This window comes from Phaethon lepturus, unplaced genomic scaffold (genome assembly GCF_000687285.1).
Source record: "Phaethon lepturus isolate BGI_N335 unplaced genomic scaffold, ASM68728v1 scaffold18507, whole genome shotgun sequence".
NCBI lineage: Eukaryota > Metazoa > Chordata > Aves > Phaethontiformes > Phaethontidae > Phaethon > Phaethon lepturus.
This window is the reverse complement of record NW_010551350.1, coordinates 6,270-78,358: the sequence shown is the minus strand read 5'-3', so window position 1 is coordinate 78,358 and position 72,089 is coordinate 6,270. Positions and strand designations below refer to the sequence as shown.

The 72,089-nt window shown below is 42.6% G+C and overlaps 1 protein-coding gene across 1 annotated transcript; it reads right to left on the bottom strand.

Annotated features, from left to right (window-relative positions):
* Positions 1 to 14,156: 14,156 nt before the first annotated feature.
* On the bottom strand, positions 14,157 to 67,289 carry GRHL2 (grainyhead-like 2 (Drosophila)). Its single transcript, XM_010290891.1, has 16 exons — positions 67,285 to 67,289; positions 66,491 to 66,680; positions 63,430 to 63,497; positions 61,493 to 61,877; positions 57,434 to 57,486; positions 53,822 to 53,978; positions 51,221 to 51,332; positions 47,118 to 47,212; positions 37,401 to 37,559; positions 31,754 to 31,841; positions 31,527 to 31,666; positions 29,312 to 29,343; positions 27,763 to 27,857; positions 21,896 to 21,981; positions 15,516 to 15,580; positions 14,157 to 14,271 (listed from the first exon to the last, which is right to left on the bottom strand). The coding sequence occupies exons 1-16, from the start codon at positions 67,287 to 67,289 to the stop codon at positions 14,157 to 14,159; spliced, it is 1,845 nt and encodes a 614-aa protein (XP_010289193.1).
* Between the last annotated feature and the right edge of the window lie 4,800 nt (positions 67,290 to 72,089).

Here is a 72,089-nt window from a genome sequence, read left to right as displayed (position 1 = left end):
ACGTGGCGGTGGGGAGGGAATCCCCTGCCTCAGAGCGAATGCCCTGAGCTCAGCTGTCTCCCTTGTTTTAAAACGCTTTTTTTTTTTTTAGCAACACTGGTGGAGGTGCAAGACGATAGCGATGTGGCACGGTCAGGGCAAAGGAGGCATCCTTCAAGAGGCTGTCCTTTTGAAGGCTAGCGTACGAGCACCAAGCGAAACAAGCAGAGGCGAGGGCTGGCCGAAAACCCTCCTGAGCACCCGCTACGCCAGCACCTCCTTTTGCCTTTCTGATGGTGCTCCCCCAGTTCCCCGTGGTGGGATGGTCCCTGGGCTAAGGAATCAGGTGTCAACTGGTGCAAGACCAGTGGAGAAGAATATTTTACCCGCCCTTTGCACAAGCGTTGGGATGCACTCTTTGCTCCGTGTCTCACCCAGCGGGCCCTCACGTAGGAGTCTCAAAGTGGGGGAAGGTGGTTTCCTTGGTACCGCGGGCAGAGCTTGTGCTTAGAAACGCAGAGAAACCTGGCAAGCGCCGGACAGTCGAGCAACGCCGGGAGCTCCGTTGACTGTGCAGTAGGCAGATAAGATACAGCGCAGCGATGTGTCGGACTCGGGGTGTGATGTGCTCGGAGGTAGGGCTAGACCAGAAATGGCACCTTCTAGCTGAGCAGCTCTCTCTGCTCTGCACTCAGTCAGAGGCGCTGACAAAATACGCTTTTAAACACTTTTAGCATGAACATGCAGCTGCAGAAGTAAAATAACTCTGCTCTTTCTTACATATAAGTAACAGAGCCTTTTGTCCTGCCCTGGTTAGAAGCCGAACAAACAGATCCCAGGAAGAACATGTGGCATTTCTCAAGTGTAACTGAGGGCAAAACGTTGCCTGATCTTCCTTCCCAGTCACGGTAGCCAAGAAGGAAAAGCTCCTTCCAACTCTCAAAGCTCAGGTGCCATTTTGCAGCCTGGGGAAGGTGAGAAGAACAGCTATGTTTTAAGCACATGGAGGAGGAAAGCAGCAGGGTTTGCAAATTGGGGTGGAAAGCAGTGACACTAGAAACGGGGACCGCCACTGAGGGGCTGCAGAAGCCGCTGGGTGCCTCTGGCATTCCGAGCAGCCGAACGATCCGTCGGATGCAAAGTCAATCTCTTCATCCTTGCAGAAACCATCCCTGTCTACCACGAGTGCTCAGTTAGCAGCACCCCCTTATTGCAGCCTGGCTTTTGCTGCTGTGGCTTCTGAGAAGGGGGGGGGGGGATTTTCAGAGGCCGGCTTTTTTGGGTGTGGCTTCTTGGAAAGGGGGGGGGGGGATTTTCAGAGGATAAGATATAAAGCTTTTCAGATATCCTTTACAAGTAACAGCTGGAAAGGCCAGATGTGAGGGGCTTCTTGCAATGTACAGATTTGGTTTCCTCATTGCTCCCAGAGGTCCTAAGTGTTATTTTAATATGTATGGTTGGGATTAAGCTATCACATGTAAAATGCTGACTAATGCACAATAAACATGGCAGAAAAGAGCTTGGGTTGTAGTCAACAATGTGAAAAGACTAGAAAAATGAAAAACCGTAAGGTATCACTGTCTTTAGATCAGGATCTGAATTTGCAAGGCAAAACTCCTCCTCAGCAACAGTCAGCACACTCTGCGACAGCCCAGTCCGTGGGCTGCTTCATCCCCACGTCACCGTGTGCTCGGGCTAGGGACTCTGAGTCCTGCCACAGACATGGTCATCTGAGCTTTTTCAGCCTGCTGAGTGCTTCCCAGATCCCAAAGCTCGCCATGGCCACCCTCTCCATTGTGTTCTCTTACTGTGCAGCTGAGAGATGTCTTAGATCTTCCCCTCTTGCCCTGATCTTATACCAAACATGTTCTCACCTTCCCAGGGCAGGCGCTCAGGGTGCCCGGCTCTGCGAGGCTTTGCGCCCACCTCCCGGTTGCCATCCCTACCCTCTCCGGCAACGAATAACAAACACCAACCCTTGACATCTGGAGGAGCCAGGCTTGATGCACTTAGATGGAACAGCTTCTGCTTTGGTTCCCAGCCTTTGGCCCTCCTGTGTGTACCTTGCCAACCACACTATTTATTTCCTAGTATTAAGTAACAGTAGTATTAAACATTCCAAGAACAAACAGAACCTCTGCAACAATGTGGTTTTTATTATTGCGTATGAGTTTGTTGATACACTGCAGACTGAACCTGACCAGTGCTCTCTCTGCTCCCATGGTTTATTCCTTGGAGAGATGATTTCTTCCAGGCAGAAGCAGTATCTTCCATGTGTCACCATTCAGCATGCGGTGCCCCTATGCTGCCTGGAGCACCCAGATGCTGTCGACCAAGAGATAATTTTGGCACAGTAATGTCAGGCGGAAACTCTTCCTGTCATCTGTCAAAAACACGTGTCAAGGGTGTGACCTCTGGTTTTCTCCTGCCTGGGGACAGGGGTTTCAGCACTATTCAGGGTTGGCCTCACGTTCCCCCACCAAACGGGATAATGACGATGAGTGAACCCACCTGAGAAAAATCCTCTTAAGTTCTAAGCTTCGTTTGTGCTGTTAATTGGCTGCACTCAAAGGGAAGATTAATGGGTCCTATGTGGTTGTTTGGGGGACAACTTGCAGTTCCTTTGCCACCACCTCCTTTTTATTTCCTGCCATTAGCTTATTCCCATTTCCAGGGCAACCAAATAGTTTTTATTAGTATCTGGGAGAAAAAGAAAAAACAAAGCCAGAGTTTCAATCTGATAAGGATCTAAGGAAGCTTACTGAAGACATTGTGCTCCATGTTAGTCATATGAATGCTCTACAAGATCATGTTTCTTTGGTATTTTGTGTTTAATTTCCTTATTCGTGTTTGAGTTGTGTTTGTGATTTATTTATTTATTTTGGATCCTCTTAGCTTCAGCCCTGCCGGTCGTTTAGCTCATATGCTAGCAAAAGTCCCAATGAACCCAAGAGCAGAGCTGCCTGAGCAACTACTAGTGAGGTGGGCTCACTGTGCCTAGTAAAAATTAAGTGCTTAATTACATTCAGGACTATTTTTGTCTGCACATTTGCTGCAAGGAGATGCTTGACTGAGCTGCATTTCAGTATGCTTATCTCTTCCACTTGCTCACTTCAATTCCATCCGAGCAGTCTTGTAGTTAGTATTTGTATATTCAGTTCTATTCTGCTCTTGAACCTGAGGCAACCAATACTGGCCTCTTCTGACAGAAGTACTTGATACCTTTTGAGTTTTAAATATTGCTGAGTGAATGACGTGATGGATGCAAAAGTAAATAGTTAAACATTTGTTCATGTAAATTTGGGCGGATATTTTTGATGCCGTAGAGACTAATAAATTGAGATAAACCATGGCCAAAAGCTGAATGATCCAAGTGTCCAGTTCCCACTTAAGTCCATAACCATTCCACAGGGAGAGCTTTCTCATCTCTGTTCCCTCAGGCTGTTTCTACATTGCAGTGTAGAGTAGAGATACCAAATCTAACTTTAAATAAGCTACCACAGACAGACTAATTGCAGCAGCATGGAGTTCAGCATATCCTGTGTCTTGGCAAAATTAGATACCTCTCTAGATGAATGCTTTGTAAGCAAACCTACATATCCTAAGGAAGACTTTTACAACTCAGAAAGGAGAGGGACGACTATGAATTAATTTGGTCCACATATTTTTCTTATGGCTGTCTAGAATTGCTAGTGTCCTCTGTGTAGTTGCCTATGGCTATCGTGATGTGTTAATTTTGTCCCTCCCGCCCTGGATTCTGCTGTAAGCAAATCTGGTGATATTCTGAGTCTCCAGCCAGTTCTCAGCCAGGCAAAACCCGCAGAAAGGACGTCTAGAGGTGAGCTGCCTTCAGGAAGACTCAGGGCAGCTCCCGGGATTTGGCCCTTGCTGCGGCATGCTTTGGGAGCGTGTACCCGCAGAGCAACACGCTAGAGCTACCCAGTAAAATGGAAGTAGATGATCAGGCCATTGGAGGAGATGGAGAATTTGGCGGAGGGCTGTGTATGTGTTTTGTGCCCCCCAGCACGCGCACCATTCCCCCTGTTATTAACTTCCAGTAAGGACCTTTCCTGAACTCTTAGTGTCAGAGTAAAGTTTACTTATGCTGATAATGTATTTGTATTATGCAACGTACTCAGAAAAAAACAGATGATCTCTCTATGACTGTCTTCTCCTCTCGATAAGCTGTTCTCTTCTGTACATATGATATGCAGAATGTATGGGAGTCTTACCAGCGTTGGTTTGCATTTTTAAGACTGTACTAACTAATGTGTGATACTATTGTGTTTTCGTAGTGGCATCTTAGATGTAAGATGTAAAAACTATTTAAAATTACCTTTTTTTTTTTGTTACTGTTCAGCTTTTAGAGATAGCACCAAGAACTGCATGTTCACTAGAATCAGTCTTTTTCAAGGGTCATCATAGCTGCACACAGGCACCAGTGTTTCACCCAGAGCATAGTTCTCGTTTTAATAGGGGTCAGTTTTGAGCCAAAACTAATTCTTCCTGAAAAGTCTAGTTTTTCGTCTTTCCCTCTCTCAGACCCAAGCTTCCCCCTCCTGCCCTGTGTGCCAGTCCCAGCCCCAGGAGAAGACCGGGGAGGAGGGTCCCCTGATCTGGGCACCCCGCTGGCCCCAGCATCAGGCTTCCTTATCCCTTAGCTCACCCATGTGCATGCTCAGTTTTCCTTGGGACAGCTGGCTATGTCGGGACAGAACCGATCGGTTCACATTTTAAGACCATTTGTGCAAGTGACTTGACTTTAAAATTCATTAACAAAAATTCTAAGGAATTAAGCAAATAAGGAAAAGAAGAGCCTGAGTGGCAAGTTTGGGGTCAGAATGTTATTGGGGTGCTTCATATAGCAAGAACTTGAGGTCAGTCCTTAAAAGATAGGACCATTTTGAGGGGCTTAGGTCTACATTTCTTGTGGGGTTTGGAGAGGGAAGAGTGGCTTGGATCCACCCTTTCGGGCAGGGCTGACTTACTCAACGGATTGAGTCTGAGAGATGCTGCTCCAGATCATGTCCTGGGCCAGAAGACAAGACATGCTGCAGCTTAGGAGTATTTTTCTTTCCTTTTTTTCCCTTTTTAATTGAGAAAGCAGTTCAAACTGCACCTGGCAAAATGACTGACTTCAAAAGCATGTTTTTCCTTGTTATATAGACACTCGCAAAACAGCATTGTGTGGTTAAAAAGGCACGTTTGTGATAGTTTCTTTTTCAGTGCCAAAATATGTAAGTGGTATTGTTTGAAGGGAAATAAGAATTTTTTTACTGTATTGTTATTACTGTTGAACAAATATTGTTTTTAAATGTTAGATTTCGAAGACTTTTGTATTGTAAACTGTTTTGTGACATGGTGCTTTTTCATACTGGAATTACTGATTGCACCTAAATATGAATTATTTTGTTTTCTTATATAAATATGTAACCTTGAACAACCTTGATGGAAACCAGTGTATGGTGGATACCAATGGTTCAAACAAATTCTCCTACTGAAATCCCCTAAATGTTCTTTCCTACTAATAAACATTCTGTTGCAGCTAGCTATGATGTGCCACGCGCTCTTCCTCCCCACCGGAGCCTTAAAGCCCCACGTAGCCCCACGGCCTGGCGAGCAAACCTCGGAGAAGCCTTTGCCTGCTGTCCTCCCAGCCCCTGGCCCGCTCCCCGCCGCGGGCGAAGGGGCAGCAGCCGGGCAAGCCAATTTGGAGGGCTTAGCGAGGGCTTACGCTGCGCCCGGGTGCTGCGCCGGCACGTTGCGGTCAGCTCTTGGCTGCTAATGCAGTTCTTCCGCCGGCAGCTAAAGCCGGCAGCCAGGCACGGGGCGAGGTAACCAGGGTGGTTGGTAAAAGCGAAGGAAGGGCAACACGAGGCTGAGAGGCCGGGTCCTCCGCGGCTGGAAAGGCCAGCTCAGTTGGCCGATGGAAGCCTTCCCTGCCATAGACGAATTTCTCTCCGGATTTAGGGCATTTTTGTACCCCCAAATGACTAGCGCACCGTCAGGGTTGCGGGATGTGGGGAGGGAGCACAGGTGGGTCGGGTGGTAGCCGTGTCGAGTTGCCCTGAGACGCGGCTCGCGGGGCAGCAGCAGAGCCCCTCGCAGCCCCAGCAGGCCCGGGGGGGCTGGCCTGCTCCTGCGCTCCTTAAGCTCCTCCAACTGCAGGTAAAACCTGGGTTAAATCTGGAGTTGGGATTAGCACCAGGGTGCCAAAAGTAGTTGAAATCCCTCTCGAAGGTAACTGAAACTGGTGCCTATTTCCTCTTGAGATTAAACATAAACCTCAGCCTATTTGTGGAACTGCACAATACGGGCTTGCCACAGGCTGCAGCCTGGATGGAGCACCGGTTGCAGGGCCCAGGTACCCTGCGGGCCCAGTGCGCCTTCAAACCGGCTGCATCACACGAGCTTCCAGCGTGCCCCAGCCCGCGTGACGTACGTTCGCCTCACCCTCCCGCTGCGGCCATAATAGGATTTAGCAGTAAGGCATAAAAAAGGCAGGGCTGTTAAGGAGGGGTTTATTTGCATCGGGACGATAAAATCCTCCACTTACCACCTTTGCTGGCCAGTGCATCTCACTGTGTAAAGACCGAGGCTCCTGTCCCAGGCCAGGGATGCGGACGGGCGCCCAGCGCAGAGCCTGGCTTCAGGTGATGGCTGCCGCTGGGCTGAGCCAATCCCTGTTTCCAGCAGGATGAATTGAGCTCATGTGCCCAAAGCCACAGCTTTGCTGCCCTGTTGAGTCCCCTAAAGGTTCGGTCAAGAGCTAGAGGAGAGGTGTTTTGTTCCCCTCTCCTAGGACAGGGTCAGTTTTTCTTAAAGACCTTTGTTCAGCTGTGCCAGAAACGGCCTTGGCCATCGAGCATGCTGTGGGTGTAGTGGTTCCCACCAGCCAACACACTTCTCCTCGCTCCTCCACGACCTCACAGACAGAGAACTTCCAACCACAGCCATTAAAGCACTCACATTTTAAGAGCCAGTCAGTAAATTGACTTCCTATAGAACACAATTAAACATTTATCACAGGCAGTGCCCAGCAAAGGTGATTAAAGAGCCCCACAGGAGCTGGTCCTGGCTCAACCCACACTGCTTGTCCAGGCAAAGCCCCCAAGAAACTCCCCAAAACCTGCTGGACTGAGGACCTGTGGTGGCAGGGTTGGCGCCTGGAGCTGTGAGCTTGTCCATGGAGGCTACCAGGAAACTGCAGCCAGTCCCACAGCTGCTATTATGCCATGCATTTATATGCATGGCATTATATACACATGGCTTTTGGTTTCTGCTGTAGGTCAGGTGCCAACTGCAGATGGACTGGTGGGGGAACACGGGCTGTGCTGGAGGCCGTCAGGGCAAAGTGCGTGTGGTGGGAAAGGAACGGGTCTCTGTGGTTTCTGGTGCATCTGGGAAGACCTCTTCCGCTCTTGGTTAGTCAGTCATACTCACCAAGCTACAGAGTGTTTAGTGCCTAGTTCTCCTGCTGTGTCACAAACAAGCAGCTGACAAATACTTTTCAAAATTATTAGAAAATGCCAAGCACACAGGGAAAGACTTTTTTTAAAACCTTTGGGGGCTGTGAAAAGGCTCTTAGAGCTGGATACAACTGGATGAGTTTTGCTTGGATGGGGAAGGACTGGATAAAGCTGGCTCTTGGAGCCAGCACTCTGCTGGCCAAGACATTTCAGGAAAATTCACTTTTTTCCTCATTGCTCAGGTGTGGTCTCAGCCTGACACAAGAGAGGAGATCTCAGGGGCTGGCTCTCACATGGCAGTTTGTCCCAGTCAGGACTTGCCCTCAACAGAAGCACTGAACTTCACCCCACGGTAAGACAGGGTTGCCCTGCCACTGCTTGGGAAGCCTTCCTTTGTAAAGGCAAATGCTTTCCCAAGCAATTTCCCACTTAGATGTTCTCGCTTCCTGGCTTCTTGTTTGAAATGACAAAGACAACTGGTGGAGAATAAAATCATAGAATCATCACAGAATCATAGAGTCTTTGGGTTGGAAGGGACCTTTAAAGGTCATCTAGTCCAACCCCCCTGCAATGAGCAGGGACATCTTCAGCTAGATCAGGTTGCTCAGAGCCCCATCCAACCTGACCTGGAACGTTTCCAGGGATGGGGCATCTACCACCTCTCTGGGCAACCTCTTCCAGTGTTTCACCACCCTCATCATGAAAAATTTATTCCTTATGTCTGGTCTAAATCTGCCCTCTTTTAGTTTAAAGCCATTACCCCTTGTCCTATCGCAACAGAACCTGCTAAAAAGTCTGTCCCCATCTTTCTTATAGGCCCCTTTAAGTACTGGAAGGCTGCAGTAAGGTCTCCCCGGAGCCTTCTCTTCTCCAGGCTGAACAACCCCAAGTCTCTCAGCCGGTCCTAGGAGAGGTGTTCCATCCCTCTGAGCATTTTTGTGGCCTCCTCTGGACCCTTTCCAACAGGTCCATCTCTTTCCTGTGCTGAGGACTCCAGAGCTGGATGCAGGACTCCAAGTGAGGTCTCATCAGAGCAGAGTAGAGGAGCAGAATCCCCTCCCTCGACCTGCGGGCCACGCTGCTTTGGATGAAGCCCAGGATACGGTTGGCCTTCTGGGCTGCGAGCGCACATTACCAGCTAATGTCCAGCTTTTCATGCACCGAGTCCTTCTCAGCAGGACTGCTCTCAATCCCTTCATCCCCCTACCTGTACTGGTACCTGGGGTTGCCTTGACCCAGGTGCAGGACCCTGCACTTGGCCTTGTTGAACCTCATGAGGTTCACATGGGCCCATTCTTTGAGCTTGTTCAGGTCCCTCTGGATGGCATCCCGTCCCTCATTAGGGACCAGCTCTCTCAGCCTGCCCTCATAGGAGAGGTGCTTCCGACCCTTCATTAGGTTAGTGGCCCTTTGTTGGACTCTCTCCAGTATGTCCATGTCTCTCTTGTACTGGGGAGCCCAGAACTGGGTGCAGGACTCCGGGTGTGGCCTCACCAGCACTAAAGAAAGATCACATCCCTTGGCGTGATAGCAATGCTTTGTCTAATCCAGCTCAAGATACCAACAGCCTTTGTTGCTGCAAGGGCACATTGGTTCAACCTCATGTCCGCCAGGACCCCCAGGTCCTTTTCTGCCAAGCTGCTTTCCAACTGGTTGGCCCCCAGCATATACTGGTGCACGGGGTTGTTCCTTCCCAGCTACAGGACTTTATACTTCCCCTCGTTGAACTTCATGAGGTTCCTGTTGGGCCATTTCTCCAGGCTGTTGAGGTTCCTCTGGAGGACAGCATGACCTTCTGGCATACCACCCACTCCTCCTCATTTGGTGTCATCAGCAAGGTCACGGAGGGTACAGTCTGCCCTCTCATCCAGATAACTAACGAAGATGTTGAACAGCACTGGACCTGGCATTGCCCCCTGGGGTACACCGCTAGTCACTGGCCTCCAACTAGACTTCATGCTGCTGATCACCACCCTCTGGGCCCAGCCGGTCAGACAGTTTTCAGTTCACCTCACTGTCTGCTCATCCAGCCTGTACAGCAACAGCTTCTCTCTGAGGATCTTATGGGAGACAAGTGTCAAGGCCCTTACTGAAGTCTGGGTAGATAATATCCACTGTTCTCCTCCGTCTATCAGGCCAGTTGTTGAACCCATGTTCTGGTGGTTATTTTTTTCAGTCTCTGTTCCCGTTTTCTCAGTAGAATGAATTTCTATTTTCTTCTTTTTTAAAAGTTTTCTTGGGTGAGAAGTAGGAACTCAATCCCAAGTATGTAGTAATACACACCACAGCAACAGAAATATTATCTCATACATAGGAATATTTATTTTTTCCTTCTTAAAAATGTACAAAAAATAAAATAACTGTATTTACAGTTTATCAAACCCCTCTCCCAGTTGCAACACTATTAAGTTACATGAGCTATTTTCTTAATATAAAAGCACACTATTTATACATAAAATTTCCTTGTTTGCCAGAAAGAGGGCTTGTCACAAGCTTTGGCACAAACATTCTTGTTTGTATCTTGTCTCAATTCATAGGAAATGGAAGAGCATATAAACATTTCATAAGCTGTACATTTTAAAAGTCATAAGATACTCCTTTCCAGTTCTGTACCAATCAATATACAGCATCTGACAGCTGCAGAGTTTAGTTTTTACTAATTGTTTGAATTAATTTACAACATTTAAAAAATCCATAGACTGAAAGAGGAAAATATACAAGACAGACAATTGATCTCTGTATTCCATTGACCAAAAACTTCATGAGAGAGGACACACAGGAATAAAAAGTTATTTTCTTTGTAGTTTACGTTGTGGTAAAAATCCTCCAAAATGTCTTAATGGGGATATCACTGTACAGCAACAAAACTTCACTGCAAGGATGCACTTTGTTTTGGGGATATCAGCACCTGACTGTGTAGAAAGAAACTAAAGTTTGAGATTCGGGGGTTTCATAATAAAACATCAAATGGACGGACATAGTGCCAAATCTGCAGCGGGAACCAAAATTAGAGCTTAGAAGACTATTTGCCTTTTGCACACCTCTATCAGAGCCTTTAGAAACACAACATCTACAGACACTGCACTGCTCTAATTCTTCATAGGGAAAATGAGTTGAGCAGCAAGCCACCCTTCTGGCTGCACTAGTTAAGATTAAAGACTGCTGTCTTGAAGAATGAAAGAAAATGAGAGTTTTGTTCCTTTAAATAAACAACCATAGCAGTGCTACAAAGGGACAAAAGGAGGCAAGGCAGATATTCCTGTCCCCTGCTGAATAGTAGACATATCTTACTTCCATTTAACTTACAATATTTGGAAGATACAGTGTTAATCAATACTTTTCATTAAACAAAAGCAACATGTATATTTTAAACAATATACATGTGGGCACTTTGTACTCCTCAAGACCTTTGAATCAAGCAGGGGATAAGGCACGCCACTGCTTCAGAAGTTTGCATTACTTGTACTGGCCCTTCCCCATCACTTTGGTAGCCTGCTTTTAACCAGCAAGCCCTTTGAAGTGAACCCTGAGAGCTTGTAGCTTGCCATGACCAACATCCAAGGTTCAGTGGTTCTCCAGCAGCTGCTGCTGTAACTACAACCAAAAGGGTGCAGGGTGATGTGCTTTTGTAATGATTGGGTGCTTGCAATGCATCTGGAGCACAGAAGCAAAGACCTCAGACCCTGGCAGATAAATAAAATTAAGGGAGATCATCCTTAATTAGCTCTAGCTGTTGTTTTAAAATACTGTTACCATCAGGGTAAATCCTACTCATCTTCCTCAGCCCTGCTACCTTCATTGAGACTGTAAGAAGGAACTAAAGGCAGGAGTATCAGCTCTCTTGTATCAGGAATTTGCACACTTTAAGATGTATTTAGAAAAGCTTTCAGTTAATCTTGGAAGCAACTTTCCTTCCCTGGACAGTGCCTGACCAAAAGCTCCTAAAATGGCAATGGAAAGATAGCTCCTTAAGCCCCAGTATTTCCTGGAGCATCGCACTTCTCCCTGAGCCTACACTGCTCCTCGGCGCAGGATGCTGCAGCATCCAACAGATCCCAGATCATCTCCACCCATGTGTAAGACAAAAAAGTCCCATTAACCTGAGTGCTGGTGCTGCCAGGACAGCCCTGTCCTTCTCTGTGAGAACCCCAAATTCTCACTGTCCTCTCTTAATGCAGCACATCCCAACCTGGGCCAGCCCCCGGCACCACAGGCATTCCCTGTGAGTAAGAGCTTGGATGGCAGGTTTGCTGGGGGCAGAGCCAGGGCTCAACTCCTGCGTACATTTACTCCTATGCTTCACCTGTAGCTTCTGCCCAGACATCATGACCAACTGAGAGATCCCGGATAATATCCTTAAGATCCCAAACACCATCAAACAACAGAGAACTACAAGAACTAACACCCACTGCTCACTAGTCCTGCGTGCTGGTCCTAATGCCACCAGCCAAAACTATCCTCTTCTTTTCTTTAGGAAAAAGGTATCTGGGCTAAGTCAGCACAGACCTTTTATCTGAGCCGGAGCCAAGTAGAAACAAACTGAACCACCATAAATTCCCTGTGTTCCCAGGATGTCTGCTCTTGAGCAGGGAAACAAGAGCATCTTTGCTGGAGTACATATTTATAAAAAGATAATGGAATTACTACAAAACTCTGCATCAGAAGGAGAAACAGCACATGACAAAGGAAGACAGAACAGACACTTTGTTTTACAGACATACATGGATTCTAGGTATGTTAGCCCTGAGGCTAACGGCCTAACCTTTTTATAGTTTCTGGTCCCACAGAAACTTTGACAGGTACCTAACACTTCTATTTGAAGTACAGATTTTAATGGGATGCTATTGCTAATGAAGTTAAGAAAGTGTGCAAGAGCTGGCAGGACAAATCATGCAAAAACATGACCCAATCAGACGGGTCAGCTAACCCAGATACTTTGCTTGATGTAAATAGCTCCACACAGCTCAAAACACTAATAGAATGAGCCCTGTTAAACTAGGCAATGTTTCTTTATGCCTTTAACAACCTAATAAAAAAGATTCTGTGACTAAATACAAAAAGGATTTCAGAAGGGAAAAAAAAAAAACCTCTAAAGGTTGCATGTAGGAAAGGACCCAAATTTCTGTCTGTCGCACAGGATTCACATACAGTGCACAGAGAATAAAATGCTTGCAGCTGAAACTCACAGGATTGTCTGCTGAGTGAGGAGCACTCTACGATAGCCAGAGGAGCTGGAAAGTAGAGAGGGGTGCTGGGTTTGGATGCGCTAGGCACACTCAGGCCTTGAACCCCTTTCCTGGTATGATCTTAGCCTACAGCTTTCTCTCTTCACAGAATTCATGAGACAGGGGTGGAATTTGGTGGGATAACCTTGTAGTTCAACTTGAGTTCAGATCCAGCCCTTGTGTGACAGACCTATCCCCACACCTTGGTTGTGGGATACTCAGTCTCCACTGGTAAAATTGTTCTAGTTTCGATACAATATTTACATCAAGCCCACATTTATACCTCACCCAACTGTCCTAGGAATCAAACCAGAATCATTCAATGGAGATACCAGAGCAAGCACCCTTAAGAAGAGTTTGAAGTCCTGTTTCTTACAGTCTAGAGGAATGCTTTAATGAGCAGGTTGCTGCAGAAAGCATCTTTCCCTCCACAGGCTTCAGAAAAGCCCACTTTGAGAGCCTCTGCTTCACCAACAGAACAGGCAGAAGTCCCTTCTGCACCTCTAGGCACACAAGGCAGCAGACACATGGTACCTCTTGGATTTGGTGACAGCTGGATGGGACACTCAAGTATCTACAACTGGGACGTGGGCACCTAAGGTGGGTCCCATTGTGTCAGAGCACCCCAGACCCTGTAACACAGTTTGCTCTGATATTTCAGTATAAAACTGGGTGGGCAAGGGTGGAGCACATGAGTGCAGATGCAGTTATCAGCTTCTCAGTACACACTCCTTAACAGATTGCAGCAATCTAGTCTTCTAGGAAAGATTCTGTTAAACCCTAAACCCAATACATACAAAAACATAGTGGCAGTAAACATGCCCACATACAGTAGTTAAAATATATTATTGCATATTATAAACATTATATACAAGGTTAAAATGGTTTCTTTACCATTTACTTACAAGTGACATTTGTAGCTGAATGCCTTACTTACAAGTCCTCATTGCTACGTGCTGAGAACTACCAGAGGTATTTGGCAAGACTATACACTATAGAGAGATATGGATCAGTCTGAGCAAGTGAACTCTGTCAGCCTCTTTCCCCATCTTTAGCACTGCACCAGCTTTTTAGCAATGACGGAGAGAACTACTGGTAAAGCGATTTACACCAGATTTCTGAAACTAGACCAGCATAGTTTCTTAACATGTTTTAGAATGAGCTTATCCACACTAAGGTATGGATTAAAATGCTGCATTTCACATTTGCAGTGGGTCATCTGGTTACAAATCTGGGGGCTGGTAACTGCTTGTACACTAGAGAGTGGGGAACAATAAATAAGGGACCAGGTTAACATGAGTGGCCTCGTGCTTGACAAACCCAAGTCTATATGCAGTGGGTGCACACGCGCAGAATGGACAGTATTTTCAAAGCAGTCTTGTAACAGTTTCTCTGATCAATGTCTGTCAGGTTCACAGGGAATCTTCTGCTTTCCAAGAATGATGAAATGCTGCGGTTCCTTACAAAAAGGCTCTGTCTGAGGCTAGATCTCTGTCAGTGTGATCTTGAAGCCTTCAACCATGCTCTCCATGTGTAGGATGAACGTATCCTCATTGGAGTAGTGTTCAATAATGTTGTCATCCATGTTTACCAAGATACTGGTGACAAAGGCAAAAATCAATATTTTTACGTACCAGGATACTAAAAGGGAAAGCCATGCACTCCACCACATGTGCTCGCCTCATTACAACACAAAAACAGACTCCAGCACATGCCAGTACAGGGATAATAGTGGGAATCATCATCAAGATCTGCCCCATAGTCCCTTATAGTCTTTGGATTAGAGGCTACTCCTTGCCAAAGTAGTTAAGGTAACGGACATGCTGGTGCTGGGATGTTAACCCACTTAAGCTGCCTAGAAGGTGAGCTGCGCTCTAGATCCCTGGCAGACCCAGCTAGCTGGTGTTTCCCATGCTTGGTGTTGGCTCCCCCAGGTACACCTCTGTGCTACACCTCAGCCACGCCGCGTGAGCTGCTGCACCTCCCTGGTGTGAGTCGCTAACACGGGGAAGCAGTGTGATTTGTGCTTTGCACACAGCTTGCAGGCCTAGAACTCATTTTGGATGCGAGAATATCAACGACAACTATTAGAAGTGTATATGAGTGTTTTCCTCACTCCTTACCATAAAGTGTTTCTTCCAACAAACATATCACTTGGAAACAGTGTTAGAAAGAAGTAAAACATGAGAAGTTTCCCCTGTCTTCTCAAAAGCTAAAGAAAACCCCAGACAAAACAATATCCTAGGCTAGAGTTACAGTTGAAAATAAATGATAGATTTAAAATTATATTACTACATTATTGTGGTTATTACAAGTAAAAACAGTTAAAGAGGAGAGATTTAGATTTATGGCAAGGAGTTGTAGCCTAGCTATTCTAAAATCACAGCTGTGATGCTCATGTCTAAATTTACTCAGCTAAAATCCGTGTAGCAAACATTGCCTGCCTGCCTTTCAGATTCAGACAGTGGCCTACTTCTTCCTAACACTGCCAGGAAACTCCACACTGCATTCACAGCAAAGGCTGCACCTCTCCCATGCTAGCGTGCCATGATGTTATTAAGGGTATAGTCTACAAAACAGACTTTATCCAAATACATTTTCCAAACACAGACTCTGTTTCTTCACAGTAAGCCTATGAATACTGGTCAGACACAGACTGGAGATTCATGTTTCCTTCTCTGCCACCCCTTGCTGTCTCCATAGACATTAAGATTTCAAGTGTATGGCCAAGTCTCCTAAAAGTATTTATACTGCCCAGCGTCATGAGGCCCCAAGCATAGTTGGGATCTCTGAGTAATTCTAAGGGATCCTGCAATAGGCCCTAGTTAGTTAGCTTACTTACCCCTTTTTGCTCTTCTTATAAAGTTTTGCAATCTTTTCAACTGGTAGCCCATATTTCTCAGAGATCTGAAATCATAAAAATAAAAGAAACATCACTACAGACTAATGAGAAATATGAAATTATCACCTCTCACTTTATATAAGGCATAGTTTGCACTATCTCTGCAAAATTTGACAGCATAGCTATACAGAAAAGTCACTCACAACTATACCATGACTTCATTTAAGGATGATTCAGGAAGGAATAATCCTAAACGTCTTGATCAAAAAACCACAATCATTTCCATCCAGAAACTTGGAGACTAAAGTTTTCATAGGGTGTGAGTCATCAAAACTGCCTCAGCATGTCCTACTGCTCTGCTCAAGGACTCAACACTCTTCCCAGTTTCAGATTTTACCAGGGAATTTCAATCTGATGAGTTGCCTTTCTGCCATTTCTTATTCTGATTTTCTGGTCTCATGGAAGCAAAGGCTTCTTCCACTGGGCAGAAGGCAGATGAGTAGCAACACAACAGGAGCTGATGGATTGATGGACCAACAAAAAAATGTGTACATTTCTATTTCTCAACGGCATTTCAAGGTTTGTTAGGCTAACAGGACCCTCCATGGCACTTCTTTTGTCTGAAAAGTATCTCCAAGGTACCTTTTATTGGGCGAGGGCCACAAACATGCTACACACAGGATTAAGAAGCTTCTGTATTGTTGGGAAGGTGACTCAGTCTAGTTACTAGGATGAAAAAATGAGAAAGCTATTTGACTCACAAAACGATCTGACTGTACAGATAGCAAGATGAGATGCCGCAGCGAAGTGTGTTAAGAAGGTAAAGGACTTCTAAAATAAACCTCTTGCCAGCTACTCAAATGATAAAGCAGAAAACATAGGAAAACTTTTGAAGGAAGAACTATTTAGCTGACAAATTACCAATACTAACAAGCATTTCCCCATGTTTTGGCATTTCTTTGCAGCAGTGTTTTAGTAAGTTTTTGGACGTCCATTCCGCAGTGAGCCTGTGGTGTGCTCATGGAGATGGTGTCCCTGAGCCCTCTGTCTGAGCCAGGTTTCCTTTCCAAATTGTGACCCCTCTTTGAGGGAACAGGTGTCACAGCCCATACTTTAGAAAAGGATTGTCCCAAAAGGCAAAACAATTACAGAAAAATTACATTTTTGTCAGTGATTAATGTTCTGTGGTACTCTACTGCCGACCAAAGTAAGTTTCCTGCTCTTCCCAGGTGAAATGAAGTTGCAGCTAAATAGCTGACTATTTATCTTCTGCATTATCTTTCTGCATTAGCAAACTGAAATGCACAATTAAAAAGCCATTTGAAGACTGCCAAACATCAGTCACTGTAAAATCCTTTCTTTGTGTTTGTGCTCAGACTTCCAATGAGAAAAAGTGACATTTTAGAGAAGTAAATTAAAGCAGTTATCATGAAAAAGAAAATGGATAGAAAGAAATGGATAAACTCAGCACCAAGGACAGATTCAAACAGCCACAGGTTGAACCTCAAGCACAGCTCCCGTCCAGAGAGCCAGCATTATCTAAGAGAGAGAATTAATTAGCCTATACTTGCCTACATCATCTATTAGTTGTATAATTGTCATTTTACCTAAGCTGCAATTTTGTACTTAGAAAGTATAGCATAATTCCAAGATTTTGAAGAACGAATAAAGCTTCTTTTACACTGCAGTTTCCCCTGACCACAGCGTACATCTGTGGCTAACAGAAAGGGGAGGATGTAAATAAGGAGTAACTGATAAGGTACACTAGACCCATCCACTCTCTGAGTTTTGCATCTAGCAGAGAACAAAACGCATATTAGATTGTGGGTTGTATTTGTTACTTCAGTTTTACTCACACCATGTTTCACTGCCCTCTTGGGTATGGTGCTGGAGATACTGATGATAGTCCTGATTCCATGTTCTCACCTGCCTTGGGAGAAGCCTAATTCAGCATCAAGGCTGCGCAAGCTCATATGCTGTAGGGTCACATTCTCCCTGCTGTGGGGTGTGGTCCACTTTGTACATTTATGAGAAGAGGGGCTTCACCCCACTTGTCTTATCTCGCACAAGCATCCTCACTATCAGACTATAAAACCAATCTCTTTCACTCTGAGCTCTATGTAGCCTATGCAAAAGTTATGTAACCACATGCATGGGGTGGAAATGCATCCTACAAAGAAGTTCCATAACACACCCAGCTTATCTGGAGCAAGTTGCAGTCTTTGCTCCAAACAGGGCAGAATTGAACCCAGGGTTTGCCATATCCCTGTGTGGGATGTCCTAATCTAGTCCAGCTACTGTCCAGCTACTCTCCATCACAGACGGGACAGGCTGCCCCACCTAGCCTTCATGAATGCCTGACACAGCCTATGCACATAAATGCAGGGGAGGATCCATGGGCAGGATGCCCAGTAGAAGGTGTCACCTACCTCCGGCAAGAACCACTGGTGTAGGTACCCACACCTTGCCCCTCACATTCTACCCCTGTCTACCACCATCTTCCCAAGTCTCCCTTCCTTCGATGCCTCATCCTGTGCTGCCCATGGAGGGCAGCTGTCTGACCTGAGGCTGGTGACTCCTCTGGGGTACCCAGGTGCCACACTGTGAAGGCACATCTTGAATGCCTTTGAGTTCTCAGACAAGCTTTCATGTTCTCGTTTTATTCTTTCTTACACTCTGGCTTTGTTTATCATTAATAGAATGACACCAAATAAGCAATCTCGTGCTGAACTTTTGTACGTGGTTTTGTTGTACCCCTAAATTTAAGTTTTCACGTAGAGCAATAATTAAAATGGCTCCATTTCATCAGATTGTTGAAAAAATCCTTCATAACAGGCATCAGAGTAAAACTACAACCTGAAACCACAGAAAACATCACAACTGTGTGAACATGAGAAAATTATATATCTTCTTCTCTGGGTTGTTACCTCTGAAGCCTAGTGATATTGTACAATCAGTACCTGAAGACAATTTTCACTCACTCCATGCAAATAAACAAGCAGGGAGAAATATTCCTGTGCCAAAGAGGTTTAATAGCAGCTAATATACAACATTCTACACATTCCAGCATAAAACTTCCCTAGGATATTTGGGATACCTAACACTCACACATTCCAAATGTTGCTCAAAGTGGTTTGGGACTCTAGGACACCACTTCCTACACAAGCTATGAAAAGTAGGGCTGAGAAAGCCTTGCCTTGCCTGTCACACTGCTTATGACAGGTGCAGGATTTATATAACATGCAGGGATTAGTGAGCTTTGCAAAAGACTTCCAGCTGACTGAATAAGCACATTTCTCAGGAACCCCTAAGGATTCAACCAATTATACGAAACGGCGAGCTGTGGAAGCAAGACTCAAAGAGGGGGTATGGGAGAGCCTCCCCCTCACAGGCTCAGAAAACAAGTCTCCAGTGCAAATGTGCTAAGTCCTGCAGCAGAATCTGAGAAAGCAGAGAGCTACCATCTGCTAGGGCATCTCACTTAACACCTCTTCTGAAACACATTTGTTGCCAACTCAGGGGGAACACCACTACTGCCAACTTCCATATAAAATAACAGGGTTTCTCACCTGACCCCAAGCAGACTACAATGAATTTTAAAGAAATATCTTTATTTGGAGGAATATTTTCCTTTAATATCTCCATTGTTCGTTTTTCAATCTTCTGAGCAGAGAATTCTTTCCTTCCCTTAGGATGCCTGAAGCAGTGGGTCAGCTTTCAGAGTGGCACTGAAATAACAGTCTGGGTGTCCCTCTGGGCTGCAGTCCCCTGGCAGGGGAAGTTTGTCTGTAGCACATATCTGATTGTACAAGCCACCAGAAATGCTTTCTCTGCTGGAGTCAGGAAGACAGAAAGGGCAACATCTGGGCTGGTTGAGGCACGTAGAAAAGCACTTTTGCCAACTTACTTCTATTGAATGGTCCCGTCTGTTGCCCTGCATTGGTTGGAAGGACACATACATAGACAGGTAGCTAATGAAGTTTGGTCTAAGCAAGCTCTATTGAGCTCAGCTGTTAGCTTTTAATTTTAGAAAGACTTTGGGAGATGCTTGAATTTCCCAACTTAGATCACCTTCTGTAATTCGAATAAATATGTGATTCTGCACAATGTAAAACTCAGGTACCTGAGATCCACAGAGTTAACCTGACTTTGGATCAGGCTGAGAGAAGGATTTAGAGCTGGTTGGTCATTCACCACATATGTGTGATGTTTTGTGACAGGCAATTCTTTCACTATTTTCCGTTGATCAAGACTGACTAGTCTAGGATGCAAACATGTTAAAAACCACTTGCACCACTTTCTGAGATGTACTCTGTCTCTGAAACCTTAGACCTCTAGATATTTGCCAGGAGAGAGAAATCTGAGAGGGAATCTAATTGTTCATTTGGAATGGGGGTATACGAGAGAATAAAATAAACGTAGTATCTGAGAAAACAATATCATTAATGATGGAAAATTAGGAGAAAGCCACAGACTACGAAAAGTGATTAAGAAAAAAAAAAGTAAAATCCATAAACAGAGAAGGAGGGTATGATTCAGGATAATTGGTGCTCTCTTTCAGATCTGGGGCTCTATAATGTTCAGAGCCTCAGTTTCTTAAGTTCTTAGCACTGAGTTTAGAATTGAACATTTAAGACATGCACAATTACAAAATTACATGATTCGCTGAAATGACTGTAGAGAGAGTATTTAAGAATATGCAGTTTGACAGCTTTTTGGCATTGATTTATACACAATATCCTACCAAAGAGTATAAAAAGTTTCTGAGTGTGTTCCTTGCAGTGAACTGGGACATTTTACAACAGATCAGATTTCTCTGGTCCGGAAAACATGCCACTGAGTCAGCAGCTGTGCTAGCAGAGGTATGCAGAAACCTTTCCTGCTTCTGCACCAGCTTTGTTTTTGTGTTACACAGTGGCTGGAGAACAGGCATGGAGAGGCACAGACTACTGGAGATAAAATATTCATGTTAGCTTGAAGGGTGATAGAAGGATTATAACATACTTTTAACTTCCATATAAAGGCAAGATGAAATAGTGCTACAGCTTATCGTGAATTGCCTCTTCAAGAAAAGCCTGGCTTTTACTATACATGTGTGTTCTGCCTAAGAACTGAGCTGCAGTCACAGCTAACAAACAGTACCAAAAGCACAGTTAGGACATCCGTAGAATGCTGACTCTCCTCAGAGATACCCTGATCTGAATAGGTGCTTTAAACAACTTCACTAACCCACAAATCTTCTTTTGCCTTCTGCTACTGGCCAAATGTTGACTAAATAACTCAACCTTTACTGCATTTGAAGTGTCTGGTACATGCAATAAGACACTGTGACAGTTTTATGAAAGTAGGAATATACGTACTTCTAGCACCCAGCTCTCTGCTCTCTAGGGACACTTTCGTCCATTCCCATCTTCTCTCCTACATGTAACCAAGGCTGGAAATCAACTCAGTGCCCCACATGTCAATCTCACATTAGTCCCCCCACCAAAGCAGTGAGACATGTGGTTGCTTCTTAACTCTTCCCTCACCAAGTTTCACACATCAGCTCATACAAACAGGATTAAATGTGGAAATAGCCACTCAAGATCACAAGGAACGGGTAACAAGCAAAAACTTGAACCAACAAAGCAGCAAGGTAGGCTGCCTGCTAGGTAGGTCACTGGGAGCGAGGGCTACAGAACAAATTTGAGGCAGGAGACATGTGGTTGCTTCTTAACTCTTCCCTCACCAAGTTTCACACATCAGCTCATACAAACAGGATTAAATGTGGAAATAGCCACTCAAGATCACAAGGAACGGGTAACAAGCAAAAACTTGAACCAACAAAGCAGCAAGGTAGGCTGCCTGCTAGGTAGGTCACTGGGAGCGAGGGCTACAGAACAAATTTGAGGCAGGAGGGATGCTTTCAGCAGCTGCCTCATATGTTGGAACAGGAATTGCACAAAAGCCATATGAAATTCACATGGAAGCATTGCATCCTTGGGCAGCATCTTTAAAAGATGGCTGTGAACACACCGATGGGCATTACAGGAAAAGATTCAACAGGCTCTGAATCATCAGTTCAGAAATAAGCATTTCAGAAAATGGAGCCTGCATCCCTCTGCTTCCCTGACACTGGTTAATTACAGCCATTCCTCAAAGCTCAGGTCTCCGATAAACCAGCCCTGTGACACTATTTAATCCCAGCAACCTGCTAACAGCACTGAATTCAGAACATGCCAGCATTTTAGAGGTATGCTCCAGAAAGCCTTTATGAAATGCTTTAAATGTATTTGAGAATAACTTCATCTTTATATTGCGTTTTATCTCAGTAATACATTGAAAGCCTCAAGATTTTCTTGCCAAGAAAGACAAACAATGTGAGGACATCGGATACTTACCGCTTCCATTAGCCCCTTTACTGTGGGTGATTTCAGCATCAAAGCATCAAACACCTCATCTGTCTCCTTCCTCACATATAAAAGCACTGAAACAGAAAAAAAAGTCAAACTTGGAGCAGGTTCAGTCAAATGAACAGATAAAACACACCACACTGAGTAGAAAAACAAATATTAATCCATGACAGATAAAATGAAGTGCTGAAGATGGTTTGCACTTTAAAAAAAAATGTACTCTCATATTATCAGTGATCTAAACACTGAAGACACATCATCGTTGCTTTGAAAACACAGGAAGAAAATTCAGCAAATTTCATTTAATGTGGGGAATCTATATCTTCAAGAATTTAGACCTCCATTTACTGAAATAAGAGAAGCTAAAAAGCACTGGGGCCCTGTCACTGCATTGTAGGACAAAACACACAAGCTAGGTCTTCCTAAACCTGCGGGTCGGCTTGCACCTCTCCAGGCTTCATCCAAAAGGCTGGGAAAGGATATTCAGAAAAGACAAATCTGGTTTGCCTTTAGCTGAGCTTTTGAGAGCAAAGTCAATGAAAAGGAAAATAGCGCGCTCTGACATTACACACTGCAAATGGGCCCGGCCAGTCTGAAAATAAACACTGGAAAGAACGAGCCTCAAGTCTTTTGAGACTTTACAGGGGGGACATTCAAGGGCATATCTGATAGGCAGGCATTTACCTGCATGCCCACCCCTGCTCGGGTACCCAAATGCCATTCGTACTTCTGAAAATCTCTTCCTCCCTCAGGTGTCCTGCTGGGTCTCAGTGGCTCACAGGCGCTGTACCCTGCCCTCTCTAGCTCTTGCTCTCCCCGCTTTGACTTGTACTGGTAAAAGGAGGAAACTTGCTGCTACGTGGCAAAAGCAAAGCAGACAGCTACAAAGTGAATAAACATAAACTCTAGAGGAGTGTTTTAGGTGTAATGTCACATGATGTTGAAAAAGTAGCAGGTCACATAAGATGTTCCACAATTTATTTTGTTCCCTAAATAAAATGCCTTTTCAAATAGCAGTGCTGCACGTTAGGGACAAACACACGCCCAGTTATGTATTTTATAGCTGTGTGACAAACTATATTGGCAATCACCTTTTTTTTTTTTTTTTTGGCAGGCAGAAAAAGGTATCTTTTGAAACTGCTAATCCTTGTGGTCCAAAGGATATCTTCACCAGGTAACTCAATAGATGACTTGCAGATGAACCAATGGAGATGATGGTATTTTTCATACAGAGGCAACTGTTTGGAAGCTAATTCTCAGGTCACTACTGTAGCAGGGTGGACTTAGGCCCACTTCCAGAGAACTGTAGCTTCTTTGCCCAGGTTTTGAAAAAAGATTTAAAACATGGGCAGACCAGTCCCCTGTCTTGGTCTACAAACGAGATGTGCAGGACAATGGTGGTTTTTTGCATCTTTAATTTAGAAGTATAAGCCACAAAACTGCTACCACAGGCACATGTTTTGGTAATTCTTTGGGACCTGCCTGAGAGTGTCCTTTTAAATGACTTAGAAGCTCAGATAACTTTGGGTCACCATCTAAATAACTCTCAGAATAGAAGAGAACAAAAAAAATCCACATCGGTATTTAAACTTTAGTTTAATATGTTTACTTGCATGAGCAAGCACTCACTCAAAGCGTTAATTTTACCTGTACTAACATTTTTACTAATTCAGTAATTCTTTTCTTGTGACTAGAGGGCTGTCCTGTAACTCCTGGCTTTTCAAATATATGGACCTCTGCCAGCCTTAATAATTACAAACGTATCTGAAAGGAGGGAAAATCACTTAGTCCGAGGTTAAAGTTGGGGACATTATACAATCCAAGTGCTGAGCTTTAAATCTCTCTGTTGTGCTTGATATGTCAGGCAACGTTATGCTGAACGAAGGATCCATTACAAGGATAACAGGGAACTTCAATCACTATTTTACACACAGAGAGCCAGGATTGGTAAACATATGGGAGACTGTTGTTTTTTTCTTTCCCCCAACAGGTGTGAAAATCCTGGCTTTGATTCACCAGGGCACCTTCCCATAAATGACTTCTGGTGACAGTGATGCCTTAAGAAGCCCCTGTCTCATCCCTGCCCTTATGGTCTGACCCGTCTCAGTGAATTTTCCTGGATGATGAACTCTCTCAGACAGCAGATGTGAGTGAAAAAACAACCCTTTGTTCTGAGTTGTTCTTCAGACAGATCAGGTCCCTGCTTCAGCGTACAATGCAGACCCAAAAGCCCTCGTGCTGGCATAACTGCAGGGAGAAGGCTGGCTGGCCCGCAGCAGGAGGCACATCCAGGGTGGAGGGAAAGAGAATTGCAGAAGACAGGGGTGATAAATTTATCTCTAGTTACTTAAGAAATAGCCCTGTTTCACAAAATTGCAGAGTGGCAACCAGCCTTTGCTGAAGGCAAGGGAGGTGGTTGTACCTGGGAGATTTTTGGAAGCCAGGCCACTGAACTGGGGATTTAAGTGTCAATGCAGAAGAACAATGTTAACTACCCCTTTTAAAAGTGTTAACAGCTTGGCTCTCCATCTCTTCTGCCACAGCAGAAGACAAGCAACAGACATGTGGCAAAAATGAAACTACGGACATGATGGGACAGTAAGTCCTCCTGCTTGGGCCACCAGCCAGGTCTGAGCCCAGACACCCGACGAGTAACTACTACAGTCTTTGTAAAGTGGTCTCTGGATGGAGATGTGGCACATTTTAGACAAGGAAGGCAGGGCTGGTAGCTGTGACCCAGCTTTTCTTTCCTACATTTGGAGTTTTCACTAATTGCCCAGGCACAAATTCCCTAGGTGACAGAGTGAATGCTGTCCTCCACAGGAACGGTTCACAAAAGCCTGATTCTTATGAATCCAAAATGTTTCAGAGTAGTTTAACATGACTCTCCTGAGACACAAAAGCTAGACAAAAATATTACTTTCTTCAAGCTGAGAACTACAGGACTGGACATCGCCCTGATCTGTAACACAGCTGCTGGATTTATAATTAACGGGAAACTCCCTATGAAATCTGAAAGGGAAAGTGATTTGAAAACTCTTACTGAGAACTCAAAACAGGAAAAGACCACAAGTCTAGCCAAGTAACTAGTTGCACTGCACACTTGGTACAGATTAACATACTTTACATTTCTGTATTGGGCACTTGTACCTCCCTTAGAGGTCAAGGAGATGAAAGAATAATTAACAAAGATGCAGCTACCTGTGTGAGAATATGAACCTTGTTTTACCAATGGTTTGCAAACCCCTTCAGACCTGTTCTCTTGAAGGCTGCCCCTGAACACTTTTGCTTCCACTGGACAGTATTACAATTGGGTCCACCACGCAGAGGTGAGGCTACACACTGTCACAGTTCATCAGGTGGGCCTGGATCCCTCACTGGGTCCTACTTACCTGCACTGCTCTGATAATGAGCCACCTGTACTGGTTTTGGCTGGAACAGAGTTAATTTTCCTCACAGTAGCTAGTATGGGGCTGTGTTTTGGATTCATGCTGAAAACAGTGTTGCTACCACAGAAATGTTTCTGTTACTGCTGAGCAATGCAGGTCAAGGCCTTTTCTGCTTCTGCTGGGGTACTCCACCAGCAAGGAGGCTGGGGGTGCACAAGAAGTTGGAAGGGGACACAGCCAGGACAGCTGATCCCAACTGACCAAAGGGATATTCCATCCCATATGATGTCTTGCTCAGCAATAAAAAGCTGTGGGAAGAAGAAGGAAGGGGGGACGTTTGGAGTTAAGGCATTTGTCTTCCCAAGTAGCCATTATGTATGACACAGTGAATGAATTCTGTGTTTGTTTTGCTTGCGTGTGCGGCTTTTGCTTTACCTATTAAACTGTCTTTACCTCAACACACTGATTTCCTCACTTTTACTTTTTTCATATTTCTCTCTCCCATTCCACTGGTCAGGGGGTCAAGTGAGCAAGTGGCTGTATGGTGCTTATTGCAAACATGGGTTAAACCACGACTGCCACCTTGGAATTACATTGCTTTTAATGCATATTTTCACATATCAGACCTGCACTTTCTCAAATATTATACTGGTGTTCCATCTATACCTGCTCTCTAGAGCTATTGATTCTGCTGTGCAAAATAAATCTGGGAGAAAAACAGCAGAATATTTTAATGCCCAGTGATTCCTGTGGCAAAGACAGTATTGCCAACTGGGCAGATTCAGCTCCAGCAGCACAATCCCAGATGCAGGGTTCCCGATGGCAGGAAGTTCACCAGAGCAAAGGCCATGCTGGAAGAGGCTTGGCCTCCAGCCAGCATAGTCCAAGTTGCAAGAAACACTGAACAGGAAGGGGATGTGAAGAGAGCATCCTCCAGCTTCTCTGGTTCTGTGCCTCTCCTGGATTTAATTATTTAACATAATTTTGCCACCAGTTGAGAAACATTTTTTTTCCTTTCAACTCTTCCCCTTGAAATGGTTGCAAATCCTGGACAATATTAAAACAACTTACCACAGCAAAGGACAGGAATAATCAAAGAAAACCAATATCTCCTTGCAGGCAATTCTCCAGGCTTCCAGCTGGGAAACCCAGGTGAAGATAGTTCTTTATGTACCCTTTGTGGCTGTCCCCTTCTGCCTGATGGAGCCCTGACAATGTGAATTTGGTCAAGGCCTTGAGGCAACAAGATGCAAGTCTGTGGTCAGTACTGACCTCACATAATTACTTGAAGATTTAATTAAAAGAAGAATATGTTCACATTTATTCCAGGAAGATATCAGTCTCCATCCTTGTAATCTTATACGCTTCTCCTGGTTGAAGCACACCACTCTAGCCAACAGAGAAACTTTGCTAATGCAGGCTTATAGGAAGTTGGTTCCATATATCTCAAATGAGTCTTACATACGGTGCAACTAAGAACAACTGAGCTCACTTCTGTACCTTATTGCTTTGTTTTCTCACACACTAATGGGTAAACCTCAAAACATTTGCAAGTTTGAGTTATATAAGTTGTTCAAACCCCTGGAGCCTCCAATAAACTTACATGACAGAACTCACGAGACTGAGGGAATGGCATATATTCTCAGACTGTTTAATGGTGGCAGTGTAGGAAGCTATCACCTATAGCACTGCACTGGAAGTGACAGTACACAAAGCAGATTTTGTGGACAAAACCACCATCTGCTCATCCTTTACCTTCAGCTCAAAGTTTAACAGCTCTACCTAAACCATTGCTTCAATGTTACTTAACTTACACTTCACTGTAGCAGACTGGAAAACAAGATTTGGACTGGTATAGGATATGAAACAACTGTGATAATATTCACTCAGGGCAGTGAAAACAGTTAAGGGAAACAGTTAAACAAGCTCTTGAACAATTCAGTTAGGTCTGCTGGAATATATCTCTCCATGCCTTATATTTCTAATTGCGTAGGAAATTTCTGAGATTTTATTCAGGCTAATCTCACTCTGCAGTCAGCAGGAGCTTGCCTGTGTAAGGTCTCTGTATTTGACCCAGTGCATCTTGCATATTTGCTTGTGATCCCAGCCAGAACAGAAAAGATGAGCAAAAGTTAAAAATAGACAACCACAGATTTGCTACTGGAACATTTATGAACTGCATAGCTTGGCCAAGGATCAAGGATCTAGCTTTTTTATATTTTATATACACTTGTGTCCTGATCCCTTCTTGAGATAGCACAGTCCTTTTTCTTTTCTGCTTTTAAATCATTATTAACATTTGTTAAAATGCCTCCTTGTATACCAGTAGGTGTAATGGTATCTTCTCCCATGCACCCCACATTTCACTATCAAACAATTGACATGGTCTGAGCCACACCTGCCGTTCCCAGCCTGAGGGCATGAGTTCCAGAGCATTATTTTTATGTGTTATGAATTGACTGTTACCTCTTTTCAGGCCTTCTTCTTTCATTTGCTTCAAAGGGGATGGACCAAACTCCTCCTCCACAGGCCGGAACATCCTTTTGACTAGGACACTGCTACTGGAAAACACACAACAGGGACCATGTCACAGTAAAACTGTGCTCTCAACAGTAGAGGAGACAACACCAGCAGTCATGACTCACTTTGTACTCTGGCAAAAACCCCACTAGCTACTCAAGTAGCACCAGACCAGAAACTGTCAGGATTTAGCTTTTGACACTTATTTGAACACTCCAAGCCTCTCAAATTGCCCAGACTGACTGTCTGGTACAGGTGACAGGAAAATATGCTCCAATGTTACACACTATTTTGAAAATCCCAACAGCCCTTAACTGTTTAAATATTGAGGGAAGGAGGGTGGAGAGGAAGAAACAGCTAAGTAAAGGAGCTGGACCTACATTTATACATCGATTTATCTCCTCTTTGGGGTCAAGGAGACAGCCTTGGGAAACACTGGCAATATTTATAAAATCCAAGACCGTACAAGCCAGCAAGTTCAAAAGGAATAACATGCTGTGCCAGATCCCCCAAAGCTGTGACACGCTCTGCTGGGGAAGCTGAGGGCTGAAAGCACTACAGCTGCCCCCTCCTCTCGGAGTAGTTCTGGCACGACTCAGTATCTCCTTTTAGTCTTGGAGGAGAGAACTGAAGCCTTGGTATCTCAGAGTCCACTGTGAGCCTTGTGAAGAACACTGGCTTCATAAAAGAAACAAAAAGGGCCTTTCGTGTTTTCAAGTCAGTGTCAGCTGCAGGTGCCCAGCCACTCCCTGCCACTGGCCTCTCTTTGCAGGCTTACGTGAGTGCAATTGTCTTACTCCAAACTCTCGGATCTGAGGGTGCTCACTTGGGATTCAAGCAACTTATGAAGTATAGGGCTTGCACACATTACAGTTAATACAGGCTGAACTTCAGCCACACACACTAAAGCCCCTATTTGATGACATCTCCAGCTATTTTAGGGACTTTCTGCAATTATTCCAGCCCCTCCAAAGCCAGATAGGCAGTGCTCCCATTTCCAACTTTCCCCCTGCCCAGGATCTCTTTCTGCTCTTCTCTCTGGCGCTTGGGCATTCTCTCCACAGTTCCTGTATTTGTCACATACACACAAGTTCAGTGCTAAACAGCTTTCAGGAATGCAGTGAAGTTCAGTGCTCCAGTAAAAAATTCCTGGGTTTTAAATTATTTGAGCACCCTTATATATATAAAAGGCACTTTCTTATCAAATATATTGTCCTGTCCCTTTATTGAACTTTATGGCTGTTTAAACTGTTTTACTTGGAAATGTAATAAAAAATAGATATAAAGCCGCCAGTTTGCATGAAGGAAAAGAAAGTTATCATCAAATAAACCTCCCTCTAACCAGTTCTACATGTTATTCACCTACTGTTAGTGATGGGAGAACATGAGGAAAGGGGGAAAAGGGAATTAGTTTTATCTGATTTCATGTTTTGTGTCTGCCTTCTATGAGTCTGAACTGCTAACTGCAAAGGTTGTGAAACAATAAATGTCTTACCCTTCTCTCTCATCATCTGTATTATAGTAAACCTGAAAGGGTGGAAAAAAAAAAAATTATTCCCAAAACTCAGACACTTGCTTAACAGAATGACTTCAAAAGGGAGAAAAGGCAACAATTGGTTTGCAGTTTCTTATCTTTTAAAAATTCTTTTCCTTCCAGAAAACGCAAACATCTCTAGTTCCAACTGTGATCTGGAAAAAGCATGGCTTAGAAAAACTGCTGTTGAATATCATCAGTGGAAATATATCAAAGCATTTTGACAAACATTGCCCTCTCCCTGGTTTATATAATTTTCTAAATTATTTTATAATCAGATCACTACTCACCTAAATTACCCCTAATACAATTTAAGCCACAACACTCACAAGCTTTTGTATATATTTAATACTGTCTGAAAATCTAATTAAACTATAAAGACCAACATTAAACTACAGGCCTAATGGAAATACAATTGCTAATGGTACAGCTGAACTCTTTTGCACAGGCTGCAGGCAGAAGTGCAAGTCCAGACCATTGTTTTGTGTAAATCAGTATAGCTCAGAGTCACTGGGACCAAATTTACAACAGCAGCAACCGTGGCTAACAGTAGCTGGGAAGATACAAAATCAGTCAGTTGTCAAAGGCTTTGCAGAACAGTCAGCCAAATTCCTCACAACGTGCCTGCCCCGTGGGTCCACACCAAGAAGTGCCCCAGCACTCAAGCTGTTCAGTTAGTGTGCAAGCGTGGGGCGAAGGGAGGGCACCGGAGCAGAGCAAGGCACCTCGGGCAGGCTTCCAGCGCTTGTGCTGGCAAGACTCGGCACACTTGGCTCTCAAGGGGAGCCTTCACTTCTGAACCTGCACAGTGAAAATAGCTCAGAGGTGCATGTGTGTGTGCAAAGCTGAGGTCTGTAACTCGTTCTATCACCAGGACCTGAAAGTGGCTACACTTTCATAATAAAGCATTCATAAATAATAAATTATTGTCATAATAAATCATTTTTATATTAGGTAATACACAAAACAATTGCAAAGTTCAGGATAGCAAGAATGCCAATATTGCAACCTATACAAGCAGTAAAAGACAGAGTTGGACGTTGCCTAAGAGCTAGCAAACTGGAGTATCTTCCAGTTAGTTTAGAAAATTATTTACAGGATTACATATATTAGGGAATGTTTCTACCTTCTCCTGTTTTGAGACAAATCCACATTCTGTTTTGAAAGCCATGAGGACAGAAGGCACCCAGCACTGATATGTGAGTGGGCGTCTTTCCAATTTTGGAGAGTAAGTCAGTGACAGCTGTGATTGCAATGTCTGTGCTCTTCGTGCTTTGCTCTACCACAATTCTCACTGCGTTAAAATAAATGACAACTCCAACACCCAGTGTCATTTAACCTTCATTATTTTAATATTTTTTGCAGCAAGAAGTGTATAAAATTCCCTTATTTTGTCTTTATAAACTCATGTATAAAGGTCTCATTCTATTCTTTGAGATGTTAATAAATAACAGGTTCATATTCAAAAAATTGTCAGAGCTGACCCTCCAATTCAGGTTTGCAATTTCCCAGCAAGCAATAAAGTAGGTCTTAGAAGATTCAAGTCAGCAAAGACTTCCTCACATTTCCTGGTGATAATGACTCCATGACTTCTGCACTAAGCCAGTACTGAATATTAACATTAGCATGACAGATTTTTACTTTGTAGAGTGAAAATATTTTCCAAGGAATTCCCAGATCTCTAGGTGATGCTGACAGAAAATGGGCAGTGGTGTTTAGTGAGCTTACCCTTGACCTCCTTACACATGTAGAGCTTGGTCTTTGTTTTCACTTGTCACAGGAAGGGGGACCTCTGCTACCACAAGGTGGCACTTCATTTCATCAAGCCAAATAGCACATTCAAAACCAGACTTTCAGTCACAAATCAACCTTCTATTTCAAAATTCTTGACTATTTGTTCCATTCTTTCTTCCTAGCAGAAGAATGTCAAAACCGTAACAAACACAAACTAGTCAGTTGTTAAAGAAGTATAAACTTCTTTTTCACACCCAGAACTCGGAAAGGCAGTTGTTTCTTGTAATGTCTTTTTGAAGTGACTCACCAAAAGCTGCATTTACCAAAATGAGAGCTGACCAACGGCCCCCAGGAACCATGCTTTGTTTTCCTAAAACCTCCTTAGGACCACACACGGCTGGATGGCAGGTGGGCACCGGCTCATCTCATGATCATTTCCTACCTGTCCAGTTCTTTGTAGGTTTCCAAAGTGAACATCCGGTATGAAGAGAACTGGCTGAGAATCCAGGTCAGCCATTGTTTTGAAGAAGGTGATATCACTCTTTTTTTGCAGAGGGAGTGCACTCAACTTCCCTTCAGCTGCTAGGAGGATTACAAAGCAACGTGGTTATGAGAGGAGGCATATTAAGCGTGATTTAGCCCCAAACCAGAAAGGTCCATCTTACTCACAGTTATTACACGAGGCTTGAGATGCCTGGCCTTTGCCTTTCTTTCTGTTCTGCTTCCTCTCTTCATCTCGGATTTTCCTTTCTGCTCCCTGATGCAAAAAAGACAATCCACAGCCATTAGCCAAAGAGGCCACTGTGAGCATCATACCCTGCGAGGCCTGGAACTACAGCAACAGAGACATCAGAAATGCTGAAACAGAAACTGATTATTCCATTACGGATAAATCTGTCCAGGTTGTTGGGAATGTGCCAGCTCTGGATTGATCATCTGTGCCTGAAACTCAGGCTGGCACATCCAAGAGCCTCCAGGGCTGGACACAGCAAGAGGAACATATCTGCATGTTGGCTTGGAGGAGATGGGATAGACAGCTCAGGCAGCATGCAGTCTGTAGGAGGGCTGTTGCCACCACTTGTGCAGAAGGCACCCTGAGCCCAGTGCCTCTGCGATGGACAGAGTGCTCAGGCCAAATAATTTGCGTAGGTACTGACGTAAAACACCTGCAGGATTGCTATCATCTTAGATCATGTCTGTGCTAAGCTTTTCCCTAAACTCTCCTCCACCCACCTTGTCTGGGGATGGCATTGCTCCACTGTGGCCAGCTTTGTAGAGGCCTTTGAGATGTGCCAGTGCAAGAAGGCTATGCTGACAGCTTGCCAACAGTGCAAGGGCTCTTACAGAAAAATACAGGCATTTCAAACAGGGAGAAGCCCTCCAGACACTGGAAAGCAATGTAGCGCTGCCCTATAAGGCCCCAGGAACTCCTGGGAAGTTGCAGGCTTCTGTTATGTAAATACACTCTCAACAAGTTTAGAAAATAAAACTTGTTATTGACATAAAAAGCAGCAACACCTCCTTTGAAGTTCTGCTAATTTACTTTATAAATATGAATAGTCATGTTGTGAAGGGCATTAAAGATCCATATGCTCCCAGACAGTCAGCATGCAAAATTAATGTTTCTTTCCAAATTAAAATTAGAAGTTTCTTTAAAAGAAAGAGGGGAGGGGGAGGTAGGTAAGGAAAGACAAAAATATCCACTCAAGATGGCAAATTTCACACACATGAGACAATGAACGAAGCTTGAAAAGAATACAAGGAAAGATGTACTCCTGGCTGTGATCTATCAATAGATTTCCAGAGGCTGAAAGAGGTGGCGGAAGAAACATTTTAAAAATCATGAAGGTGTCTAACAGAAACACTGCCTCCAGGCTCAGGTCCCAATTCAGTTGTTACTGACCTCAACCACAGAAGACAAGGGATTCAGAGTTGTGCCTTTATCAAAACTGTTTCTAGGGGCACATCTGTATCTTTAAAGGCCACCTGTTCTTTGACAGAAAGGAGCAAAAACATGCCTCACAGCACCTGTCCTGCAGCAGGCACATCCCTGAGAGCCCTGGGCTGCACAAAGCGGCTCTGCCAGGCAGCCACAGCCCTACCTGCCGCTCAGTGCTGCCGCTCTGCTGCTCACAGGTAGCAGGGTGAACCTCGAAAGTCATCCTGTACACGGCAGCAAGCACGAGTTTCTTAGGAAAGCAGAAACTGAGGGGGACTCAGCCTTTTATACACAATGAAGAACATATGGTTTGATGATTTTTCTTTGATATTCTCTGTTAACTATGAACATGGTAAAACTTCACAGCTTTGTCTTCATTCATTCAAGGCAAGACACCCCCAAGTCATTTGGGGTGCGGGCAATCTCTGAGCAGGGCAGCCGTTCCTACCCGGCAGTGCTTATTTGTGCCACAGCCACTTTACAAATGCAGCAACTTGCAATACCCACAAAACTACCTACCAGCCCTCCTGAGCTAGGAGCATCCCACATGGCACAGTGCAGGGGCCACCCAAGCCTACACGATGGTGCATTTCTGCTGGACAGTTTTCACAGCTGAGCCATCTGACACATCTCTAATAAATCAGAGTTTGCATATCTCTTCAGGACAGAAGAAGAAATAACTTCTCATAGGTGACTATAAATTAGGCTCTGACCAGTCAAATAATTGAATGAGGTTTTTTCATTTTTTCATTGATGTCTGGACTTCATATAAATGCAATGAGTATTTCTGTTACTAACCATTAACAAAGTGCAGCCTATGAATTTCAGCTGATTCAAAATATTTTTCTTCCAAGACTTCAGCTCATTTAAGCTTATGTCTTGCATTCTAGCTCCAGCCTAACAAAGCCCTTACCATCATATAAGGACCACTCCCATCACCTTTATGAAGCTCATGTATACACCTGTTTCTAGTTCAAGGCCAAAGCGTTCCACATCTGGTAAGACAGGCCCACAGACTTCAGCCTTCTTCTCTCTAAAGCTGAAGACTAATAGTGTATTAGAGCTGCTCAATACCCTATGACAATCCATTTTCTCTATGACAATCCATACTGAAGACAGGGCAGGAACTACATATATTCCAAACAACATGTAGTTTTTCAGAGCAAAGACAACAGGATTAATTTATTTCATTTTGGAACAATGTTATGGTATTTGCCAAGTCAAATGCCTCTGCTTCTTTTCAGCAAGGCTAATCACATATAGAAAATCAAAATATCTCTGAATTCTCCGCTCCTTCATACACAGTGGCTAAAGCATCTTGCAATATATAAATATAAATAGGCCTGGTAGCAAGTTTCCCTGACAACCTACTTAAGGAATAAAAATTATATTCTCTTATCCTAAAGCAGCATCAGTGATCTGCCTGTGATAAAAAGACTGCAAGGGCAGAGAGGATTAGCACTGAGAAAACAAGGTATGCACTGTAACACTTGCTTTGAAGATTGCCTACTGGAAAATAAACAGGAACAAAAGATTGGAGAATGAATAGGGAGCAAGCACATGATTACAACCTTTGCAGCCTTTATCTCCATACATTTATGTCACAAAGCACACACTGGATCTGAGTTGGTGTTGCTCGCTAGTTTATATGCAAATGAATACTAAATTTAAGTAACTGCCTGAGTAAATACTAAAACATATATAATATGTACCACTTAGCTAAATGCAGTTTTATTTCTTCAGGGATACTCTTTCCACAACAGCTATGCTGTGTTTCAGCTGGAGGACATGAATTTCTCAGCAAACGTTTTTCTTAAAAACTGGACACCTCCACCTGTGACTTATCCAAGTTAATACACAAACACATCTGCTGGTCCTAAAGAGGCACCATCACTGCAGAAAAAAACATCTGTTAGAACACTGTCAGGCGCAGGAACAATTTTTCTTCCACATTTCAAACTAAGATATGTTTCAGTACTTAGGCGGGAGGAATTTACTGTGCAGTTCCTCTGAGCCAGGTGACTGTAATAAATCTGGCACTTTTCTCATCAGCTTCTCTTTGGGGTTGTCAGAATGGAGCATAATGGTGCAATTCACACTTCTTAAATGTATAAAAAGTATTATATGCTTGTTGGTTTGGGTTGGGTTTTTTTTTAATGGCCCCATAATACTTCTTTCATTGATCATGACAAAGAGGTGGGCAATAATTGTCTCACCTTCACGGCCTTCCCCAAACAGGCAGCAAACCCTCTCTTTGTCTCTAGAGGGCGAGTCACAGACTTGACAGAGAAACTGAGCCATGGACCCTCCATTTGGCACCACTGCAACCAGTGCCAGGGTTTTATTTTGGCATTTTGGAAAGATGAGAGTACCCAGCCGCACCAGCTACCTTCCTCTGAGTGCGACGAATTCTTCCAGTGCCATCAGCAAGTGGAAATTCTCCAACCACTTCTTACTTACAAAAGCACCGTGACAAACGCAGGTCGGTAAAGATACAGCAGGTAAGTGCGGGGAGAATCAGGCCTCAGTCTCCTTCCAAGTGCCAATTAGCACAAACTGTCATGTGAATTGACCTTAATAATTTCCATTCATTTTCATTCATTCAACTCATTTTCAGCCCGGCATTAAGTTAAAAAGCTCTGTGTGCATGTGTGCGTGTATATATTTATATTATACAGATATCTATCCCATTATCGATACCCTTGAGCCCTCCAGTTCTCACTTTCAATACAGTGTTGATGTGGATAACGCTTTAACTACCCCTGTGATCTTTTCTTCTACTTTGAGACAGTTTTGATTAAAAGACTCAACATTCATTTCCTGCTTTCTAGTCTGGGTATTTGAAGTACCAATTAAGCCCATAGATGCAATGAACATGTACTATTCAAAATCTCCACCAGTTGTGACTACAGGTCACCCTTGATGAGTTTTGCTCTGAATTTCCTTCCTTTTTTTAAATAATTCAGATTTTTTTAACTGCTTTTCAAAAACAGGTAGATAAAAACAACTTGTTACTTTGATATCTACTGAGCTTTTAACATCCAGCTGCAGCTTCAAATCTCAAAATGTTTGACATTCAAAGTTACAATTAAAAGCATAACATTTTGACTGCAAGAAGACCTCAGTGCATACATTTACATTCATTACTTTCAAAGTTTTTACTCCACTAACACAACTGACTGATTAGCCCTCAAGATCCCGTTGTCAAGACAGCAACAGGGGAATGAACTGAAAAAGGGGAAGGAGCAGCAGCACAGAGACCTGGAACAGTTGAACTCTTACCCTTTCCATTAAAAAGTTAATGCTATGTACTGCCTGGGGCATGGCCTTTTGCCTTTCTATTCCCACTTGTAAGAAGGCAAGACTAATTTGGATACATTTCCAAGTCACTTAAATAGATGTAGGCTCCTGAATCCCTGAACCTTGACTAGAATCCAGGCATCAGCTCCCCACTGGAAGATACTTCCCAGCAGGGTTAAAGTCATCGGCTGGCAGGCGTTAAACACAACTGAAATGTGGTCACATTCACATCTAAGAATCATCACTGAGATAACATTTCTGAGCAACTATTTCTACTCAGTGATACATATAGCTGACCATGACACTGTCAGACTCATTAAGGCATGATCTATGTTTTGGTGCTGAAAAATCTTACCAATGCCCACAAAGGAGTGGGGAAACACATTGTAAAAGCCAAATTTTGCAAAAGAGGGAGTGAGCCAAAAAAGGAAAAATACATCATTACTGAACTACAAAATGGGAATGGCTAATACAACTTTGCAGTTCACTTTTAATAAGAGGATCCTAGCAACATAAAAGTCTCATTGAAACTTCCAAAATAATGGTATGTAATCAAGGCAGGGGGAAACCCATCAGCTGCATCACTGGGACTCAGTGTTTTCCACTGTATCATAACACAGACCTTAGTAGACCTTTCTGAAAGGTGCATTTCTCTATCAGAGACCTTTCCACAAAGTTTACACGATACCTATCCCATCTGTTAGAGCCAGATGGGATAATATCATCAGACTGGCACTTGTGTGAGCCTATGGTCAGCACTGAGCTTCCAAGGAGAGATCTTTATGTCTGTGCTTTCTATTATTTTTTTTATATTCCTGTGTCATGACCTATAACATGATGTCCTTAAACAATCCAACCATTGCTCACAAGCTGAGGAATCAGAGCCAAAAAGGCTGCGAAGCAGTAAGATAATTACATGATAATCTGTTGGATTTATGATATGTCTGGTCCAAATTCTACCATGAAACACATTTTTTTAGAGAAATAAAAAGCATTTAATTAGGTCTAAAATACAGCAATAATAAACTGTCTAACAAGGTTCCTCCTCTATCCACGGTAATCAGGCTTTCCACTTACCTTGTCACAAAAAACCTTGATCTGGCAGTAGGCTCGGTGGATGGGTTTATTGCTGCGGTTGTTGTAGCTGTATGTATCAATCTGAATCATCAAAGGAAGCCCTTTTACTCCTTTTTGTGAGGAGAAGTCTGTGCTCAAGCAGTTCACTGTGATGAAAATCTGTGTACCAGAGAGATTACTTTTAAAATGTGGTGCAAACAACTATTAAAATTCTGGAAACACATGACAACAACCAGGAAAATAAAAGCAAATACACCCCTCCAAAAAGAAGATTTTAATTCAGCTACGATCCACACTCTGGCAATTCACACATTTATTCTCCACTTCTGTCATAAGTCCAGCAAAGATGCTCCCATGCTGTGAAGGACAAACTTTTAAGGTGCATAGCAGTGCTTCAGTTTGGATCAGGAGCTCACATTTGAGGTGAATCATTTGATTGCCCCAACTTACCATGCTTTAGTTCACACCACAGTGCTCCAGAGTGCATAAGCTGGATTCTTTTTGGAAGAGCCAGACCAGATGTGTACTAGGAGCACACCTCACATGCTCCAGCTGCTAATGGTTGCTCAGTCTGTGGGATCAGACTAAAAATCTGAGATAAAACATCCTAAAAAGTGTCTCACATGGATGTCAGGTCTTTAGCCCTGACTTGTTTCTCTCTAGAAATCTGCTCTGTATGTTTGCACTATTTGTTAATAGAGACATAGGAAGATCATCTTGCATCATCCTTTCCAGCCATATTTTGGTCTGGCTTGTTCTTCTGACAGTTCACAATTTAAATTCAGTGTGGCCAAAGAAAAGTTCTGCACCTCTCCAATTCTCTTCACACTCTCAGCAGCAGTACCCCTTCCTCCATTACATCACCAGATACTCCTGGTCTTCACTTTAAGCGTCCTTCACTATTTTTCTTCAATTTCAAAAATGGATCTCATCCTGTCTTTCAAACTGGAAAAGAGTTTCTCAAACATTTATAAAACTACTCCCTACCTCTTCTCAAAAGTCCCCTTTGCCATGTAGCAGCCATGCAACTTGACACTGCCCTTGGTTCCTGGCAGGCCCTGCCTGCCTTTGCTTCAGAAACCCGTCTGTGCTTTCCTTCTATGCCTGCTTATGTCTGTTGGTAGCCTCTAGTCACCTCCTGCCCTCTAACCTCCATCGGTTCTATGGGACAAGGTTGTGTCTCATTGCCACGTACAGCACATGGCAGAAGGGTCTCCCATCACCAAGTCTGCCAAGGACTATTTTGATGCAAAGCAAGTGTTGTGAACTGAAATATCACTGATATCTTTCAGTCAGAACAGTATGCATCAACCTTGAGAGATGAAACTCTATTAAAAATCCACTTGTTCTTCCCAGTGATGAATACATGCATTACATAGTGATTTGGGCCAATTATTTATTGATGTGATTCCATTTTTCACTTTTCCTCAGTTTAAAAACAACTACAACAAAACCCCAAAACTGTGAACTTTGGAAAAGGACAGAGAAAACCGCCAGTACGTATTCCTTGAACCAGGAGGATGTCAAAGCTGCTCCAGCAGAATGAGGAAGGAACCCAGGAAGGAAGAGATCTGCGGCGTCTCTCAAGCAGACCTCATGCACACCTCGCTGGGCAGAGGAGAGGCCAACAGGCCCCTGGGGTCTGGGAAGACTTGGGAAGGGAGAGCATGAAGGAGCCCCTCCTGATCCACAAGCAGGGAAAAAAACTAGCTTGAGTGACCAGAATACTAACATCCGTAAGAGAAAGGCAGCCGAAAATAGAGAAGGGCTCCTGGAGGGCTGGTGGGGGGATACTTTACCCTAATAGCAGAAGTTAACATTACAGTCAGGTTTTTTACGATGGAGCCAGAGCAGCTTGTTTGCCTGACTGAGCTAATGGCACCTCCGCATTTCTGCTTCTGATTCTATCACAGAGCTGCATTTACAAATGAAATAGTTGAACTTTAACTTCGGGGAGAGAAGGGAGGCGGGGAAGGGCCCTAGGTGAAACTCTGATTTTAAAGCTGATAGTGTTATTTCTGTTTCAAATTACAACTTGGTCTCCTCCAGCTCCAAAGGTAAGTGTGGACACGGGTGCATATGCCTTTGAAATATGATGGCCTGAATTTTCATTTGCCTTCAGACTCCTTTACAGTGTCAGGGCAATGCCTTAAAGTGTGTGTGAACACAGAGCAGTGGAATGAGGTCTGGCATAAAACAGAATCTGGTCTTGCTATATTTTAGCCCATAGTTCTGCACAGGGATTTTCCAAACTGCACGTTAACATGTGAGAGGGGACGTGCAGGCTTTGCATCTACTCAGCAGTTTGTGCATCTACCATCTTCACCGCACACTCAGCTGAGAAGCAAAAAAAGACCTCGTCCCACCTTAATCAACTACATACATTGCGTGATCTCTAACGCTGCCTCCAGAAACACTGAGCAGAGCAGGAGTGGCTGAGGAAGAGAGATTTTATCATTTTAAGAGTCTCTATACAGCAATAACAGATTATTCAGCATGAATAATAGATTGATGCTGTAAGTTTCAATATCCTTGTCCTGACACTGTAATACATCAGGATCTCTCTGAGGAGCAATGACTACGCATGCATGCACGTGAAGTGTACTAATACTTTCTGTCACACTGTTTGCACCTCGCAGATAGACAGATGGATTCTAATTAACACAGATCATTTAGTTTGGGGAAAATTTTCTGTCTCCACGCAATCTTCTGTTAGCTTTCCTGTAAAGCACAACACTGACTTTGGATTTGGAAAACATGGGGGATGTGAAAACGGAGGGAGAAGAGGGCACAAGTTCTGTTACTTGAGTTAATTTTAGGGGTGTTTTTTCTTTGCATGACTGAAAATGTGGACCGTGGTGCAGCAGGCTGCTGCAGTGAATGGGACCCGGGGAACCCTCTGGACAGTACCCTTCTCTCCGCTCCTGCCCTGTCCAGAAACCGTCACCTCCTCGAGGCAGTGGCCAAGGAATGTTGCCTGCTGACTTCACCTGCCTGTCCAAGCACAGCCTGCTTTGCCCTTTACAGCCCTCATCTCTCCCTCCCTTGCAGCTCCTGTCCATAATGCAGGTACTCCCACTCCCAATGAGAAAAGGAGCAAAACAACCCCACGAGCAGCCGCAAAAAGATTAAGTCACATCCTACCTCTCTTGGAAGACACTCTGGTTTAAGAGCCTTCTTGCTCTGGTGTATTGCATGATAGAGTTACATGGTCAGAAAATATAGTTAAGTAGAAACGACAGTAGCAGTAGTAGAAATCATGGCCTTTTTTTTCCCCCCAGGGCCCTGTCTACATTTGACTTAGAACTATTTTAATGGATGTGACTTTGGTTGTACCTGAATGAATTTACAAACTTTTTTTTTCCTGTGCAAACTAGATTTTAGCAGTGTTTTGCTATCAGGAACAAGTTTGGGTTGTCATTATAGCAATGTCTTTTTTTTTTTTTATGTCAGCATATCTTAGATTAGAGCAATTAATAATAGAGTTCCACCCATCTAGCCTCCAGCTCAGGCATGCCATTGGCAATGAAAAACTAATTTGGAGAAACATTTGGTGCCTGAGAAAGTTTCAAAAGTAGCCTAAGATGACGACAACTTTTCTGTTTGTTACAGAGCATGTCTAGAAAAAGCGCTCTCTCTTTTGGGGAAAGCGCTCCTCCACAGTGTAGCCGTTATTATGTGAATTACTGGCTGTTTGTTAAACACTGCAGCATAATTAGTGATGTATAAGACACAAACACAGTAACCTGCCTTAAGAGAAAGCAAGGCCCAGAAATGCATTTCCCCTTTTATCATTTAATCCAGCCAACATAACTCCTGCTGCAGTCTCTCAGCTTGTACACTTTAAAGGTCTACAGTTACGAAATGTCTAATATAAGCCTTTTATTACTATTTACATTTCTGGCTCCCATCGTCTCAGAAGGAGCCAAGGGCAGAAGGGAGGGAAGAATGTGTTACAGCACAAAATCAGAAACCTAAAGCAATTTCTCTGCTGAATACTGGCAATACACAGAATCTAAGCCTGGGTGATGGGTCTTTACAAAATCCTGTTTTAAAGGGGTTCATCCCTCCAGACTGTAACAACAAAGAGTTAAATGTCTTGTCTTTTAAATGACTAACATCAATCCCATCATTCCTCATAAACACAGAAAGTGTGGTTTTATAGTTTCTCCTGCCAGCCGTTACCTTATAAATCCCATACAAAGGTAAGACCTTTGTTTTATTTCAATACAAATGTCTCCAGCAAATGTTTACACTACTCTTTTGAAGCTTCCTCAACCCACACCACACCCCGGCAACTACATAAAAATGCCATTTGCCTTGAATCCCAGATGCATACTTACTGAACCATTTGTATACACTGAAATTTCAACATTATTTGCTACCACAGGTTAACTCTTCTTTAATATATATGTATGTGTGTGCATGGATCACACACACACACAAATATATATATATGCACACATACACAGAGACATGGTTTATTAAACCAGTTGCCAAGTCTAATCCTACATAATTTCTGGTACTAATTCCCCCAAATAAAGTATTTTCCTCCAAACTTTAAATTTTGAGAGTAGAGAGAATATTAATTTCCTCCCTAATGAAACAAAATTTGATGTAAGTTAGAAAGGAATTTAATAATTAAGAACAAAATAATTCTTATACTAGTCAAAGCTTGTCCTAAATATTGCTAGCAATGTTAAAGAAATATGGATTGTCACAATACAAATCGCTGATAGACTGTGCTGGTCTATCAGCTTGATGTTGCCCACTGTAATCATAGCTCACTTTGGTCCACAATGTCTAAGAACGTAATGCTGCAACTCACTCACTCATTAAAAACACATTTTATTACTGTATGTGCTATGCCAGAACTCATTAAATAACTGGAAAGATTCCCAGAGGCTTCGGCATGCTTCGGATTAAAGATCTACATTTCAGTTAAATATAGCAGGACAATGATTGCATGCAAGTATACACAACAACTACACACCACACAACTACTCTACACGCCAAAAAGCATGTGCCAGCACCTGCCTGAATAATATATCCGCCAACATGTCTGTTTACCGCATGTCCAAGTTGCAGCGCTTTGCAGAAATTAGTAATTTCTTGATATTACTGGAAAGTAATTTTTGTCTGCTTTTGTCATCTTAAAATGACATTTTTCTTTAGCAACTGTTCACTGAAGTCACGCCTTTGAATTTAAGGTTAAAAAGTGCTTCCATAAAAATATACGATTAATGTCTTGTTTCAGAGTAACATCATCCTAACCATTTTAAATTAGCAAAGTATTAATCAGACAGAAGGCATATCTCAAAGAGTTGGTATGATTTATGACAAAGATATTCTCCTTTAACCAGGTGAGTTCTGGTTTTTAATTATCTTTCTTGCAAACTAACTTCTGTCAGCAATCAGACTGCAAGCAGGCAGATGTATGTCTACCGAAAATGAAGCTGAGCTCTCTGTTCAAACACCTCCACTAGAACTTTGTCAACCAGCTAGATGTTACAGCAAAATCTTCTGTAGGGCAACAGCAAAGCAACTAACTACCTTATAGCATATCATAAAAAGACTTTTAGAAGATGGTTAAGAAGTTAGCCAGTTCTTGTTAATTGTTGTTTGTTTCCTCGCTGTTTTTTAAAGAACTCCTTTAAAAATACCAAACATAGCATTCAGGTTCAACCAAAGGGAGCCAACAAATCACCTTGCCCATAAAAGTTGCATATTTATATACAGAAGTAAATACAGGAGTGAAACAAAGATGGACTATACAAAACATAGTCTTCACTTCCTACCTCTGCTTTCTTATTGCACAGTATTTTTGTCTCAGGGCAGCATAAGGAAGAGTTTGACATGGCTGTAGATCCTTCTCCTCATTTCCCTGTATCCTGCTCTGAGCCACAAGCTCCACGGTGACCTCTTGCAGAAAAGGCTGTTCTAGAAAAAGGTAAGGATGTGCCAGGTCCCACCTCTGCTCTGCCAGAAGGCAAAGGGGACTGCTGTTGTCAGCCAGATACAGCAGAGGAAACACTAGCAGAGTGGTGTTTCTGACTTTGGTGCTGTTCCCTAAGTCCATGGAAAGCAATGGCGAGATTATTCCACAGCTCAACACATGCTGTACAAGACTCCCCCTTCCGCTAACTTGTTTTGCCAGCCATCAGTCGGAACATGAGGGACCGAGCACAAGAAGCTAGAGCCAACACCCCAGTTCCCTTCTTCATGATATGGAGGCAATAGAGAGGCCTCTGTCTGTACTCTGAATGCCTGTTTCTTCCACAGAAGATCCAACTGAGATGATGCCTTAAAAACCCTTAGCAGACTCACTGTTAACAGGGAGATTCTGGCCGTCACACCCGCACTGTTATACCCTCATCCTGAAGGGCTTCCAGGAGGAGGGTATTGCTCTGCTTGAGTGTTGGAGGAGAAATCTGGCTTTAAATCAGCTGCCCTCCAGGTGGAGTAGGAAAGTGAGAAATCTGACGCTCCAGATAATTTTGCCTAGATGCAGGTTCAGTCTCCCAAGAGAGACAGGGATATTTGGTTAGGTGTTTTCTGCTGCTTCTGTTTGATTTGTCAAGACCGCTCCTGTGTGCACCTCCAGTGACTGGTCTGTTTCTTTATTTCTTCCCAGGCCAGTAGAGCGCTTCATCACATCGCATCTCAGAGGCCCTGGAAAGAACTGCTCTGTGTTGCTTTTGTCTGACTCAGAAGAGAAAGGTCTTTGTGCCTGTGAGGTTAAGTTTTAATCTTGAAATTGTGGTGAAAAGGGAAAACAACACTGAGCAGAAACAATGGAGCCAGTTTAAAGATCATCGTTCAAAAAGCTGAAGAAAAAAAGAGTCTGTAATTAGGCCTTGAAATTCTTCATCTCTCTTGGATGAGGTAATTGCTGGAGAAAAAACACCCTTCAGTGACGTGCCTCAGAGTCCACAGCTTTCAAACACCTCGGGGGCAACCTATGGGAATTCCCAGACCCCGCGCAACTGGTTATTGTATTAGACTCTCCAACTACAGCAAGCATGTGGGTACGTGTACACGTGTGCGAGGAGGAAAACACTTCAGTGCACTGTGATAAGCTTACAGATACAACCTGATTTATGCTTGATAGCTGTCCTGGTTTCAGCCAGGATAGAGTTGGTTTTCTTCACAGAAGCCAGTGTGAGGCTATGTTTTGGATTTGGGATGAGAAAATGTTGATAACGTGCTGATGTTTTGAACATCAAGTAGTCAAGGACAGTCCAGCTTCTCGTGCTGGCCTGCTAGCAAGAAGGCTGGGGGTGCACAGGAAGCTGGGAGGGGACACAGCCAGGACAGGTGACCTAGGCTGGCCAAAGAGATATTCCATACCATACGACATCATGCCCAGTACATCAACTGGAGTTGGCCGGGGAGCAGGAATCGCTCCTCAGGGACGGGCTCACCGAGTGGTGAGCAATTGCTGTATTGGGCATCACTTGTTCTTGTACATTCCTTTATCGGTATTATTATTGTTGTTATTGTTGTTTCCTTCTCTCTTGCTGTCCTATTAAACTGTTTTTATCTCAACCCATGAGTTTTTTCCCAATTCTCTCCCCCATTCCACTGTGGGAGGGAGGCAGTGAGCGAGCAGCTGTGTGGTGCTTAGTTGCCGGCTGGGGCTAAACCACAACAATAGCCCAATACTAAAGCATGTTATGAATCCTCTTACTTTTATCAACACATTTGCAGTTCAAGCTCCTAAAAGATCAGGTATTTCATAACTACGACTCAAAATAAGTACACATAAGCTAACTTGCATTTTAATGACTAGTTCCTGCAGAAATACAAGTGGCTTTTTTCAATTTTACTCCTGATGCTTATTTAATGCAGCAACAATAAGAGAGTCATTATTTTAAAATCTTACTATGTTATATTTCCAGTGATCATTGCACGAGTTGTATTCTTAATGTTCTGGCACCCAAGGCAGGAGCAATGTAAATTGCTGTGAGATTAGAACAAAATGGCTGAGGATAACACCTGACATTAGTGGATGTGACTTTCTTGCTCATAGGTCAACATGGTGTCTGGCTAAGTCTGGCTTGCAGCTGCAAATGCAAGCATGTTAAAGAACTGCCAGCCCTGGCAATGGGGCTGGTAGTTGCCAGTGGGACGAGACTGCCATGTTCTAGCCATGGTAGTGCTTCCATAAAGGTCCTTGGGAAAGTCCATCTTGTTGGAGATCCCAAACCTGTATTTGCTGTATTTGCTTGCATAATAATCACACACAGAACGGTCATCTGTTGTGACTGCAGAGGACAACATACCACTGTATTTTGAAATGGAATCACATAATAGGGGAATATCTGGGGCGGTGAGAATGTAATCATTACATGAGTAAATATAGCACCATTAGCAACTGGGCCAAGTACAACTCTGTTTACCAAGGCCAGCTTTTGAAAGACGTAGGCAGTTTTCAGAACTATTGTCTTTTCTTTAGTGCTCTGTTCTTTTAAAACATGCATCAGAGAATAAAATCCCTGTTACTACAAACCTCAGCACCTCCAGTCAGCAAGTCAGGACCATGAGTGTTAACACTACCACTCCATGCTTGATGCAATCTCTCACAGGACTCACTTGCTCGATGCAATCTCTCTAATCCTCTGTTAGAAATACAGTGGGGAATCGTACATGAAGATGTCTCTCTATTTGAAAATCCTTAGCATTACTTGAACATTGGGCATTTTGTATTCAACTTGAAAACAGTATCAAGGCGTTTGCTAAGCTCAACAGTGTTTGCTGTTTATTAGTTCTCATCCCTGAGTGTCCCACATTACCCCCACTCATTTTACACAGCCTATTTCCCTTGTTGTTTGCTTTCCAGAGGCCAACCTATTCTTCTAATTACTGGCAGCTTTTCATTTCTCCTACACTAGTCCATGCAGCGGAAACACTCTGCCACTCTTTGGATAACCTTATCTGTAAGAAACTTGTTAAGGTGCTCTGCTGTCCTGGTTTATAGGTCCACTGTAGCAGTCACATCCCCAAATGCAAAATCCCATGTCTGAGGGTACTTGAGCATTAAGAAAGAAAGAAGGAAGGAAGGAAGGAAGGAAGGAAGGAAGGAAGGAAGGAAGGAAAGAAGGGAGGAAGGGAGGAAGGAAAGAATCAGTCCTCAAAAATACATTCATGCCCCATTGCAAGGACAGTCTGTGTTACCATTATAAAAAATAATGGTACATTATTATGGGAAGGCATAGTTAAGCTTACAGAATATTGATTATTGGAGATGGTAATAGTATAGAAAGGAAGCTGATAATTTCAAGAAAGAAAATACTCACCTTGTGTCCTACAAGGTGGGACTACTTTTTTTCCTACTGACTTCGCAACTAGGAAAAAAACTTTTACAATTTCTCAGGCTGGCCATATTTTAAATAGAAAATCACTGAGAGGCCACAAGTAAGAAACCACACCATGAGAGCCTTGCAGGTTTGCCCTGCAATTATATCTCTATCTGTCAGTCATACAGGTGTAAACGCAGTATCATCGTGACAGCCGTTATATACCATCTTGCCTTTTATGGATGGCCAGAATCCCTGAGGTCCGTGAAAGACCATGGCTTGCCTGGCTTTGCTGAGACTGAGCTCTCCCACCTCCACCTAACCTTTCTTATTATTTGTTAAAAAGGAGAGAATTGGAACAGTGACTGAGGATGGATGGTACTTATAAAGGGATACCATCTGCATGGCTTTTACTCACCTTTGCCTCCTCATTGACATCCCAAGTAAAGGACACAGCATTGAATGCAATTTCTTCAATATTTCCAATGGTATTAAAACTCTCCTTGTAATCAGCTGTAAGAAACAACAAACAAAAAAATGACTCATTAAAAAAGTTTGAACTTTCTCTTTTACAATTCATAGTACATCTTTGCATTTTTAGCTGGGTTGTCTAATGCACCCAAAACTACCTCTTGTATTGTTTATGTTCAATTATTAATAAGTTTAATTGCAAAAAGGTAATATACTGCAGCTTGAGTCTTATGCACAGTACATCACAAAGCTAAGGTTCTTGCAAAATACTGCTTGCTCTCAAAAAGGAATCAGTGTGACTGTAGTGGGAATGAGAGGGTGCATTCATTAGCTTGGCCAAGGAATGGCCAAAACTTGAAAATTTACTAAAAGCTATTGAAACATTTAAAGGGACTGTTCAAACCTTGACATAAATAAATGACATTATGGTAAATCCTAAAGAAGCTTTCTAAAAAGCCAAGAGCTATCACTGGAGGAAATAATCAGCAGTGTACATTCCTTGCCCAGCCATTTCAACTTTCACAGGAATTACTGCTCTGGATGCTGGATCTCTATTTAAAAAAATACAAAAAAAACAAAAAACAAAAACAAATAAATAAAACCAAAGTGCACAACAAAAAAACCACAAAACAAAGAACCAAAAACACAAAGATCCTCTCTCCAGAGTGTATGCGATACTAAAATAGCAAGTAAACAAAAAGTATTTTTTAATTGTCTGACTACAAAATATGCACCCTCTTCTCACTTCTTTCCAAAGGGCTGTTAATATTATCAATAAGCTAGCATTTCAGAAGGAATGCAAAGCAAGAGGGAGAAAGTCCCAATTTCAAAGATGACCCACTTCCCCACCAAAAACAGTAAGGGCAGAATACCACGTAAGACAGACAACTTCCAGGGCTTCTTTATAACTGAAAAGAGGAACAAGCCCTCTTTTTCTCTCCCTTTGCCAGACAGTTTAACATACATTCTTCTTTTTGATGACAGATGAAGAGAAAGACTAGGTTTGTAAGGAGGCAATATCTGCTTGATTAAAGGAACTTCCAGATTCTTCATGCAAATGCATCAACTCTCCCTGGGACATATACATTTCCTTAGAGTGCTCCAGGGCTGTAATGGCTGTAATTGGACGCGGTGCCAGAGGGCCGAGATTAAGCCATGCAGCAATCTTGATCTAACGTTTGCCCAGATCCGTGCTTCAGAAGCACACTGATTCTTAGCTTTGCAATCAGTTATAGAAAGAGGTTGGGTTTGTATTCTATAAATGAGACACCCAAATGGTTTCAATATTATTTTCCTTTGCCCTTCTAAAAATCAACTGCTGGTCTCTCAAAAATAATTTCTAGGTAATAACTGTCATAAAATCATTTCTAACAAGACCATTGCTGCAAGGAGAATTATTTATAATTTGAGACGTGCAATCAGTATACTTTTCTCTCATCTGAAATGCAGGGATTCTGGCATTTCACTGGGCAACTGAAACCATGTGCCTGGGATACATGAATGATTTTGGATACAGTTGAAATTCACTCTTCTGACCATAAGAACAGCACAAAATATTTGGTGATGCAGCACATGAACATGATGTTTGAGAGGGCAGGCAGGTTTTTCATTCCCATCATGAACTCAGATCTCCTTTCTAACTGAAGTCATTGGCTTCACTATCTAAATTCAGTGTGGAATGGAAATGAGAGGAATTAGAAGACACATAAGTAGTTTAATATGCATGTGCACACATCCACCCACCCCTTAAATTTATGATTCACCAGAAAGTGCCTCATGCAACTGACTGCTGCATATGGGCGTGCTGTGTAGGTGCACTTTGGAAAGACATGAACAAGATGTCTTGTAAAGACACATGTTTTTTTCTCCTAAAAGGCTGTCAGAACCTCACATCCCACCAACTCTTGCCTTCCCCCAACACATGCCTCTCTGCTTCCTTAATTGCCAAACACGAATCTCATGGAGTGTCTATGTGACATGCTGTTTAAAAGCAGAAGTGCATCCTATTCCCCTCAATTTACAGATAATTAAAGAAGGATCCTCAGTAGATTAAGAAAGCATTTACATCCAAGGATATTTGAAAGTTGTTAGTGTGATTACAATTTTTCCTCTTCTGTTGCTGTGAGTTACCAGAAATAGAAAATTGGGGTTCTTCGATATGCAAGAAAACATCTCTACAGGAATTATCTCCTCTTTTGTTGGGTAAACTGCATATTAAACAATGGCAATTTTCAACATTAAACACTAATCATTTGCATGCATTACAGACCATTGTAGTAGTTTTTGTATTGTGCACATAACTGATACAAACTATCCTGCAAAAAAATATGGGCAAGACTCTGGAGCACAAATAACCCCAATCTAAAGCTTCCACACCCACCCTTTATGTCCATGTTTGAACCTGTTCCAGCACCTGTCAAATTATGGTACTGATTCTAAATAATCAATATTTGCTGCAATCTAGTATTGTATTCTTTATGTGACATTATTTAAAAAAAAAAAACTAATGATCCAATGTCACAGCACAGCACTGTAGAAAAGTCAGCTTTTTATTTTGCCTCATGCCTGCTAAAAACAGCGAAGGTGTCTCCCTCCTTCTTCATCTCAAACTATTACTTTAACACAGATAAACACAAAGCTCATGTACAGCACTTGTTTTGCAGAGCACTATTTTACAGAATATGCATTCATAAGATGACTCGTTCAGGTAAGGGAACTGCAATGTGCTGGTACACCACGAGTGCGGTGGAGTCGGAGGGTGTTGGCACTGCAGTGGAACAAGCGCCACAGCACATACTTTCGAAGGTATGAGCATTAGCACTGCAAGCTTGTAGGGACTAGCACAAAAAAACAGGCAGCCTTCAGAAATAGCTGTGACGTGGCATACTTGCTCTTTTAACGTGTCATGATAGGAGTCATTTGGTCTGGGGTGGAGGTTTAACTGCCTTAACTACCCCAAAGGCCAAAAAAAAAAAAGTTGGGGAAACAGTTCAGTCAGAACTATGATGACAAGACAAGAGGCAGAGATGAGATTCAGGAAGAGCTGCTTTGACCAAACACACTTGACTTTAAATAATGCCAGCCTCAGTGGAGGCTACAGCATCTGAAAGTCAAAGGGTACTGCATGAGCAGGACCATTTAGGGACTGATTCCCAGTACTATAAGTGTTTGATCATCCCTGAAGTCTTGCAGCGCTCTCTCCAAGTAAAGCTGCTTTTTTTTCCCCCTCCTCTCTGCCCCCTCTCATTCCTGCCATTCAATGGTTTGGTTCCCTCAGGCGGTCAAAACAAGATAGACTTTGTCTGCTTTGGTCTCGCCGACTCCTTTGACTGGAATCCGCTGCAGATGGCTGCGTGTGTAAACTGCACGTGGGAGGGGAGAAGTGCTTGATGTCTAGACACTCCCACAGATTTCAACTCCAGGCTCCTTGGCAGCAGGTACGTGTTCTTCCTCTGCTAAAATCTCCCAAGCATGTGGATAGGGCAGTTGTGGTTGCATGTGCTTGTAAATACCTTAGATGGGATGAACGGTGAACAGGTCTCTCAGGATAGCACACCAGAGCTCTCTGTGACACTGACAAGACTCAAAAAGCAGGGGTGTAGGAGTCCTGTGCGCTCCTTTGCAGTCACCATAATGATGGCATCTTCACTTTCGGGCTGCACTTACACATCAGATTAGCTAACATAACTGTTATGTGGGCTGCTACTGGATCAAAGAGTGGATCGGCCTTTGAAAAACTAAACAAACACTGCCGCTCCTGAAGAGGTGCAGAACTCAACTTCCCAGCAGCAGAAGGTGGAACACCATTAAATACGCATGCAAGGGGCATCTCTTCTTTATGACTAATGAGGACCATTCCTTCTGCATGGTCTCCATCCTGCTTCATAGATCCCATATCCCAGTCCTAGCAGGGATGAGCCATTGCTAAAAACTGTGGTACAAGCCTTGCAGCCATTGCCAATATATCCCACCACATCCCTGTGCAAGGTACCAGAGTTCTCCACCTTCTGCAATCTTCCCTGAAACATCTGGAGATTCTCTTACACTCACCAATGTCGAGGACCCTCTGTTTAGCTGTGTGCTGCCGAGAATGCCAGTATTTCCAGTATTTCAGCTGTTCGTCTCTGTTTTTATCCTCACTGAAAACAACCATGACCACGCTCTAAGAAAATCAACAGCACAGGTTTGCATCAGTTAATATCATTGATAGTCAGAAACACAAAAATTAAGACCTCCCATATGCCTCTAATGCTGATCCAGTCATCGCCCTCCCCCAGCACTTTGGTTGTAGAAGATTGCTGGTTTTTATTCCTGTCCAATATTGCAATGCACTTAAAGACTCGGGGAATAAGAAATGTAGTTTTAAAATAACACAGAGCCTAGGATTATGTTCTTGATAAAATGTAATCGTACTCTTAGACTTAAGAAGTCTAAGTTCCCTTAAGTAAAAAGTGGTCATTTCAAAGTCAGAGGATCCTCAATTCCAATTCTGATCCAAGTCCAGCCCAAGTGTTGGAGTTCAGATTCCTTATTAGTCTGGAAGACGACATTACACTGTAAATTGATGTGTTGTTATGGGGCTCAGGCTCACTAGCTAAAGGCAAGACATTCTTAGTTTTAACATACATAGTCCAAATACCCTTCTCGGTAGCAGGACTCTTGCACACATGTATTTAATGACAAACTCAGTGTGACTATTTACTGAGTTTTGCTGAACTTCTCAGTTCAAGTTCTGAATTCCCTTTGTTAAACTGTGTGATTCAAAGGAAACAGATTGAAACTTTATGCCAAATTTCACATAAGTAATAAAGGCTTTTTAAAAACACCCTGCTGTAGGCAAGCAAAACAAAGAACACAATACAATGAATGAACGCTTGTACTAGGTAAACTGAAGTGAAAAGAAATCACAGAGAATTTTTAAATATCCTCTTTTGTTCCCATTCTTCCTTTAACACTGAGTCACCAAGCTCATAAAAAATACCATCAAGCTGTTTCATAAGCTGAGGAGCTGGATCACGATTGATTCATGATCTATGTCTCTCCACACAGTAACCACCGTAACCCTTCATGTGCTCTGTGACCATCTCCGTTCCACCTATAAAAGCCGAACGTCATCACTGTATCTTCCGTGTCTAGCTACTGCATGGGCACAAGGCAGTATATGCCATGAATGAGTCCTGAGTTATGCATATGGATACTGGCTGGCCATCAGGTATGTGCTGGCTGGGCAGCTGATGCACTAACCAGAACTGGCAGTGCAGATTGTAGCTTCTCCACCAAGGAGAGCATTAATCTTTTTCTTCTATGAACCACTTACATGGAACTTGTAGAGGTTTAATACCTTCAAAACCTCTTGCCCCTGTCAGGTTTGGATGGAATTGGCAATAAATTCAACAGTCACTTGGCTGGGGGCCTGGCAAACAGAACATGATCGTGAAAGTTACGTGTGGTTTCACAATCTTCTGCAAACTGTACATCCTCCAAAAGAAATGGTCCCATCTCTCTTTTACAATTTCCACCCTTCTGCTGCCACAGCTTCAAAATTCACACGGCTGTGCAGTGAACCAGACTTATAAGAACTTGTTTTCAGCCAGACCAGCAAGCTCCTGACTCCTGTTTCAGCTGTACAAGTGCTAGAGCTGGCACTACATTGAGGGAAGGAACAGGTGGCTGGCAGGGAGAGAGACTTTCCAGCAGCAGTGAAGTCTTTACATCAGCTTCAGCCAACAACAATACGCCATCATCAGCCTCATGTCCTTAGGAAATCAGGCTAAAAATTAACTGCTGTTCAGGTTTACACATCATTGCCTCTCCTTAGGAAGAGTGTCTCTAAACTTCATGTATGACAGAAACATGTAGGTTGTTCTCTGCTTCACGGCTTACGTTGACTTTCATTAGTTCCTTAGACTAAAGTCAGAACATTTTTACCGTACTTCATTTATTTTGATGGAAACAGTTTTGCAGCCTCATACATATGCAGCCCTTCCAGCTTCAGGGTGAAATTTGCAGAGCAGCAACTGTGAGGCTCATTGTTTGTTCCAAGGTTACTGGGCTAGGATTTGCTTACTCAAAAACATTACCAGGGAAATCAGGAGGCCTGTTCACCAGGCAGATGTTGCTGAATACCCAAGCTCCAGTTCTACCCATGGAATCTAAGATGCAAATCATCAATTTTGTCATACTTCTGGGTGAATATCAAGTGAAAGCTCACACTTATATGATATAAATGATTTAAAATTTATGTCACAAAGAATGGCTTCAACTCTTCATATTTTAGCTGAAATGCACTGGAAAGCAGCTGCTGAAGTACACAAGTGAGTAAAGATGGACTTACACAGTAGATATAGCGGTTCTCTGATTTTTTTCTTTATTCACAGCAATGATAAGTTCACCAATTTCAAGTGCAATATCTGTGCAAATACCATCCTGCCAAACCATAAACTGAGGCAGGTATGTATATAATTAACTCATAAGATCACACTTTGAAAAAACTGGACCCCAAAATATTTGAGACCACCATCAGTATGACTCTCCTGCCTTTACACTGGGCTTCCCTCTCCCACAGGAAAGAAAAACATTAAAAACCAACCAAACACAACTACATTTATCTGCAGAGCTCCATTCCCATCTAGGAAAGAAATTGGACTCTACCCTGACTTTGCTGATGGGATGCCGGAAACATTTGTTGTCACCCGTCTCGCTCAGGGTGATGGCGTAGAACTGTCCTTTGTTCAAGTAGGTCATGGGCCCCTCCCCTTGCTTTTGACGCAGAGATTTGGTAGCTTCTAGTGTATACTGAAAAGTGCTGCTGAAAAGAGAGGGAGAGAAACACCAATAAAATCCATATCACTTTCTCCTTTCCTCTTTGTCCCCATTTCATTATTTCATGCATTGTATAGGCAAGGCATAAGGAGCTAATATTAAAATTCCAGGAAAAGGTCACACAGGTATTTAAAAATGTGATTTTCTTTTTTCAAGTTCATCAGATTTGGCAATCAAGTGTAAAACTATCTGGACTGTAAGTCTCTCAGAGCAAAGATCACATCTTTACTTTCTCTGAAAAGAACCATCATGAAGTATAGGACTACATACCCCACAGTGAGTGTGTCAAATACCAGGAGGGAATTCAGTACAATTTTCAAGACATCAGCTACCTCCACAGACATTTAAACTTGGAATTGTCAAAGAAAGAGAAATTAAAAAAAAAACCAAAACAGAATAAAATTTGTTGCAAAAGATGAACACAGAGAATAGGAAGTCCAACTGCTACTTTCAGCATAGGGCAGAGAAGGAATACAACCAGAAGAGACAACAGGTTAATTTGTGTAAAGATAACATGCAATCAAGGTTTTTACAAGCCTTCTTTTCAAAATTAATCAGACAGAACAAAATACCTACATTTAGTTCTATCTGCAATCAAGTAACTTCCCTTTAGAAAAAGACAAAAATTAAAGAAAAACAGAGTTTGTTCTTCTGTTGGAAGTCAGATTTTAGAAAAGATCCTCCTTCACAGGAGAACTTCCCATCTTTAAAGTAGTTCTCAAATCATGAAAAGTTAAAGCTCCATTAACTAGTGAACTGTTAGCTGAACACCATTCTCACAGAGCCTCTTCCAACTGCCTCCTCCAATAACGGGCTTGAACAATAATCCTATAAAAACTATGCCTGCAGCTCCTTACATTCTCTTAAATGAAAAATTATGTTAACCTTGCAGAATAAATCTTCTCTTCAAACTGCATTTTGTCACTACAGGAAGCTTAATGCAAGGAGTCACTTACAAGATGTCCTCACAAATTGGAGATACGGGGGAAGCATGTTCACAAAAGTCCTAATTCAGCAAAGTATTTGAGCAGTGCTGGAGTAGAACCAAAAGGACAAATATGTTGGTCCAAAATAACAGCATATCCTTAACCTTCTAGTTCAAGCAAAAATTCTGGATCATCATAACACTGCCATAGCAATATGGAAATAAGGGGAAGACAAAAACATTTTTAACTACCTAACGGAAAAAAATCACTAAAATGCATGAATAATAATAACATTTAAATCCCCACTTGAAGAGAAGGCAGAAGAAAAAAAAATAACCTTATCCACTGTCTTTCCATCTGAAAGAAGAATTTTCAGACAGTTTAGTATCAATTATTTAGTTTACTATCAAGACAATTTCTAAGTGTTTCTGATTACTCTATCTTATAAATGGAAATCCATTTTTTTTTTCTTAAAAAAGTTACAAATCAAAGCAAAACTAAGGTAAAAAGCAAACACTAACCTACCCCTATCCAACCCACTGATGACAGTAGCAGCGCTTCCCAGCAGTGCAGCTGCTGCCGGCACGAAGGCTCTGACGCAGAGTGGAAAGGCAGCACGAAGGGGACTGCGGTCCCCTCCGCTGCCGCCCACTGTGGTGTGCGCTGCCACAGTCCCTCTGTCCTGTGTGCAACGGGAACGGAGGCTCTGTCGACACTGGCAAGCAGTACAGCCCCGTCCGAGTGGACTGGAAGTGCAGAACCACTGGTGTTGCAGACCCAGCATCCAGCCTGCTGCATATGCTTGTCCTATGGATTGACTGTCCATTAGCGGTGCGGGCACATCCTCTGATTTAGTGTCACACAAAGGACTGCAGGTTGCGTGCTGCAAGACTGCTGCACGACGCATACCAAAGCATGCTGAGCGCCCTGGGAGATGTACCTCCAAACCTCCCACCAGACAGAAGGCCTAACGAGGACATGTGCTGAGAAAGGCCTAGGATGAACAAGTCAGACACACAGTGTCTTAACAGAGCTTCCTACAGTCTGTCACAGTCTGGTCTTCTGTTTCCTGGCATTCTATATGTTTCAGAAAGACATCAAAAAATGTAAATCCCAGACACCCTGCACCTGGCCAATTTTGCAGTAGCTGTGTGGCACCGCTTGGGAATTTTCTTCTTGTTCCCACTTGGCAATCAAAGCATGTCCTATAGCAGGAGGATTACTATTACCCTTAAAACTTACTGCAGTCACTCAAATGATTATAATACTATTCTGAATCCCACCATGAGTCTTAACTAAATCCCCGTGTAGTCATTAAGGGATCTTCTATGGGGCGTCCAATTACTTTCATATTCACCACTGCTTTTCTTCAATCTGAAGCACCTATCACTTCCAGTTAACTCCCAGAAAGATGTGAGTTCGTTTTTCTTAGTTTGCATTGGGAGGCTTCATTCTAATGTGGACCTGGGCCATAGCATGAAAGACTTAATGTCTGAGAATTGTTAACGATGCCAATGCTTCCAGATTCAATTTTATAAACATCCAGTGTACTAAGTGAGCAGTCTTTGCTAAATATCTGTTTCATATGTACTGCCTATATAATGACTCAGTTCTGAGCTCACTGCAGTTAATGATTGTTTTAATATTCCTCAGAAAAAAGATCAAGCCATAAGGAACTTCCACTACAGCAGCAGTCATATGCCTACTCCAGGAAAAATATGTAGGCAAGTTCCTGTTTCTAAAGTGAGAGTAATCTCTCGGATAGAAACAGGACTGCTCACAAGTATGAAACAAAGCATCAGCTTATAAACTTTACTGATCACAGTCTTTATTTGTTAAAAGTAACCCTGTAGTACTTGCCCATTCTACACACGCATTTTTCTGTTCTTAAGGAGGACATTTTCCCTTTCAAACTTCAATTTTTGAAACTTTTTTAGAAACATTTTGGAATTCTTAGGCTTTTTTACATGGTTTGTAATAGATACTTCATTTATATTATTTTAGAGGTAAATATGAAGTACCACAACAAGCAGAGTAAAAAGACAGAGGGTTTCCCAGAAAACCTACTAGAATTAACTAGAAAAAAGGAAAAGGGAAAAATAAAGATGGGAATTCCATAAGGTTGGTGGAGCCAATTCAACCATCCTGGACATCTGGCTTGTACATCCTGCCATCCTGAAAGGCGGGGAAAATTTTCCATGACATGGCTGTCAAAGCTGTGCTCTGTTACCTGGGGGACCTCTCTTAACAGTTTTAATCTTGCATATCTCCAGGCTTCAGAGTTGCTAACTTAAAAGAACGCTGAGGGAAGACAATAGATGAAGATATAAACTGGTCAGATATGAAAGCTAACATGCGCAGGAGAAGAAGGGGAGAATGACACTGGGCAGTGTCAAGGGAGCCCTGCAGGTGCCCCAGGGTGATGAAAGGGAGGGTGGGAAGTGGACACAGGCAGCTTCTCCTTGATACGTTCCTATGTGATGTTGGTCAACACATTTCAAAGCTTATGCCATACCTTGTTTGTTCGTAAATATATTCTTCAGCTCCCACTGACACACTGCGATACTTCTGAAAAATAAAAACAACAATTAAACATAGTTTCATACAATCAAAATGTAAATACTAACAAAAGTAGAATTATGTTTATTTAAGGACCCCTCAGAAGAAACCATCAGCCATTAAAACTCAAAATCCCTAAAAACTGGAGTGGATCCTACATGGTCCTTACACGAGAATTGACAGAGATAATTCATTTATGTTATGCTTTTAGAGTTCTTCATAACCTAACTGCTACAGGAATATAACTGTAAAACAACTTCTGCCATATTAAACTCCTTGCCTACACATTAATATATTCTAAAACGAGCCTGTAAAAATGTACCCCACCTCAAAGACAAGTAGACTTTCAGATGAAATCATAGTTTTCCTAGAGACTTCACTTTTTGTTTTGTTTTGCTTTATTTAAAAATATGTGTGTGGTCAGCTGTCCTTCAAGGCCTACAATGAATTGCTGACAAAAATTTAGATTGCTATACTGTCTATTTTGATAGAAGTGGTGACGCAGGCTAAGAAAGTATTTTACCTTCATTATAAGATTCTGTTAGAGTGAAACGCACTTTACCAGATGAAGAGACCTACAGTCACTCTTTAAAAAATTAAAACACATCTATCAAAAAAAAAATTGTATCAAGAGGTGGAATTCTGAAAAAAAATGAAATCTTTTTGCATAGACTAAGCAAGGATTTGTACTCTGTCTTCCTAAGCAAATGAGCCCGTTCGTACTCTACTATGTAAGCCCTGCTGCTTCTTCTTGGCTTGTCTTTTGCCTGAAACATGTTTTTGTTGATGTGTTTCTGATTCACTGATGGATCATTACATTTAATCTCCAGGATTTCTTTTCTGATCACCAGTTAGCAATTAAAAGCTATTTTGTTTCCAGAAGTCTCAAGTCAGGCAATTTTGAAAATAGTTTTCAATTTTACCTTATGCACAACTGTGCCACAACAAATATTCAGTCAGATACTAGTTAAGTGCAAAGGTATTATGGACCTGTTAGGAATATTTCCTGAAGGTCAAAAGTCAAGGAGATCCAAGAGCAGCAGAATAGATAAGACTGACAGATAATAGATAATACTTAGATAATACTCTAAGAGATCTAACATCTGAGGGGTATTACAATAAAGATGGTGGCATATTAACATTCCAGCCACTTTTTATGAAGGCTAGAGGTTGATAACGTAAAAAACATTCAATTTACTTACTTCTCAAATATTTTATCTATTCTATAAAGGACTAATAAATTAATCACAGCTAAATAAGAATATTAATGAGATGAGAAAGGTACATTTATGCAATTGTTAAAATTGTATCCGAAGGACAAAGCAAATGATTGACCAGTGTCCACTACCACAGGGATCTAGAAAAACTCAGCACTCCTTCAGCATAACAGAACTAAGTCACTCAATAAACGTTTTGAAACAATACCTAAATACGTATTCATAATGTGTTTAAAAATTGAGCAGGTATCACAGCAAATCTACTGCAGCCAAACCCAGCCATTCTCATAAAGTGAATAGGAAAACTAGTAAGAACAACTGCATTCTTACTTTAAACACTGATTTAACACAAGTTTCGCGTTTGTTATGTTTTGACATCTTACCTTATGTTCTCCCCACACTTGCTTCACACAGCTGTCCCTACACAACAGTCAGAGCACCGTAGGGGCAAAGCACATCCTGGAATTTTGGTAGTTGAGAAAAAATTAAGGGACAGGCTAAGTGTTGAGTGAGGCTGCAGCAGGGTGGGAAAGCTCTTCCCGCTCCCATGCCACATGCACGTGAGCATTTGGGGCTGGAAGGCCACTAACAGTGGCACACATCTCACCTAACAGCTACAGATAGGGACCTAGTTAAAGTTAGTTGTTCACTCTCCCTGTACAGTTAATAGCGGGGGTGAAGATGGAGAGGAGTGAGTGCACCCGGCAAGCCATTCCACCCGCTTTTGGCAATCAGATTTGAACCGCCTCTTTCTCCACAGACTGTGGAAAGTCTAGGTGACAAGTATGGTACCCTGTTATTAACCAGCCATTTTAAAAAACACACAACAAAATATTAACATTGTAACAAAATTATTGTAACATGGAGTTTGGGATACAAAATATTACTATTGCAACAAAAATTACCATAACACGGTAAGTTTGGGATCTGAAGCCAAGGTATAGATGTAAATACCTTTCTTACCTCCAAGTTAAACAAGCTGCACATTTCATAGAATCATAAAATAATAGAATAGTTTGGGTTGGAAGGGACCTTTAAAGCTCATCTAGTCCCCTCCCCCTGCAATGAGCAGGGACATCTTCAACCAGATCAGGTTGCTCAGAGCCCCGTCCAACCTGACCTGGAATGTTTCCAGGGGTGGGGCATCTACCACCTCTCTGGGCAACCAGTGCCAAGGTTTCACCACCCTCACTGGGAAAAACTTCCTTTTTATATCTAGCCGAAATTTACCCTCTTTTAGTTTAAAACCATTACCCCTTGTCCTGTTGCAACAGGTCCTGCTAAAAAGTCTGTCCCCACCTTTCTTATAAGCCCCTTTAAGTACCGGAAGGCTGCAAGAAGGTCTCCTCAGAGCCTTCTCTTCGCCAGGCTGAACAACCCCAACTCTCCCACCCTGTCCTCATAGATGTTCCATCCCTCTGATCATTTTGGTGTCCCTCCTCTGGACCCGCTCCAACAGGTCCACGTCTCTCCTGTGCTGAGGGCTCCAGAGGAGCGCATTTGACAGCACTTTGCACAGCGCGGGCTGACTGCTCGGGCAGCTCTCAGCAGCGCGGCTCAGAACAAACCAGCCTAACGGGATCGCTCAGCTACAGCACCCCAGGGGAAGCTGTGGGTACAGTACCACCAGACTCCCATAAAAAGTCATTCACCAGTAACAATGAAAAATATCTGAAATTATGTGATTTGATAATGCAGAGCCGTGTTTCTAATCCAAGGTTTGATCTTACTGATTTTTCAATGGCAAGCTGGATTTCTTCATTAATTATTCACTTAGTTGACCTAAATGTGTTCTATATCTGACAATGGATTTCACCTCCACACATCCTGATCTGTGATGCTTGTGTGGAGACAATTTACTTTTCTGTAATACATGTACACAAACTCACAGTAAATTTCTTATATATTCAGTCAGACTAACTCAGCCTTAATATAGCTTGCCTTGTACTTTTCTTACATTTACAATTTTATAGAGTTGGAGGACAAAATCCAAGGAGAGTTTTACCACCTAATATCTCCAATTATTTGTAGAGGTACAGTCAAAAATTTACATAATTTCTACCTTTCTACATTTCTGCCTTGTTTGCATTATTCTGCAGCAGGCAAAAGCAGCCAGAGGATCCTCACCATATTAAAGCTGACTTTATAATTACTTTGCCTCAGCATAACAATGTAAAATAGTAATAAGACGGCTCCTTGTCTCCCTTCATTCCTCCACATTCCCCTACATATACATGCACCCGAGTCTTTCCCTGCCTGTTAAACTTCTCCATTCCCCTCTAGTCACCTAATTCTACCAGTTTTCTCACTTGCCCATGTTGCAGACTAGAGCTTAGTGCCACAGACAGCTTCTGAATATATTACTTGGGTTTATCTAGCAGCAGAAGTTGACAGTGCTCATTTGCACTTTCAGGAGAACATTAGGAATTTCCCAGTTACAAAGTGGCTGCTATTTCTTACTGTTATGAATAGGTCTGAAGGCAGATCTCGTTAACAGATAACACATCTTCTTTCAGAATGGCAACTATCCTCTACTTGACACAATATCCCAGAAGACAAAAGATCTATTATTCTCAGTTTCCAATAAACAACTTTAAAACTGTCTTCTGAAACACCTCATGATTGCTCCCCTATAATCAGAGCACAGACTGACAGGAACATGGCAAGAAGCAGAGATTAATTTGTTGAAACAAGAATCACTGCTTTTCTAATGGCTCCTGTGGGTAGCTCAAACCTTCTTATCTTGTTTATAGCTTTTTATTGAGTTCTTAGATGCTAATTTGAGGTGAAAAACTTACTTCTGTTCCTCCATCTTTGAAGGTGTCGCTGTACGTACTGTCAGGCGTACTGCGCTGGTCGTCCTTGAGATAATTTGTGTGGGGAGCAATGTTGGACACTTCATATGGTTCAAAGATAACACCTCGGTGCTCCTCATTTTCTCCTCTTGCATAGTGTGCTTGTGGGGTCATAAAAACAGGGGTGAATTCCTCTGCTTTAACCACAGTCACTCCAGTCCCCGTGATGGGCGTCGAGCTCCCAGACACATTTGTGTTGTATTCCCTTTTGGAGGACTCCAAAGGATCTTGGTTCAAGGAAAGGTTAACCGGCACTGTCTTCAGGACTTGCACGCGGTTCTCTCCCCCACTTAAATTACTCTGAGCTTCCGTGGTATTAAGACAATTTCTGTGAGACAAAACCAAAAAATGTTATGAACTGTCCTAATAGAGTAAATCTCCTCCTTAAATAGCTTAATGTTCTTAGACGGCAAGGAAGGAGATCTTTCAATTCTGATTAGGCATTGCCATAAGAAATACTAGGGAAAAGACATCATGAGGCAAGCAGAGGGGTCCAGAACTCTTTAACAGCTAGGTAAAGATAATACTTTTCATTTGATCCATAATCATTATGACTTGTTATAATAAATTCTGGAAATCCAGGGTGGCTTTTGCCTTGGCTTATAATTTGGATGCAAAATCAATCCACCAGTGCAACAGCCTTTAAGCACAAAATAAGCTTAAAGAGTAAGGTGAGGTATGGGTTACTCACAGTAGCAATTTGCATGTGAAATAGGCAGAATATCAACAGCAAAATTCATACGCTGATGCATGCTTTCAGGCTTTTGACAGGCCACTGCTGTCTGTGTAATTCTGGTACCAATGCTCTTCTGAAAGAGCAAGGCCAGGAATCCCATTCTATCAGAGTAGACCAGTAACTACAGCGGCTGCAAGGTAACCTCCAGCAGCATTCCCACATCTAACTGCGGTTGCTGTTGAAAGCAATCTGATTGCTGATAGTAGCTGCACTGACATAAAATTGTTAACTCGTAAAACTTTTAGTAGGTGTAACACACTGCTTTGTTTTCAGCCCAGGAGATATGTTCTGACATTACAGTTCCTCTCTCTCAGCTTTCCACCGAAGGCCAGTTTTGTCAATCACACTCAACTTAGGAATTTCTCTGGCATGCACAGAAGAAAAACTGTCCCTCAAAAGAAGTTTCATATTCTATTTTGAAACAGTGATTTTACACTATTACCTATTTGAACTTTCACCTTACACAGCTAGTGGAGACCATCTAAGGCTATCCTGAATTAGATATGTTGAAATAAACCTTATGTAGCTCCTCTCCACTATAGTTTTACACAAGGATACCTTCTTAGATGTAAAAACTTAGTTCTTCCTACACAAATATACACTCTCTCTTGTCCACAAGTCTCAATAAAGGCAGGAGTCAGCTTCCTCTGACTCTTGAAGTCACTTTTAGCCTACAGAGGATGGTTAAAATCTGAGAGGAGTGAGAAAAACATTTTGACTGAATGATTTTAAGAGAGTTACTTTATTTGCTTCTGGGCAGATCCTGAATTAAATAAAACTGTATAAATCAGGTTACTGAGGCCAAACTACTCATTTTTTGCTCCAAAAGAAGAAAATTTAAAGAAAAGTAGCCAATATACAACTGTCAATATAATCTGATTTTACTAATCTGAGCAGCAGCAAAACAACAAAACGAAACACAAACACATCATGAAACTTTCTGCTACTTTGCAAATTCCATGTTTAATAATACTGTTTAATTTTTCTAATAAACTAAAAGGAGTAAAGTTTGCACCCCAAAACAGTCTTCATTCTTTTATCCTTTGGAAGAAAACCATAAACCCTCAGGCTATTATCATTCCTTCAGTTCACAACTGATCAACACTGTTAGTAGCTGGGTGTATGATTTTGAATAATACTGTACCTTTTATCTTGGTCTTCTTGATTATCACTCACTTTGTTAACAGACAACAGCCTTTTATCTCTGGGAACCTGAGAACAACACCAGGCATGGGGTCAGGTAAATGCAACTGTCAGGTATTTGCAGCTTCAGACTGCTCTACTGCAACAACTAGAAAAATGTAACCGTATCAGTGTTGTCTAGCTCACAGATGCCAGGAGCTGTTTTTCTTTGGGAGACTGACTGTGAACATAAAGATAGTTTCCAAAGGGAAAAAAATGTAGGGATTGTTTCCTTTTCTCATTCTTGGGCACACAAATCTGGAGCAAAGCACTCTTCTATATGTCCTTATCTTTGGAACATCAAGCTAGATCAAGCTATCTCAAAATAAAAGCTTATATTTCCACACACATAATAAAAGATGAGAAAGAAGACATGATGCTTTGATGAGCATTGCACAGAAACCCTTTTGGATCAGAGGAAAAAAGGGTTTCACTTAAACCACAAGCACCAGCTAAGTCCTCCAGTCACAGAGCAGTCTGGAGGGTGCAGGACCCGTACCCAGGGAAAGCTTGTGGATCCTTCCCTTTCCTAGCATAGGGACAGGTTGGGACGTGCTTGCATGTCATCAGAGAACACCAACTTCTGCTTTGCTGAGTGCATCAACAGCCATGAGAAGTAAAAATCCAGTCAAATCTGGCGCCTCGATAGACTCAAAATTGACACCAAAAGTGACTTAAAAGATTTGTCTTCCCACATACCAGTTTCCTGACACCAGCACAGATATGAAATCACCAAGGGCAAAGCTGCTGCCATGACCATATTTTTCCTTTCTTGCTGAAGCAGCAAATTGGGAGCTAAAACTTCTAATCTATCTTTTACAAAAGAAGGTATATCTACTCCATCACAGCAGTTAACTCGGGATTAAAAAGCAAGAATAGACCTAAGAATGGGCTACAACTCTGCCTTTTATCTTTAAATACTTTAAAGAAGTATCAGGAAAATATCTGAATTTAGAGGAAAAACAATACTACAGTGCACTATAGTAGCCAAGGTTAACATCAGGTATATCTGCACGACAGCAGCAGAGTCAGAGAGCACTAGCCAGAGCCCTTCCTTCTCTCAGTGACATCCTCTCTCCCTATTAAGCATCCTGTTGGTTAAAAGAACTCATTCATAAATTTTAGAAGTGCGTTCCAAGTCACAGCTTGCTCATGTTGATTCCCCTGTTAAAATCATGTATTCATCCTTGAAGAAGTGTCTACATTTAGGTAAATACCACTACAAGAAAAAGGAAAAAGGGAAAATAAAAAATTAAGTTCAAATAATTCCTATTGACTGGGAAAAGTACTTCAAAAAAATTACCCAGCATGTCAGAACAAATGAGCCAGCCAGATGATAAATAAGGGCTATTCAAGAGAGTCTTGTGCACTGGAAGTCCTCCTCTACACTTCCACATTACAACACAGAGGTTTAAGTTAGGTTTTAAGTTCCTGTTTGAGAGCACCTACAAAAGTTATCCTTTTCTCTCAGTTCAAGACAGAAGTAGTTATGATTGAATGTGCTGGAAATGGCTTTGAGATTAACACAGCTTATCCCACCTGAACCCCAAGTATTTTAAAACTGCCTGGAACAAGGAACCGACATGTCTCTTAGAACATAGTTTTGAGAAGGAAAAGGTCTGTTCCCTGTTTTTACTTAAAAAATACAGCAGATTAATGAACTGCTACGTCGAAAGGCATTACTAAGACAGAAGCCAACACTCTAGATTCTCATACACATCCTGAATTTTACAGATCCGCATTAACTTCACAGACTCTGGCACTGTGGTGACTGTCAAGTAGAGAAAAGGACCTTTCTTCTTTCTCATTGGGAAAAGCTTTTCTTTACTGACAACACCACACAAAAGCAAGGAACAATTCTTGAAATATAATCAGTAAAAAAATTAAAACAATATTTAACCATAAGTTTAGTATTTGGCAACTTTCCTATAAGCCCTTCTCATGAACACTCAATGATTGTAGTAGAGGCCAAAAAGAGCAGTCCATTCTCTAAGGGCGTTTATACTAATAAATACTAAAAGCAATGGTTTCTAATTTTAAATTTCCATTCCTGCTACTTCTTCATGAATTACAAGAGGAGCTGGTATTGTTCTACTGGCTTTCACAGAAGAACATCCGTCTGATGCAGGCATAAGTGGCTTCATCAGGAGTACTGAGATAGTTTAACAATTTCATACTTCAGTGCTTGGTAGGCAACACTGATTCCATTTGCAGAGTACAAAGGGGTCAGCCTGGGTTTCAGAGTGAAATTTCTGCATTAGAGAGAGATGCACCCTGTAGGACTCTCCTCTGATTTCAGCAGAAATCTCGACCATAGCTCTACTTAAACACTATGAAATATACGAAAAAGTAAGGTGGTATCAAAATGGTAGGTAAAGCCCTGGGCTTAGAACCTGACATAAACTGAAACTGTGTGTCAGTACTTCCCCTGTAACCTGACTTAGATCTCTGTCTCTGTGTCCAGCTCCATTTCTGTCCTCCACCTTTCTATTTAGACTGCAAACTTCCAGTGCAAGAGCTAGACCTCACTGTATGTTTGTATACAGCCTACTGCAATCATTAGGCAAATAAAAACAACATGGGAAACTGTCAGATGAGAGATACTCCAGTTAAAGAGCAAACTAAAACATGTGTGGAATGAAACAGAAAAGCAGACAAACCTACAGATGGACAAGGCCTCCTCTTTTCCACTTTTTGAAGAATACTGCAAGTATCCAAGCAGAAATAAAAAGGGGGCTTATTCATCCAAGGCTCTTGCAAGGGAAGAGGAAGAATGCAACGCTCAAAAAAAAATCACGGTTGAAAATTTAATATGGGAATACTGATTTTGTGTTTTCTCTCCAGAACTAAATACATCAAAACAGACTCAGACAGCCTTCCTAAAATGGGAAGGGTGCTTGATGCAAGTATCAGAGAGAAAACAAGTAGTAGTGACTTCTGTTTTTGAGAACTGGCTCTTTTGATGCCTCTTAGAGTGGTCCCCTGCTAGTGCAGCAGGGAGGAATAATGATGGAGTTACCTACTTTATAATAGTCATACAATAGGCCAAGAGCAGCAGCACTGTCCTCATCACCATTTATGCTCATCATAGCCTTGGTAGCTGCTGTTAGGGGATTCTCCAAATATGACTTCCAGGCTTCATCTTCGCTGGTGTAGGCTCGTCTGGTGTTGAATGAAGTGTCATTTGGCACTAAGGCCACAAGTCGCTTGTTACTGCATAGACAGGAAGAATAAAATTGTGATCCAGAAGGGATTACTTTATTCACAAGGCATGTTAAAGAACATCACATAGCTCAATGAAAGTGATAGGATTACATTAAGCAAGCATCTCTGTATTAAACTTGGTGACATAAATATTTATCAGTCTTAGGTGCCTGCAGTACCTAACCAAAAAAAAATTAAATGTGTGCAGATCTTGTGATAATAATTCAAATGTATTTTTACTAATATACAGACAAAACTATTAAAATATTTTAAAACTATTTGGAAAAAAAGGAAGTAACAATATAAGCACATTTTGCCCCAGTATTTTTGCTAGATGTACACTTGATTAAGGAAAAATACATTTAACTGAAATCAGTTACAATAAGAAGACATGAATTTAAAAAATGTATCTAATACTAATGTAGTGTTCACCTAAACCAAGTATAGTTCAGTATTTAATAACTGGGTACACCTTATAATTGAGTTATTCTCTGCTTTTGGAGTGCAATTTGTCTGTAATTTCAGAGAGGTTTTCTGTAACAGTACATGAGCTCCAGTGGACGGAGCAGAAGTCGTCAACATATTTGGTCTCAATTCACACTTTATCACTCACCACATCTCGTTACAGACCCATGGCAATACACACAAGACCATTAGTAAGTGGGATTTGCAGCAGAGCAGTTTCCTCCAGCCTGAAAGTGGTCCAAACTGACCAGTGCCTGCATATATCATGAGAAGCTGCTGCACCACAGCTATAGCTGAAATTTCCAGTATAATGGAAACATAAATGAAGATAATAGTACCTGCTTTTGCAAAATGTTCAACAAACTTATTGATAAGAGCTATGAAAAAAAAAAGTTGCATTCCTATTACACAAGATAGTAGGCAAAAAGATTACGCAGGGAAATAATGGACCGAGGGGTGTGCTGCTTAGTGCGTGTTGCAAGAGCACTGTCAAGAATTGTGGCTCAAGTTACAAGGATCACGACGAAACTTTTAACATATTACACCTTACAAATTTGAAAACTGCAAAGGCAGCAGAATAACTGAATATATTGACTTAACGGGCAAAACTAGTAGTTATTCCCAGTGACCTTCATAAAACATTTCTTGCTATCTTCTACATAAAAACTGTTCGTTATTCAGCCTCCTCTTTTTGCCATCCCCTACCTGCAGCGGTGCCAGCTCCACAGACCTAACCCAACCAACTTCTGCTGTCGCACACAGAGTGGCATTCAAATGCTGCGCAATCGAGCCTTTTATTTGATTTCAGAAGCAGGATTTGATAAAGGCACAATTGAACCCACGCAGTAAATGCTCTGCGATGCCAGGAGCGTGTCCTGCCGGGCCCCCAAGCCACGGTGACCACCAGGCTGGGCCTTCACCCGGGGCTTTGCCGCTGCCCAAGCACAACCTGCGAAGTGCGTGCTCCAGTGTTTAAGGAAGAGGAGGGGGATGGTGGAGATTATCATCTCTATGGTACGCAGCACTGTTTACAAGTTTCTTTATTTAATGAAAAACAAAATAATCCATCTGGTACATAGAGCACAGTTTTATGAGCTCTGTGGGGGAAGAGAGCGTTTCGTAGCTTTGTATCACAACATAGAGCCAACAATTACAGTTCAGATTATATTTTCCTTTCAGCTAAAATATCTGGATTTTTAGAAGCTTCCTTTCTTTTCCAAGGGCCTTTCCTTCTGCCTGGCCTTTTGCTGTCTCTTCTAAAGTTTTGTGTCCTTCTTGTTACCCACATACACATTTGTGTCGTTACAGGTTTGCTTCAGCAAGCAAAGCTGAAGCATAAATTAGGAGCCCAAGGAAAGACAGAGAGAACTGCTAGGTCTGCTTGCCTTTTCAATACCTTATTGTTAGCGACTCAAATCAGATTTGCAACAGCCCCGTTGTTTGTGCCAGAGGTAGCTGGGGGCCTGTTCCCGCTCTGGAGTAGCCAATTCTCCCTGGCTCAGAGGCAATTACTCCAGGCAAGGATTCTCCTTTCCTCAACAAAGCTCCCCTTCAGCTAAACCCGGGCTGTTTCACCACATGGGCGGCTGCCCATTGCAACGCACAAAATACTGCTTGCTCTCCTTCCTGTAGCAATCTTCCCTTACAATCAATAACTGCCTTTTGTTACTCGGAGCACTCAGAGCCGTGCGATAGTCGTAACTGATTTATGAGCACTACAGGCAGACTGCAAGATGCCCTTTAAAAACACACCTTTTAAGAGCTGGGCCGTGCTTGTCTGCAGAAATGCTGGAAGGGAGGAGTCAATCTCTGCTGCTCTAACTTAGTCAAGACAATCTTAAAGCAATGAAGAGAGTGCTGTCCCTCAGAGGTGCTGTCTACGATTGTGTTGGGGAGAAGCTAAGTAAAGGGGATAAATGCTCTAGGAACAGCCACTCAGTACGTGAACAGCTGGGATGACTGGAAAGGCACTGGTGCACAGACCTAGAGCCTCCCCAACATCTCCCCAGAGCACGTTTTCTCTAAAACCCAGGTTTTCACAATTAAAAACTAAATATCCATCTCCTCTGGCTTGAGAGATGGTCTGCAGCATAATCAACCGACACACTCATTGTGTTTACTCTGCAAACAGACTGAAACAATAGCACTAAGAAAAATAAAAAACTTCCTCATCACCCCCATCCCTGTAATCAGCTCTGTGGGAGGTTAATGGTCAGACCTAATTATCATGATTTAACATGGTCAATCATTTCAAAGATTATATCCAAAGCAGTCAGCCAAAACAACTGCGCTCACTTTAAGAAAACTTCTCTATTAATTAAGGTCGTTTGGATGGGAGGGAGGGTTTCTCTTAAGAAATGAGACTCACATGTACCCACGCATTCCCTTTCCTTTTCCACAACTGCTGACCCTCCTGGACAACTTCAGCCAAATGTGACGGGGGGTAGCAAAGTCCCCCATAACCAGAGGAGGTAAATACTTAATATTTTAATATATGCCAAGGAAACCCAATCTCCTGAGCAAGGCTCTGCACAGGTAAGCTCCCTTGGTCCCGACAGGCACCCTTCCATGCTGGGGCACCCCCAGCTGTTCCAGCTGTGTAACTGATGGCAGCAGGCAGCTGCTTGGAGGAGAGTGACTCTGGTGGCACCTGGACCATGAGGAAGACAAAGCAGGACACCTACGAGAAACCTAACAGCGTTCCCACTGGAGAGAACTGCTCTGAACGCCCCCCCACCTGTGAGAAAAGTCAGTCGGAGCCTGCAATTAGCAACACATCTACAAGTCTTATCAAAAGCTGCAAACCCATCAGTGACCACATTCACAGAGAACCACTCACTTAAGGAAGATGGGTCAAGAATGTACATGGAAGACTCCCATCCAACCTGGCCAACAGTATCAACAAATATCTGCTGCAGTCCCAGGCACATCTTCTAAAATAGCCTGTCAAGGAGCAGAGAACAAGCCCAACCCAGACCGTGCCCATTCCTCAGTCGAGCTAGCCCACCGCCCCTCTCCGTGGCAGTCGGGATGTGAGCTAATCAGAACACAGATGGGGGAACATGCCTGTACAAGCTGAAAGCACACCATTATTTTACCACGGAGATACAGCTTAACACTTGAGGATATTTTGTGCCTGAAAAAGCGCATGTTTCCTTTCAAGCTATCAGTTGAGCTTCTAACAAAGGCAAAATGTTTCAGCTCTTTTATGTTAAACAGTAAGTAGGTGGTTATGTATCTTAATTTATAGGTGTGTGAGGATGAAAGGTATTTTCAGTGGAATAGTCTATCTTAGGAGCTGAATTGCCTTGACACTTGAGTGTTTATGTCAAGAGTAAACTTCAGATGGCCTTTATTTTGCAAAAGCTTGGTTTTCCCCCAACTGTTCAGTAGAGATTTTCTTGTTTGTACCATCTTACATTACTTGTGTGCTTTCTACATATGCCTTCCAGATTTAAACCAGTTGTGGTGATTTCTGCATTTGGTAAACTGCTATTTTTGAATTTATTTAAAATGAAGATTATGGAATTTTATAAAACCCTAAACAAGTGCAGTGCATAGAGATGTCAAAAATTGTGCTCACTTCATTTCAGTTACTGTAGTACAACAATGTAAGTTGGAGAGGTACATTATTGTACTTAATGGCAATAAATTAGCCGAATGGAAAGGCTGGCCTTTCAAGCCCTTCTTCAGATTAGAGATAATGAACTTTCAACAGCCAGCACTTGGGGCTATAAAATCCTACTACAGGCAAATTCTCACCCAGCTTCATGCAATTTGTGCATTGGCTTACACAGAATCAGAAATGCGCATTAACACATTCATGAACAATGGTGAAAGGCGGCAGCTTTGTGATCAGAGCTTGCTTTTTATTCAGAAACAAGATGTCCTGCCTGCCCGTCTCTCAGCCGATTTTGATGCTTGAGAGCTTTCTGTTGAATTTGCAAAGTTCACGCAGCCCTCAACTTCTCTGCTAAATTTGTCACTGAATATAAAGCAGACTGATAAAGCCATGCTCTATCTAAAGTACAGCATCTCCTCCACCATATGCTCAGCATTACATCCTGATCCAGCTGGTGCTAGTGGGGAAGAAAGTCTTGTCCTGCCTGACCCCTAACTTTTGCCTAGCCCAGGAAATACACCCCTGAAATCCAAAGCAGGCTGTTCAAAGTGCCACGGTGGACACCCAGCCCAGGCATTTCCTGGGTTTGTTTTTTAAATTGCTTTTTAGGACATTGCATTTGTTCTTTCAACAAACTTTAAACAAAATAATTGTAAAAGTCAAGCTGCTCCATGCATATCCCTGCAGATTTCTTTGCCCCCTGATAATGCATTAGGACTTCCCCCTCCCTGCAAAGCCTAGGTGCCAGATAGGAACACAGTAAGCAAAGTGTGTGGGGCAGCAGAATGGGAAGAATCCTCATTCCCAGATTTCAGCCCAGGCCTGAGCCTGCCTGTTCTTACGCCTGTGAGACAACTGTGCCAAGCACTTCTGCACACAGCCTCTGCAAACTGTCCCTTCAGGAGAGGAGACGGGAGGCTTTGGTCCATACAGCTGTCATAAAGCACACAGAAGTTTTAGCACCAGTAAAATAATTGGAAAAGTCAAGACAGACTCGTGTCATCCTGGCTCCCAGCCCAGCTCATCAAGGTCATGGGATATTTATCATAAGCTCCTTTTTAGTTGGATGACAAGAAGGTGCACAGGGCAACTGTCTCCAATTCGGAAACCCTGGAAGAAACACTAATTCTAAAAGGAGATACTAGCCAAAGGGACCATTTCTGTGTTGCATGCAGACAGGCGCCACACACCACATCATACCCTGGGTTTATGATCCCTTAATTGTCCAGATCAGAGACCTGGCTGAAGCATGCTGTGACTCAGTGTGCTATGGGGAGAGCACCTGCCTGCTTAGTCTTTCCTCCAGTGCAAAGGAGAAATGGGGAACTTCA

Excerpts from the sequence above, each read along its gene's own strand:
- GRHL2 (XM_010290891.1), bottom strand. Across the intron at positions 61,878-63,429 it reads CAAGAAGACCAAGATAAAAG|AAATTGTCTTAATACCACGG; the intron begins GTACAGTATTAT and ends TTTGTCTCACAG. Across the intron at positions 15,581-21,895 it reads TAAAGGGGCTAATGGAAGCG|ATCTCTGAGAAATATGGGCT; the intron begins GTAAGTATCCGA and ends TTATGATTTCAG.